Source organism: Pleurodeles waltl, chromosome 2_1 (genome assembly GCF_031143425.1).
Source record: "Pleurodeles waltl isolate 20211129_DDA chromosome 2_1, aPleWal1.hap1.20221129, whole genome shotgun sequence".
NCBI classification, from domain to species: domain Eukaryota; kingdom Metazoa; phylum Chordata; class Amphibia; order Caudata; family Salamandridae; genus Pleurodeles; species Pleurodeles waltl.
This window is the reverse complement of record NC_090438.1, coordinates 182,011,103-182,083,191: the sequence shown is the minus strand read 5'-3', so window position 1 is coordinate 182,083,191 and position 72,089 is coordinate 182,011,103.

Sequence of the window (72,089 nt, the reverse complement as noted above, 5' to 3'; positions counted from 1 at the left end):
TGCTAGTTTGCTGGAGTGCAAAATAAAGTTGATATATGCTTCAGCTGTCTTGGATGTTGAACTGTGATGATGCAGCTGCACTTGTGAAAAATAGTCTGCTGGATTTTAATCCTTCCCCAGTTTGTGTACAATTTCATAGTCATATTCTTGAAGTCTTAACCCCCATCTCTCTATGGGAGGGAGCATATTAGCCTTCAGGTTCCCAAACTTTGTAAGCAATGCCTGGTGATCTGTGATGATGGTGAATCATTTTTCATAGAGGAATACATGAAAGTGTTCGCAGGCCTACAGCCAGACTCTCCTTCGCTGGCTGAGAGTAAGCACATTCCGTGTCAGACAGACTTTGACTGGCAAAAGCTGCAATGTGTCTCTGAGAATTTGGGTGACCCCTGTGATGAGCAAGGATTGCCCAGCTCTGCTCTGCTCGCATCAACCGTTATTTCAGTATTTAACTTGGGGTCAAAGTAGGTCATTCTGTTGTATTCTCAATTGGATGTTTAATATCTTGACACTGTGGTCGCATTCTGGAGACCACTAGAATGGTACATTTTACTTTGTCAAGTCTCTCATTGGGGCATTCACTGTAGTAAAGTTGCGGATATATCTTGAGCAATAACTGGTCATGCATAAAAATGGATATCAGCATGGTGAAATCATGCGAGGGGTATTGGGGTGGCAAAGGGATGATAGTCCTTGCAGATTGTCTGGATCTGGAATCTTCTCCATCAGAAATTATTTGCCAAACAATTTGAGTTTGGTCTTGTGAAACTCATTCTTTGCGGCATACAGAGTGATGCCTGAATCAGTGAGTAACTGGCAAACTTGGGTCAGGGCTTTATCATGTTCTTCTTATGTTCGCCCAAAAACCATAATGTCATAACTTTAATAAAAAGCATGCGTAGCAGGTTGAATCACTCAACGAATAACATACTGAAATATTTCAACAGCTGAAGATACCCCAAAACTCAGTCTCTTATAATCGAACTAACCAACATGAGTTGAAAAGGTAGTAATGTACCTGCAGTTCTTTTCCAACTCAAGTCGATGGTGCCCTTTATTCAGGAAAACACAGGAAAACACTTTGGCTCAGTTCAATTGCATGATCATGTCTGCTATGTGGCTATGTGTGGATCAGGATGTCTCTCCCTCTCAATTACTTTGTTTACCTGTCACATATCAACACAAATGCGCACTGCTCCACTACTGTTATTTTTTGGTACTGCTGCTATGGGTGAAACCCATGGTATGTGGTCTATTGAGCATTCAATAATGTAATGTTTTAAGAGGGCTTCCAACTCTTTTTCTACAGCTTCTTGTAGATAGAAAGAAGCTCTGCAATGCCACTGAGCAACAGGGTGAATTATTTCATTGATATGAAGCTGTACTTTCATTTTCTTACGTTTTTCATTCCATGGAACAACAACGGGAATTGGAGTGTAATTCCAATTAGACATAGAGGTTGTAGCTGAGGGATATCAATCTCATGTCCGCAGCAGTGGCAAAGCTGAGTAAACAAGCACTCGACAAAGTCCCTTGTAGAATTTGAATGCCGGCTCGCACTGAGATCTTTTTGTATTGCATTGTCGCAAAGATTGACCCTTGGCTTTTCAGTGGTTCAGAAGCAGCCCAAGTAAATAACTTTGTGCCTGATGGAATGAGACAAGGCACAGAAGATAGGCTGTTAAAACTTTCTATTGGCATGATGTTAATCAACACACCACTGTCTATGATGGTTATTAGATGATGTTTCACCCTCAACATTATTTTTGGACAGTGTCCAAATGACGTTTCCCATTCTGTTTGGTAAACTTTCTTTAGATTATGTTCATTTTTATGGGGAGCTAAGCCCGCCATCTTTTGATGGATATCATCATTCATCCTCTTCACTGGTGCTTGATAGTGACGTTGAAGAACCTTGGTAGGATGAGCTTGATGATGATTGATTTTGCCTGGTTTCTATTTGTCATAGCTGATGTTGCTTTTCCATTTTATGGGCATGGTGTGAATGCTTCAGAAATGTTCTTACAGCAATTTTTTCTTGCTGTTGGAACACATTCAAGTTTTCTTTGGCCCGGCACACACTCATGAAGTGTTTCTCTCTTCTACAACCTTTGCAAACCTATCCCATGGCGGGACATTTACTTTCATGGGGAAAAGAAAATCCACATCAGAAGCATAGTTTTGTTTTCTTTGTAAACGCTGATCTGTGTGTGTCCTATTTATGCTTGTGCCTGCTTCTCATAGTCAACACTGATTCAGGGTGTGCTGTTCCTGCTTCCGTGTCAGCAGCTTGGCAATCTGATCGTTCTTCTGCTCTGCAGCCACCAGCATTTTCTCTAGACTGTGTGTTTCTTTTAGCATGCGCCTTCTAAATGAGTACGAAAGGCATCAATCAATTATTCTGTGGCGCATGAGTTCTTCATCAGTGAAGACGCAGAACTTGCAATGTTTATTTTTTTTATTTATTTAAGTTATAACAAATATACAACAAATATACAGTTTAATATGTCATAGTGGCATTGGCATGGTCACAGGTACACTTATGCGTGGTCAGTGATTACAAGACAAACTGTGATGCAAACAGTCAGAGAGATTTGGCTTCCAGTTACAAACACATATCCATTTTTGATTATATATCACAATGTACTGTTATATGATAATCCAGCTCACTTAGACACACTGGAGGACCTGGTCTACAGCGAGAGTTTTCAATGACATGGCCAGAAGCGCAGAATGCATACAGAGAGTCGCACATCGATACCCATCCACCACGGCTACAGCTGTTCCCTCTATTGACTCCTCCATTTCGACACCAGACAGGTAAGCCTGATAAGGTCCCCAAATATCTCTTGGGCAGCTCTGAAGGGGGAGCAGTTCTCTGTAAGTGTCAGACTGCGTATTACAGTGGGCCATGTCAGCACGCCACTCCTTTAAGGTTGGGATAGGGCCACAGGCCCAACGCCTAGCCACCCAGCACTTTGCAAGCAGCAGACCAATGGCTATGAGTCACCTAACATCTCCCTGAACTTCCTTGTCATATCCTAACAGCACCAAGAAGGGGACAGGCTCCAGCGCAACCTAAGTGGTAGCCTCTAATTCTCCAAATACAGCCCACCAGAACTCTCTCACTCTGGGGCAGAACCAGGAAAAGTGTGCAAACCTGCCTCCATCGCACGACAGCACTGGCAGTCCACATTATCACGCAGTCCATATCTATGCAGATGAACCAGTGTATAATACATCCTGTTAATATACTTAAAGTGCAGTAATCTATGTTGACTATTCAGCGAGATAGTCTTAACTACTAAGCAGCAATACTGCCATTGCTTGTCACTGATGGCTATTCCCAGTTCCCTCTGCCACTCTAGACTGACCTGGGAGATTCCTGGCCTCCATGCCTCCTGCGCATATGCATAAAGTCTGGCCACTAGTCAGCAAGGAGCTGCAGTCTGCAGGAGCGAAGATTGCATCAGCATTTCCGGGGATTCCAGAATTTCATCATCGTCCCTGTAAGGTGTGTCGCTCTCTATGATAGTGAAATTGGGTGAGAGCAGTGGACCTCTCATTACATTCTGGAACTTCATCCCAAGTGCACTTTGTGTCATCTGTTAAGAAGTATGTACACCCAGCGCACCTGCAGCCCCCTCGTTCAAGGCCCATAGGGAACCACGGGCACTAGGCTAAAGGCACATGTGGAGAGCATAGAAAAGTACTGGCTTGTCGCTCCAAGAGCCATCACCAGGAATTCCCCATTGCGTTCAATGAATCGAGGACACCATGACGCCTTATCGGGTCTCTGAATAACGGTAAAAGGTTCCCAGATCAGGGGCACCCATGCGAAGAGAATCATTAGAGTCCAAAGATTTGTGAACACCTTGCGGGGCAACAGCATCTGGATGTTTTGGAATAGAAAAAGAAATGTGGGCAGCACCACCATCATCATAATAGCGATACGGCCAACGAGCACCAAGAGCAACCTGATCCATTGAACCACTGCTTGCGAGAGCCTCTGCACTGCTCTGGCATAATTATCCAGCATCACTACTGCTGGATCCGTGTGCACTTGAATCCCGAGGTAGCGCACCAATTCCGTTGACCCCTTTGGGGGTAATCCATTTGTATCTGCATAGTAGCAGGGTGAGCTAGAATATTGTAAACTTGTCCCAGTTTACTTGGAGCCCAGAGTGTCCCCCAAACCAGGCCACTTTTCGTAGCACTAGGGAAAAGTTTTTTCTGGATTATGTATATAGCAATGTGCCATCTGCATACACCGATATGATCAGATTGTAACCTGTGAAAAGTAAGCCCCATAGTGCACAGGCTAAAGGCTTGGCTACTAGGGCATATAACAAAGGTGATTGGGGGCAGCCCTGTCTGGTACCCCTCGTGATGTCAATGGGTGAGGTGATGACCCCACTGACTCATATTAAGGCGGTCAGCTGTGTACTCCTGGGTCCAAATACTGAATTGCACCGAACAACGTTCTGAGAATAAATCTTAAACCGGAACGAAGCCAGATTGCTCCGGTCCCACCACCTTTGACAACAAAGGGGCCAGTCTTTTGGCCAGTATCTTTTCATATATCTTGGTATCGACATTGAGGAGCAACAACAGCTTATATGATGATCAATGATCTGGCAGTTTATTTGGCTTCAGAAGCATCACTAGTAGAGTCTTGCGCATTGACGAGGGCATGCATCCTGTATCAACCCTCTCCTGATATAAAGTGACCAGGTGGGGTTTGAGCTAGTCCAGATAGGCCTTATAAAAGGCCACAGTAAGCCCGTCGGTGCCCTGCCCCTTCCCAGACAGCATAGTAGCGATTATGTTGTCTGGGTGCAACTGGACCATAATGCATTCCCTGTGCTCCACTGTGAGCCAATTCATGGTAATGTGTGTAAGGTAGTCCTTAGCAGCAACACCATCATAAGGAAGTCAAGACTTATACAGGTTGGCATAATATTCGTGGTAGCTATTGGATACCTGCTCTGCAGTACATAGAGGTAGTCCTTTTTCACCCTGCACTTCTAGGAGCATTGAGCTTACCATCTATTTTTGTGAGGCTGTGTTACATGGCTGTAAAGATTTGTTTCAGGTCTGTGCCTCCCTCTATCTCTGAATTCTCAGGCATAGACCCCGTGCACTCCAGCACCCTCCACTTGTGCCCTGCAGTCAAATTGGAGTTTAGGCTCAGAATTATCCATTTGGCTCATCGTGGCTGGCTACCTCATACCATTGGGCGGTTCTCAACTCAACAGGCTGTCACAGCTCAAGGTTTGTGTGGGCTCCCAAATGATTCTCCCTCCCTCTCTGCATTAGCCTCAAAGAAGGGAGGGGGATTGGCATTCATTGTAGAAGCAAAGGGACACCATGTGAAGCCAGAAGTACCTCCATCAGCCAGGTGCTCCCACGCAACAGCCTCACAGCACTGAGGGAGGACAATAGATAAATCAGGTAGGCCTCAAAGCACCATGGGGACCCTTATCCATACACAGTCGAGGGCCATGACACTAATGCATCTCACCACTCATCCACTGCCAGAAGGGGTCACACTCTCCTAAGCTCTCCTTCAGCTATTGCATCCAAGCTGGAGCCAACAACACCGGTTTGGTACTCCTTTAAGAGTACCTTGACCTGAGTATATTAACCCTGGCAGTGGGGGCAATGTATCAGTAGAAAGAACAGTACATCCTTCTGGAAATACCCTTATGCAAACCTAAAGGATAAATGAGTTACTGTGAAATGATTCAATGCCACAAAATAATCTGGTGTGCCACTAATGTTTGCAGGGCTTATTGAAGACTTTACATTAAAAAAAAAACAGCAATGTATCTTGTTTGTTTAAGGGTATTTCTCAAAGGAACCAAAGTTCTTACTAGTGTTTCAGGGCACTGGTAGTCAGATAGCCCTGTATAGGTTTTTAAAATGTATGAATTTGTGTTTTATATCATCTGATACATTTCTAGTAAAATCACTAGTCCTAGCCATTTAGAAGTCACTCAGGTCAAACCCACTTATGCCTGTTTGACAGCTGGGTAAACAATGTCACACCTCAAATAGACATACCCAGGCTGGTAACAACTTTCTGTATCACTTGCACAAGCAAAATCCTGTGCAAAATAGCACATTATTCATAGGCATGAGTTTCACTAGTGAGCACTGATCACCTTTTTGACATTAAATCCAAACATCAGGTTCAGGTCATCCACAGTCTTGTATGTTATTTACAAGCATGTGTGGCAGGTCATCCACTCAATAAATTATAAAACATTGCTTTATATAAGACACTCAGGTCAATGGGGTCCCACCAAGAAATTAGATTTGAATGCTTCATAGATCTTTCGATCTCTTTCCATACCATCAAGACCATCATGATCAAAGAGGCTTCTTACATCAAGCCACTGGTTTGGTAAGAGTAAAGAGATAGCTTGTGTCAAGAACACAGACTGCAGCTTCATGGGAGCATTTTCACATAGTTTTTGCATGGCGAGTAGGAGACAGACGATAACTGGGAAAAGCTCAATGCCTGCAATAGAGTGACAACATTGATTTCAACTTTGTTTTTTCATGTGTGGTGGCGAGCGTGAGGTACATAAAAGCTATAGAAGGGTGTTTTATCTTGCCAGTTTGATAACAGATGGCTTTATCTAGATCATGGGGTGTCACCCATAAATAATGATCACATGAGATATTATGGTGCAATGGTTTTTTGTTTCACCCACAGATACCTGTACCAAGGAGGGAACCACAACTTTTTTTACCACACTGGCTCTACGTGTTCCTCACTTTTTTGTCTTTCCTTTAACTTGTAAGTACAGAGGGTTTAGGGCCCGATTTAGAGTTTGTGGACAGCTACTCTGTCACAAATGTGGCAAATATCCAGTCCACCTTATTACAAGTGCTTTAGATAAAATGCACTTTTAAAAGGTGAACGGGATATCAGTCATGTTTGTGATGGAGTATCACGTCTGACAAACTCTAAATCAGGTACTTAATTGTTACACACTAGGGTCCAGGGTACTGGGTAATGTAGGTCCTAAAAATCCCCACCATATGTCATGTGTTTTTTTAAACTCTTGAGTTAACAAGGTTTTAGCAAATCCCCTTAGGAATACATTGCTTTAAGCAATTTTATGATTTGAACCCTCTGATAAAGTGATGTATTTATATATGACAAACTAGGTCATCTTTGGAGAACCCAATTAAACATACTGGGTTTGCTTATGAAGGGCTCGCCCTGGAAGCAAGTCCACAGCTAGGAGTGCGTGTGCCACACTAGGAGCATGCCCCACTTGGTGGTAATAATCCAACAACCTTAAACAAAAAAACACTTTGAGTGAGGAAGATGCCCTGAAGTGGCTTTATCTGTACTTCTTACAAGTTAAACTGCTCAATCAGGGAAGAAAGTTGTCAACTTTAAATGACTACCATGTTCACAGAATATGGGAAGCAGAAATATTTTGTGGACATAAAATTGTGTCAAAAATATCAAGGATAGGCATGTGCAAATAGTTAAGAGTTATTATTCTTAACTCCACATCTACGTACCTTGAAGATATATATGTCGTCAATTTACATATATGTGGACTTATATGTAGTAAAACTTTGCTTACCTATAAATACATACCTTCGGGATATTGGTGTCCTCGATATTCTTGATATGAAATTTTGTGCCATGATATTTCTGTTTCCGATATTCTGTCTAAATACCTGTGTTCATTATCTCATTTTAGGGATGGGTCCTAATTGTCACTCCCCCAAAGTTTATTTGACTGGAGAGAGAGGAGGCTATTTGCTGAAAATATTGTCATGTCATTAACGGACGATATAGTAACAGGTGCCTTCCTCATTGCAGGAGGCTACAGCCCAGCTTCTTGAGAAGATCCAACAACTGATACCCACAATCCACTCAACACACTTTATATCTTATCATACTTGTAAGGAGCTAATGATCTTTATGTGTATTCCTCTTGCAGCAACTTCTCCAGAGACCATTTGTTATGAAATCAGCGTTTGCGTAGGACAGACGGACTCTGGGCACCCTTTCTGTGGCACTTTTGAGAATTCTCATTGAGTGAGGTCACCCTAATCCAGTGTCATTGTATTTGGTTAGCGATGATCCAGAAAAGTGCAGGAGGTGTCACTAACTTGCTCTCTTATAGGAGAGCAAATTTTGAACATACGTGGGCAGGACTGAATAAGAGGCATTGTTGGGGGGTTGGTGGTAATTTCTTTTGGGAGTCTCATGAGAGCTGACTACATGGCATATATCAGCTAATCATTAAGAGACTGTGTCACCAGCTCTTTCCCGTTAGATAAGGGGCTGACTGGATGAGGTGTAGATGTTAAACCAGAAAAAGTGCACACTGAAATAAGGGTGCATTAAGGGGTGCACCTCTTGATAAATTGAGCTCATAATCCAGGCTTGATCATTTAATGAATGAATGAATGCATGGCCATAGGTGTAAAATGCATCACTACTCAGAGAGTGTCCCAACACTAAGGCAGATGTATGTCATGGAGACAGAGTTATAAATTAAACAAGTGGGTTTTAGCAGCTCATGAAAATAAGTCTCAATAGACATATTTCTGAGTTGGAAAAGGAGCTGGTTTGAAATCGAGGCGACACGGACAGAAAAGTGGGTACCTCCATGTCTCTGCCTTTTAAAGAGAGAGACCACTATCAGTTGTGTGTCCCCTGAATGCAAGGCCCTGGAAAGACAGTATTGCTGATTCCTGTCATTGAGATAATTGGGCTTATTTCCATAGAAGGCCGGTAAGCTAACACCAGAGCTTTGAATACAATTCTCATGCCAACCGGACGCTACTGAAGCGTTTTGAGTCCATGGACATGGTGGTCTGCCTACTGAGCTCAAACGGAAGACGGGCTGCAATGTTCTGCACAACTTGCAAGCGCTGAATTAGGTAGTCCTAGCTACAGGGCATTAGAGTAACCCAACCTGGATAAAATCAGTGTCTCAACAACTAGTTTCTGTGCTTCCCAAGGGAGAAAGGCCAACATGTTCTTCAGCACTTTTAGTATCCAAAAACATATTTAAACTATAGAGGAGACCTGGGCTTTAAAAGAAAGATGGCCATACAAGAACACCCCTACATTCCTGGCCACCTGGGTGGGGAAGGGGCGTGGGACAATTCCTTGGCCAACATCCGATCAATCGAGGTACTGGGTTGGGACCAAAAAACAGTATTTTCATCTTGTCTGGATTGCATTGCTAGGTCTCATCCTACATATGACTGCCTTCATACATGCTGAAACGGTTGACCTGACTTAGGCCGAATCACCCTCATAAGAGAGCAATAACTGAGTGTCATCTGAATATGAGATGATTTTAATGCCACTAAGTAATCAAGCGGGGGCATTTAAATTTTGAATAGGGTGGGGCCCAGTACCGACCCCTGCGACACTCCAAATTTAAAAATCTTAGCATTTGAGGAATGGGGTTGCAACCAAACTGCCTGTTCTCTGAAGTTCACATAGGAGACGAGCCACATTAGTGCCGCTCCTCCCACCCCAATTGCTGCTAGGCGTTGGAGTAAAATATCATGAGAGACTGTGTTGAAAGCTGGCAAGAGGTTTAGTAGCATTACAATGGCATTATGACCAAGATTTAAGGTCATCCTAATCGATTCTGTTATTTCCAACGTGGCAGTTACCATGCTATGGCAAGATCTAAATCCAGACTGCAAGGTATGTAGATGTTTGAAAGTTTCAAAGAAATCTGAGAGCTGATTATTGATGATTTTTTTTCTAAAAACTGGCAGGCAGCTGGTAAGAGAGAGTAGGTCTACAATTTGACAAAACTGAAGTATCTGCATTTAGTTTTTTAAAAGAGGAATAACCCTTGCCCTCTTCCAAGCTTTAGGAACCATACCAGACTGCCAGGAGAAGGTGAACAAATTGATATAAAGTGAGAAGATGGTATCCACAATCTGCCTCAGAATATGAGGGGGGCACAGATCTATCAAGGAGACACCTCCTAAATTTAGCCTGGACTTCCTAAAACTAATCATGTTATCCACAAGTTAGTCCGAAAAATAAGTCGAGATATTTATTTTTAAATTAAAATCTTTTTTATTGCATAGTTTCTTGATTGTCTTCATGAGATAGGTTATATCAAAATGAATGCGCCATACATTTTGGTAAATCCCATTTATCAGAGGGTATGATTCAAACTAAATAATTTTTTCCTTTTTTCTATTTTAGTAGATTGTAAAGTGCATGGCTACTCCAATAGGGTTTTCCACTACTGCGAACAAAGCAGATCTCAACACCCTGAATTGAAGCAAGACAGATTGAAATAGCCAGGTCTTAAGTTGTTTGCAGCATATAGTTTTGGAGGGGCTGAGGCGTAAATGAAAGGGGAGGGAGTTCCATAGTTTCAGTCCAAGATCCCTGAAGGAGTGCCGTACCTCTCTAGCCTGAAAGTTCCAAGGTACAGGGGTGTGGAATTTTATAAAATATCACTCGTCCATGGGACAGGTTGTTTCATAAATTTACTTGCCCTGTAAAAAAATTCCCATGTCCCTTTGGTGCCAAGTAGCATGGCGATAAGACACACATTGACAACGCCAAAAGGCTGACCACCAATGTCAGACGTATAGGCTGTGCTAATGCTTATTTATTTTTATGTTTCCCATATCTTGTTGGAACTGGTTACAATGATTTTTCCATTATGAATATTTTGGGGGAAATACTAGCATGCATCAACACATTTTACTGGATAATTCGTCAAAGAAATACGACTTAAATTTCACAGTAGTTCAACAAAACTTGTCATTGAGATAATTGGGCCCATTTCCATAGAAGGCCGGTAAGCTAACACCAGAGCTTTGAATACAATTCTCTTGCCAACCGGACGCTACTGAAGCGTTTTGAGTCCATGGACATGGTGGTCTGCCTACTGAGCTCAAACAGAAGACGGGCTGCAATGTTCTGCACAACTTGCAAGCACTGATTTAGGTAGTCCTAGCTACAGGGCATTAGAGTAACCCAACCTGGATAAAATCAGTGTCTCAACAACTAGTTTCTGTGCTTCCCAAGGGAGAAAGGCCAAAATGTTCTTCAGCACTTTTAGTATCCAAAAACATATTTAAACTATAGAGGAGACCTGGGCCTTAAAAGAAAGACGGCCATACAAGAGCACCCCTACATTCCTGGCCACCTGGGTGGGGAAGGGGGGTGGGACAATTCCTTGGCCAACATCCGATCAATCGAGGTACTGGGTTGGGACCAAAAAACAGTATTTTCATCTTGTCTGGATTGCATTGCTAGGTCTCATCCTACATATGACTGCCTTCATACATGCTGAAAAGGTTGACCTGACTTAGGCCGAATCACCCTCATAAGAGAGCAATAACTGAGTGTCATCTGCATATGAGATGATTTTAATGCCACTAAGTAATCAAGCGGGGGCATTTAAATTTTGAATAGGGTGGGGCCCAGTACCGACCCCTGCGACACTCCAAATTTAAAAATCTTAGCATTCGAGGAATGGGGTTGCAACCAAACTGCCTGTTCTCTGAAGTTCACATAGGAGACGAGCCACATTAGTGCCGCTCCTCCCACCCCAATTGCTGCTAGGCGTTGGAGTAAAATATCATGAGAGACTGTGTTGAAAGCTGGCAAGAGGTTTAGTAGCATTATAATGGCATTATGACCAAGATTTAAGGTCATCCTAATCGATTCTGTTATTTCCAACGTGGCAGTTACCATGCTATGGCAATATCTAAATCCAGACTGCAAGGTATGTAGATGTTTGAAAGTTTCAAAGAAATCTGAGAGCTGATTATTGATGATTTTTTTTCTAAAAACTGGGATGCAGCTGGTAAGAGAGAGTAGGTCTACAATTTGACAAAACTGAAGTATCTGCATTTAGTTTTTTAAAAGAGGAATGACCCTTGCCCTCTTCCAAGCTTTAGGAACCATACCAGACTGCCAGGAGAAGGTGAACAAATTGATATAAAGTGAGAAGATGGTATCCACAATCTGCCTCAGAATATGAGGGGGGCACAGATCTATCAAGGAGACACCTCCTAAATTTAGCCTGGACTTCCTAAAACTAATCATGTTATCCACAAGTTAATCCAAAAAATAAGTCGAGATATTTATTTTTAAATTAAAATCTTTTTTATTGCATAGTTTCTTGATTGTCTTCATGAGATAGGTTATATCAAAATTAATGCGCCATACATTTTGGTAAATCCCTTCATCAGAGGGTATGATTCAAACTAAATAATTTTTTCCTTTTTTCTATTTTAGTAGATTGTAAAGTGCATGGCTACTCCAATAGGGTTTTCCACTACTGCGAACAAAGCAGAACTCAACACCCTGATTTGAAGCAAGACAGATTGAAATAGCCAGGTCTTAAGTTGTTTGCAGCATATAGTTTTGGAGGGGCTGAGGCGTAAATGAAAGGGGAGGGAGTTCCATAGTTTCAGTCCAAGATCCCTGAAGGAGTGCCGTACCTCTCTAGCCTGAAAGATCCAAGGTACAGGGGTGTGGAATTGTATAAAATATCACTCGTCCATGGGACAGGTTGTTTCATAAATTTACTTGCCCTGTAAAAAAATTCCCATGTCCCTTTGGTGCCAAGTAGCATGGCGATAAGACACACATTGACAACACCAAAAGGCTGACCACCAATGTCAGACGTATAGGCTGTGCTAATGCTTATTTATTTTTATGTTTCCCATATCTTGTTGGAACTGGTTACAATGATTTTTCCATTATGAATATTTTGGGGGAAATACTAGCATGCATCAACACATTTTACTGGATAATTTGTCAAAGAAATTCGACTTAAATTTCACAGTAGTTCAACAAAAGTTGTCATTGAGATAATTGGGCCCATTTCCATAGAAGGCCGGTAAGCTAACACCAGAGCTTTGAATACAATTCTCTTGCCAACCGGATGCTACTGAAGCGTTTTGAGTCCATGGACATGGTGGTCTGCCTACTGAGCTCAAACAGAAGACGGGCTGCAATGTTCTGCACAACTTGCAAGCGCTGATTTAGGTAGTCCTAGCTACAGGGCATTAGAGTAACCCAACCTGGATAAAATCAGTGTCTCAACAACTAATTTCTGTGCTTCCCAAGGGAGAAATGCCAAAATGTTCTTCAGCACTTTTAGTATCCAAAAACATATTTAAACTATAGAGGAGACCTGGGCCTTAAAAGAAAGATGGCCATACAAGAACACCCCTACATTCCTGGCCACCTGGGTGGGGAAGGGGGCTGGGACAATTCCTTGGCCAACATCCGATCAATCGAGGTACTGGGTTGGGACCAAAAAACAGTATTTTCATCTTGTCTGGATTGCATTGCTAGGTCTCATCCTACATATGACTGCCTTCATACATGCTGAAAAGGTTGACCTGACTTAGGCCGAATCACCCTCATAAGAGAGCAATAACTGAGTGTCATCTGCATATGAGATGATTTTAATGCCACTAAGTAATCAAGCGGGGGCATTTAAATTTTGAATAGGGTGGGGCCCAGTACCGACCCCTGCGACACTCCAAATTTAAAAATCTTAGCATTCGAGGAATGGGGTTGCAACCAAACTGCCTGTTCTCTGAAGTTCACATAGGAGACGAGCCACATTAGTGCCGCTCCTCCCACCCCAATTGCTGCTAGGCGTTGGAGTAAAATATCATGAGAGACTGTGTTGAAAGCTGGCAAGAGGTTTAGTAGCATTATAATGGCATTATGACCAAGATTTAAGGTCATCCTAATCGATTCTGTTATTTCCAACGTGGCAGTTACCATGCTATGGCAAGATCTAAATCCAGACTGCAAGGTATGTAGATGTTTGAAAGTTTCAAAGAAATCTGAGAGCTGATTATTGATGATTTTTTTTCTAAAAACTGGGAGGCAGCTGGTAAGAGAGAGTAGGTCTACAATTTGACAAAACTGAAGTATCTGCATTTAGTTTTTTAAAAGAGGAATGACCCTTGCCCTCTTCCAAGCTTTAGGAACCATACCAGACTGCCCGGAGAAGGTGAACAAATTGATATAAAGTGAGAAGATGGTATCCACAATCTGCCTCAGAATATGAGGGGGGCACAGATCTATCAAGGAGACACCTCCTAAATTTAGCCTGGACTTACTAAAACTAATCATGTTATCCACAAGTTAATCCAAAAAATAAGTCGAGATATTTATTTTTAAATTAAAATCTTTTTTATTGCATAGTTTCTTGATTGTCTTCATGAGATAGGTTATATCAAAATTAATGCGCCATACATTTTGGTAAATCCCTTCATCAGAGGGTATGATTCAAACTAAATAATTTTTTCCTTTTTTCTATTTTAGTAGATTGTAAAGTGCATGGCTACTCCAATAGGGTTTTCCACTACTGCGAACAAAGCAGAACTCAACACCCTGAATTGAAGCAAGACAGATTGAAATAGCCAGGTCTTAAGTTGTTTGCAGCATATAGTTTTGGAGGGGCTGAGGCGTAAATGAAAGGGGAGGGAGTTCCATAGTTTCAGTCCAAGATCCCTGAAGGAGTGCCATACCTGTCTATCCTGAAAGATCCAAGGTACAGGGGTGTGGAATTTTATAAAATATCACTCGTCCATGGGACAGGTTGTTTCATAAATTTACTTGCCCTGTAAAAAAATTCCCATGTCCCTTTGGTGCCAAGTAGCATGGCGATAAGACACACATTGACAACACCAAAAGGCTGACCACCAATGTCAGACGTATAGGCTGTGCTAATGCTTATTTATTTTTATGTTTCCCATATCTTGTTGGAACTGGTTACAATGATTTTTCCATTATGAATATTTTGGGGGAAATACTAGCATGCATCAACACATTTTACTGGATAATTTGTCAAAGAAATACGACTTAAATTTCACAGTAGTTCAACAAAACTTTTTATTTTCATAGTTGCATTTTTGTGAACATTTTATTTTATTTTGAAAGTAAAGATCACCAACTTTGCTTTTAAGTTTCTGCAAATATTTGCATGCTGGGAGCATTATATATAGCCTCACATTGTTAAACTTTGCAAATGTGTGTACATATTTTTATACTGGAACCTCTGTCAGTAGTGAAGTCTGAGTTTGCAACCTTTTCTTAGAGTGCTCACCCTAATAATAAAGACTTTGCAGTAATGAACCATAAGTTCAAACATCATTAACATATGGGCACAAATATTACCTTAACTTCAGATAATGCCCTTCCCTCATCCATTATGTAGTACTGTAAACTGCCAGCCAATGGGTTTGTGTGGTTGAGGGTTGGGCCTACTTGTCCCAAGGACAAAATAAACATGAAAACCATTGTACTATAAGAGTTCCACACCCCTGGAGGTACCTGATCCTGTCTGAGATTAGCAGAGTGAAAGGTTCTAAATGGACAAGGCACCTGTGGTACTGTGGTTGTGTTTGCTTCAAGACTCTATAAACAGAGCAGAGGTCTTTAAATTAAATGCACCTCACATTAGGAAACCAATGAAGATCCCTTAGCTGAGAGGAGACATGAGAGCAATTGAGGATATGGCCTAGGAGGCACACAGCCACATTTTGAATTAATCAGAGTCTTTTAAAGGACACCTTTGTTATTCCCATATGCAACACATTGTTGTAGCCTAGGCATGAATTGATTAAAGCATGTGCTATGGTCTTTTGAGTGGAGCCAAGGAAGAGCCAGAGTAGCTTCCAAAGTAGCAATTATGCAAAGGATATACATCATATAATCCTGGAGAAATATCCTCCCAAGGTTTAATTGGATGGTGTGATGAGAGTCCTTGCCTTCCAGGCTTTGAATGCATGTTGGGGTGATGGTCTACCCCAAAACGCCAGCACCCGCAGGGAGTGCTCGCTGCCCTGAGGCAAATTTGTTTTTCTAATATATTAGTTGTATGTAGATCAGGCTGTGACTACAGATGCTGTTGTCCTCATATCACTTGATCTCCCGATTATTATCAAAGCTATGAATAGTGCAAAATATTGGTAACTAATCTGCTTGAACTATTGAATCACCGCTGCATCCAGACCAATGTTGCCTTATGCCTGGTCGCCCCACTTGCCACAATATCTGATGTCTGCACAATGCCCTGGCCTTGTCAAAACATCTGGAGCAATCAATCATTCAGTATTTGTCTAGTGTGGCTTATCACTGGAGAGGGTATCCAGATGCTTGCGGCAGGTGTTATCTGAAGAACCAAGTTTTCAGCCCCTTTCTGAAGACAGTCAGCAATGGTGCGGAGGTGGAGGGGGAGAGCATTCCAGGTTTTGTCAGCAAGGTGGGAGAAAAAGCGTCCTTCTCTGCGGTGACAGCGAATGCATGGTATCTCAGTGAGGTATGCGAGCGGAGGCTCCTGGGCGGTTGGTGGAGGTGAAGGTGGTGGTTTAGGTATGCGGGTTCTAGGTTGTGGAGGGCTTTGTAGGCATGGGTTAGGAGCTTGAAAATACATCTCTCATGGATTGGGAGTCAGTGGAGGTCCTTCACATGCTAGGACATGTGGGTCCTCCTAAGTAGTTTGAGGATAAGTCTGGCAGTTTCATTCTGGACTGTTTGGAGTCACTGCAGGAGTTCGGTGGTGATGCCTTCATAGAATGCATTGCCGTAGTCTAGTTGGCTGGTGTTGAGGACCTGTGTAACTGTCTTCCGTGTGTCAAGGGGAGTCACATGAAAATCTTACGAAGCATGTGGAAACAGGCTGAGGAGATGAGGTTAACCTGTTGTCTCAGGGAGAGTTCACTGTTGAGAAGGATGCCGAGGTTTCAGGTGTGATCTTTAGGCATTGGAGTGGGTTCGGGTTTCAATGGAAAGCAGGAGTTGTTTCACAGAGTTGAATGTCTGCCGAAGACCAGCACCTCAGTTTTGTCCATGTTGAGCTTCAGGCAGTTGTCCTTCATCCAGGCGGAAATGCTCTTCATACAGTTTTGAAAGTTTATCTTTGTTTGAGTGGGGCCTGTTGATAGTGAGAGGAGGAGCTATGTGTCATTCCCATAGGAGACAATGTTGAGGTTGTGCGCACTCATGATGTCTGCTAGTGGTGCCATGTAAATGTTGAAGAAGATTGGGCTGAGTGTAGTGCCTTCGGGGATGCTGCAGATGGTGTGCTTTGCTTGTGAAGTGAAGGGGAGGAAGTGGACTCTCTGGGTGCATCCCGTGAGGAAGGATGCCATCCACCTGAGTGCATTGTGAATGATCCCAATCTGGCATGGTTAGTCGATGAGTGTGTAATGTGAGACGGTGTCAAAGATGGCAGAAAGGTTGAGTAGGATCAGGGCGGCTGTTTCCCCCATCCCGTAAATCTTGGATGTCATCTGTTGTGGCAATTAGAGCTGTTACGGTGTTGTGATTGCCTCTGAAACCTGATTGGGACGTGTCTAGAAGGTTGTTTCTCTCTAGGTGCTTGGTGAGTTGGAGGTTGATGACCTTCTCCAGGACTTTGGCAGGGGACGGGAGCAGGAAGATGGTGCGGTAGCTTTGCAGCTCACTGGGGTCTGATCTCTACATGTTTCCAGGCTTCTGGGTGACTGCGTGGAGTGAGTTTATTGAGGATGTGGGTGAGCTGGCGGCTAATCTCGTCTCTTCCAAGATTGAAAATTCTGTGGGGCGGGGGTCAATGGGTGCCCCCGAGTGGATGGAGCTCACGAGAGTGCCCGTGGTCTGTGCGCTGATCTGTTCCCATGCGGTGAGTCGGTGGTCGGCAGCAGTGGTGTATAAGATGCTGGGGTATTCTGGGGGTTGGGTATCGAAGTTCCTGCAGATGGTCTGTATCTTGTTGTGGAAGTGGTCGGCGAGTTCCTGGTGGGGGGGAAGGTGGTGGAGTTTTCGACAGCTGATGGACAGGCAAACTCTCTGACGATGGTGAAGAGCTCTTTGGTCTGGTTGGTGCTGGTTTCGGTCCAGTGGCCCAGGGAAACCTTTTTGGCATTTTTGAAATGGTGGTGGTAGTCATTGAGGGCTAATTTGAAGGTGGTTCTGTCGGTGAGGTTCTTACTGGTGCGCCATCTTCTTTCTAGTTGTTTGCATTTGTGTTTTGCCTCTCTGGGTTCTGGGTATACCAGCTGTTTTGCTTGGTGATCTTGTGGGTCTTGACTTGCTTGATTGGGATGACTCGATGGGCTGCTCTGGTGATCCAGTCGTTAAGGTTCTGTACAGCCTGATCCACATTGGTGGTAACATTGGGCTGTGAGGTGTTGAGGGCTGGGTCCAGTGCCTTGGTCCAGCTGTGGAATGGGGTTGTGGTTGCTCAGGATGGTGCGGTGGGGTCCGGCAATGGTGAATTGTAAGATGGAGTGGTCTCACCAGGTGAGTTCCGAGGTGGCCGACTCTGTTGAAGGACGTGAATATAGGGTGTACGGTGTGTGCTGCTTTGTGCATGGTGTCGGTGACCAGCTGCTTGAGGCCGATGTTGTGTAGTCTTTCGAGGAGGTTGGTAGAGTTGGTGTCAGCGGTGTCATCCAGGTGGAAATTGAGGTCTCCCAGGAAAACATAGTGCCTGGATTCAATGGCGAGCTGGTTGATGAATTCCGCAATAGCATGGCTAAGGCCAATTCTAGGACCCAGATCCGGTGGTCTGTATGCAAGGGTGCCTTTGATTGTGGTATTGTTGTCGGTGTGGAGCTGGAAGTTCATGTGTTCCATAATCGGCGAGGTTACGTCATTGGTGACGGTAGGCGATTGATTCCTTGTGTATGATGGCGATGCCACCTCCATGTCTGTTGGTGCGGTTGCTATGTTTCCTTTTGTAGCCAGGGAGTATAGCCGTGGTGATGTCTGGGGCCAAAGCATGAGTGCTCACACTCTGGCACTGCTACTGGTGAGCCTCGAGAAGGCTTTTGACTCGTTAGACTGGGACTACCTCTTTGAGCCGTTGGGAAGCTCACTTTTGGGCCCTAATCCTTAGTTTATATTTGTCCCTTGTACAGAGATTTAGTGGCAAAGGTCCATGTAAGCAGAGCCATAGCGGGGGCCTCTCCAGCCAGAAAGGGAACTGGACAGGGATGCTCGTTGTCTCCACTGCTGTTTGCCACTGTGATTGACCCTCTGATGGTATGAGCAGTGGCGGCCAGCAGCTTTAGGAGGGAGGGGGTGGGCGGGGCACACACTCATTCTTTCACACACAGACACGCACGCACATCCATTAACAACACTCATACCATTCAAACATGCACGCACGCACCAAACATTCATTTTAAAACATCACACACACTCATTCTTTCACACACGCACGCACACCCATTAACAACATTCATACCATTCAAACATGCACGCATGCACCAAACATTAATTTTAAAAGATCGCACACACTCATTCTTTTACACACACACGGACGCACGCATGCACTCATGCACATCCATTAACAACACTCATAACGCTCAAACATGTACGCGTGTACCAAACATTCAATTTAAAACATCACACACATAAACACACACACACACACTTACCCTCAGCCCCCAGGGCCCAGGAGGGTTGGGACTGCTGCCTTCCCTCATTGGCCTGAGGTCAGCCAATGAGGGAAGGCAGCATCGCAGCCTCGTCACATAGTGGGATGGGGTCAGTGAGACTGCAGACCCCACCCCACTCTGTGACGAAGTGTCACTGATTGACACTCGCCCTGGGTGCTTAAACCTGAACCAACCAGGGCGAGTGTCAATGGGTGACGCTTTCCTCGCCACCCAGGGGAGGGCCTCGAGGCACCTTTGCTGGGCTGAGGAGGTCACGCCCATAGGAGCTGTGACCTCCTCAGCCCAGCAAAGTTCAGCTCAGGCAGCCAGGAGTCTGCGCAAATCGCACATGTCTGCTCCTGGCTGCCTGACCTGAACATGAAGAGTGTCTGTCAGGCTGACCTTTGTTCAGCCTGACAGACACTCTTCATGAGGGGCAAAAGGTGGGGGGGGGTGTGGCCGCCACTGCCTATGAGTCCAAATTGAAGCTCTCCTTTGAGAATTTGTATTGGCGCCTGGAGTGGCAGAGAGGGTCTCTTTGTGTGTGGATAAATTGATGCTATTCCTTCAGAGGTTGGAAGAGTCTGGACACAGTTCACTGTATGATGATTGAGATTCCAATATATAATTCATGTGGCTACCCCCAGAACTATGGACAGATATGGGGGGACTGGATGGAATTCTGGGGTACCACAAGAACATGGAATACTGGTGGCAGAGCATTAACCTCAGCATTGTGATGTTGCAGTGGGTTACTTGTTACTATGGTTATAGAATTAATGTATGTAACTCAGAATCCTGTACCATGGGGTTTCTGGGCGAATCAGTTAAGGAAAAGTCTCAGGAGTCTGCCTGTTTCGGTTGGTGGCTCTGCAATAAACTTAATTACTCATACTATGTGTACCGAGCCTGCTTGAAACACTGGCGACAAAAGCGCCTGGGAGGAGACAGGCACTGCCACCAACCTCTTCTTACTGAAACCCACACCGTGGGAGGAAAATTTAAATAAAGAATGGATTGTGCTGATGTTCACTGTTAAGGGGATTGCAGCTTTTGCTTTCCAATTATACAAGGTACATTTTATAAGCGCTGTCCGGAGTAACACCGCTACTTATCATTACTGTTCTGGGTCACATATTTGAGCTCTAGTGCGAGATACTTTGAGGCTGGTTTGGATCTTTTTCAAGAGTGTGTTCCACGCACTGCCATGCAATCGTTGATACCATTGTGGAACAGTAGCCACTGGCACGTGCTAGTCTGGGCAGCCGTTGTTTGGTTCTGTACTACCACGGAGGTGCGTACCCGAAGCGCTGCTCCCTGCATGTTATCAGCATCCAGTAGTCTGAATTACCATGCAACGTCTCACCACCATTTTGTATTAGGAAACAAGTATGCAGTGCTCATAGACAAGCTCGATCAGTGGTGATTTTGATTAAAAAATAGAACTGTCCAAGGAGTAATGTTATATTCGTGGGAATGTGTTTCTTTAAGGAACTTTGGGGGGTTGGAATGCAATGGATGTAATGATAGAATGTTGGGAAAGAGGGGCATTCGGGAAGCGGTTGAGGAGGAGCTGGGACGTTATGTGAAGTGTTGAATGAACCGGTCTTTATTACTAAATCCTTTTTCGTGTGGACCGGAGTTCTTACAAAATTTGGTGACGAGGATGCGGACACACCTATTCTGAAGGACGATTACTTTGTGTTCTAAAGGACTGCCTCCCGTTGTGTTGTGCTGATTACTTTGTATCCGGAAGGATTGCCTCCCGCTGGGTATGCCAATGAAGTTTTCCATGAGGACGCCTGAATGTCGGTAACAATTTTCAATGTTTAAACCCCTATTGTGCAAGTACGTTGTTAAATTGTTTTCACGTTACGTTAAGAGGAACACGCTCTCGGCTGATGGTTGCTTAGCAACGCTGCCATTCCGCTAGAATTGCTGTCAGCTGTTGTGTGGGTGTATTTGAAACACGCTCAATCGTTCTCTCGCTGACGCGCCTCATGTTTGCATCGTTCGCGTGCTGACGCGTTTTTCTGCCTTCCACGAGAGTGCACCCTCACCTCACCTTCGCGCTGAGGATTCTCTTTGTCGCTGTGCTTTTCGTTAGATTGAACAAACAAGTACACACGTGAAATTGAACAAACGATTACGTTCGTTATACTCTCCGGTCCTGTGTTTTTTTTTCATGTTTCCAGTTATCCAGGAATGAAGGTCATGAAGATTTTTTCTGTCTCATGGTAGTTTTTATTGTTTCTTCTTACTCTCCTTTTCTTCTAAGACATAAGAAGAGGTAATAAAGGAAATAACTATAGAGTGTGACATAACAATAAAGCCAGAAGCACTAATTCTCAAGAGCTATGCAGTTTGAGCCACCAGCAACATTTTTGCAACTTAAAGGGGACCCTCCGATACCACGGTCAAGATGGAAAGAAGAATTTTTTACTTATTTGAAGGCCATTGATGAAGAAGGGATGTCCCAGGAAAGGAAGAAAAATATTTTGTTACACTGTTTAGGTTCCGAAGGACAGCTTATTTTCAGGACACTTCCACCAGGAGTCCTTCAGGATGATGAAATAGATGTATTTCAGGATGCTTTGAATAAACTGGAGAATAGGTTCAAACCTACTACAAGCATAGCTTTAAATAGGTTCAAATTCTATACCAGAAGCCAACAATTGGATGAGACATTTGATGAGTTTTTGACAGGATTATATGGTCTTTCCATGCATTGTAATTTTGGACCCATTACTGATGAAATTATTAGAGATCAGATTATTGTTCATGTCAGGAGCAGGAGAATCCAAGAACAATTATGGGCCATGGGTGATCCGAAGATACAAGATGTGATAAATACCGCTAAAGCGTTGGAACAGTCTGAGAAATGGATGAAGTCGGTGCAAGAGACTGAGAAGAATAAGTTGTCGGACATGGATGTGGTTGGAGCGGTTGGTGGTTGTGGATCTACCAGCGATACTATTACAAGGAGGACTACGTGGAACAGAAAAGATTACAAAAATGTTAAAATTAACAGACTCTTATGTTATCGTTGTGGCAGTTCTAACCATTTGGCTAATTTTCCGCTGTGCCCAGCAATTGGAAAAGAATGTAAAAAGTGTAGAAGAATAGGGCACTTTGCGAGAGTTTGTAAAGAAGTAAAGAAAGGTGATAGTGATAGTAAGAACAAAGTTGCGTGTGTCTGTGAGGAGAGAGAGAGAGGATTGGTGTTGTCTGTCAAGAATGATTCTGGGAACAAAGAAGGGAATGTTGTGAAACAACCTAAGTGTAAAGTACTTATTGAAGGTCGTGAACTTATGGCAGATTCTGGATCCCCTTAGACTATCATCACGTGGGATTATTTTATTCAGAAATTTAGTGAGTTGTGGGATATGTCATATTTAGCATGCTCTGACATTGTTGCAGAAGGATTTGAGGGTACTGCTATTAATATATTTGGGTGTGTAAAAACTATGATCTATTTTAAGGACCGTTCTGCACAGATCAAATTATATGTGGCTGAGAGAGGAGTTAATGTGTTGGGGTGAAGAGACCAAGCAGAGTTGGGGATAATTTTGAATCCCAGGGCATGAGAACCCGTGATGTTGGTCGAGGAAGGTGACAAGGCCAAGTTGGTTGTCTCTAGATTCCCACATGTGTTTTCCGATACTTTGGGCAAGCTGAAAGATTATAGTCACAAGATTAAATTGAAGGAAAATGCTAAACCTGCAGTGCAAAAGTTAAGGAAAGTTCCTATTGGGGTGCGTGAAGAATTGAAAGATACGTTGATGGAAATGGTTAAGGATGGAATTATTGAGGAGATTGAGTCATCTGAATGGTTTTCACCTATTGTCTTGGCAAGGAAATTGGATAATTCCTTGTGATTATGGGTGGATTTGAGAGCGTTAAATGCCAATATTATGGTCAATTGTCATCCGTTACCCAACATAAATCAAGTGGTTAGTCTGCTTGATGGAGCAAAAATATTTTCCACACTAGATTTTAGATCATCATACCATCAGATTGAGCTCACTGAGGATTCTAGGCATATGACTGATTTTATTACTCCTCAGGGGTTGTTACAATTCAGGCGAATGCCTTTTGGGTTGGCCTCTGCGGCATCGGTATTCCAGAGAGCCATGTTTCATTTATTCAAGGACATGGACAAGTTTGTAAAGTGTTTCCAGGATGACGTGTTAATTTATTCTAAAGATGAAGAGGAACACAAGGGGCACTTAGTTAGAGTGTGTGAAGCATTCAGCATGAGTGGTTTGACTTTGAAATTTAAAAAATGTCGTTTTTTTGCTGAATCTGTTGATTATCTGGGACACACTGTCTCTGGTGAGGAAGTGGTTCCTAAACAGTCTCTGGTCAAAGCCATTGTCAATGCACCTGCCCCTGACTGTCGCGAAAAACGATTATCATTTACAGGATTGTGCGAATATTACAGCAAATTTATTGAACACTTTGCTACTAAAATGAAACCCTTGAGGGAACTAACGAGGAAAAATGTGGAGTACGTATGGTCAAAGAGGCAGGAGAATGCTTTTGAGGCTATCAAGAAAGAGATTGCTAGGTGCACCTACGCTCAAACCATTTAATGTTCAGGCTCAGTGTGTAGTAACGGTGGATGCTAGCATGTATGGTGTGGGTGGTGTGCTGTCCCAGAAAAGTGGCAAAGATAAGTGGAATGTTACTTTTGCTTCATGCACTTTAACCGATACGGTAATCGAGAAGGAATTATTGGCTTGTGTCTGGGCAATCGAGCATTTCCGGAATTACATTTGGGGTTCACGCTTTATTCTCCAAACAGATCACAAACCCTTGCTGGGTAACCTGTCCCCGGGTGGAGGGTGGAATGTGACAGCCCGTATTGCAAGATTAGTCTCGAAGTTGCAGGAGTATTCCTTTCAAGTAGAATATGTGCCAGGACAGAAAAATGTTGTGGCTGATTGTCTATCACGTCTTCCTCAGAATGATTCAGATGCTCGGAGGGAGTGCGGATATGGTGATTCTGATATTGTGTCTGTGGTGTCGAAGTTTATTTCTGAAGAATTTAAAGCTATCGAAGAAAAGGATTGGCTTGATAAAGATCAGGGAGATGTGATTTTACAAGAAGTGAAACGATATTTGAGGATGGGTTGGCCAAGGATAGAATGTATTCTGGGAGAAGTGATGCCTTTCTTTAAAGTAAAAGATGAATTTGAAATTGAAAATGAACTTGTGTTTAAAGGAGGGAAATGTGTTCCACTCTGAGGTATGCGAGCTGCCATTTTGAAGTTGGCACACGAGGGGCATCCTGGGATGTCATCCATGAAAAGGCTGATACGTACTTCCTTTTGGTGGCCAGGTATGGACAAGATGGCGGAAAGGACGGTCAGGGAGTGTGGAATATGTGTGAGTGCTGACAAGATGTTGAGGACAGTGCCAGCCCCATTGCGTCCTGTGCAGTGGTCTCCTTGGCAAAAATTGGGTTTTGATATTTCTGGTCCGTTTTTGTTTTTGCCTTACGAGGCTCGGTTTGCTTTGGTGTTAGTGGACTATCACTCTAAGTGGCCTGAGGTGAAATTGGTACCACATGTCACGACGGCGGTTGTAATTGAGTTTTTCAAAGAAGTGTTTGCCAAAGAGGGAAATCCAGGAGCGATAATTTCGGGCAATGGTGTTCAATTGGTGTCGAAGGAAATGCAAACATTTCTCAAGTATTTTAATATTAGGCATGCCACTACTTCATTATATGAACCACAAGAGAATGGACAGGTTGAGAGATTCAATCGGGTCTTGAAGGAGTGTATTTGTTGGGCACATGGTTTTCGTGGGTTATGGAAGGAAAAAGTGAGAGAGAAATTATGGTATTATCGTATCACTCCTGATAGTACCACGGGAGTTGGTCCGTTTAGGTTACTGAGGGGTAGGATCCTGTATCCAAACTCTGTCCATGGTGGTTTAAAAAGAAGCACAGCAAAGAGCATGAGAGTGTTGATGTGGAAAGGATAAAGGATCATGTGAAGTTGAAGCAAGAGAAGAGCAAGGAGGTGTATGATAGGAAGTGGAGAGTAAAAGATCCCAACCTTGTTGTGGGAGATTGGGTCAGGGTGAGCAAACCCGGGTTGGTAAGGAAACGTATGTCTAGATTTGGTACGCCCATGAAAGTGGTAAAAGTGTTTAGGAAAAAAGTGGTTACACAAGATGGTAAAGTTTGGAATGTGAGTAAATTGGCTAAGTGTTTTCCAGAATGTGGGGAAACTCAGAATGGACACCCTGATATTCCGGGACCCATTGTATACCAAAGGGGTGATGAGCCTGTTTCTGTGGACGGAAGCCTGGATGGTGCATGTACTGGAATAGAGGAGAGTGAGATTTCAGATGGAGTTGATTGCGGGGAGATGGATGAACTGAATGGTGTGGAGGAGAGTTGGAAGGAAGACTCCATGGCCTCAAGAGTAGAGCTTGAAGGTTGTTCCAGGAAAAGGTCTACTCGTTTGGTGGACTGCGTGTGAATAAGGAGAATTTATGTACTTTAATTATTTTTATTGAATTGTCCTATGTGTTTTGTTTTGTTGTTTTAGTCTAATTAAGGGGGTAAATGTGTTATATTCGTGGGAATGTGTTTCTTTAAGGAACTTTGGGGGGTTGGAATGCAATGGATGTAATGAAAGAATGTTGGGAAAGAGGGGCATTCGGGAAGCGGTTGAGGAGGAGCTGGGATGTTACGTGAAGTGCTGAATACACCTTTCTTTATTACCGAATCCTTTTTCGTGTGGACCAGAGTTCTTACAAGTAACCAGGATATACAGGTATCATCCCTGCAGTAAGAAAAGGAAAGGAACAGATAAATAACAGTTGATTGTAATTTTAGAGACTCAAGGCACTCATGAATTGAACTCTACATTTTTAAACATCCAAACACTATTTATGGAGCAGGTTCAGCAATGACATGTACACTGGAAACTCTTTAAGTTATAACTTTCTTAAGTGAACAGTAAAACATTTTCTGAAATCCACTCATTACAACACTGATCTGGTAAGGATGGCAGCAAGCAGCATGTCCCAGTCACCTGCCTTCTTATTGGTAAAAGGAGAACCAGTTTTTCCATGGAAGAAATGGAAATGTTTATTTGATTCTTATCTTTTGGCAATAGGTGGAGAAACATTTTCAGCTGCAAGAAAACAAGGAGTTCTCGCCCACAGCTTAGTGGTGGAAGAAAGGAACATTTATGACAGTTTGGAACCTATGCCTATATGTGAGTCTGAAGGAGAAACAAGAGATTTATATGAAATGTCAGTAGTAATGTTGGCCAAACATTTTGATAACAGATTGAATGTAATTCTAGAGGGATACAAATTTTATGCAAGAACCCAGGGAAAAACTGAGAGTGTGGGAAACATTACGTACCTTAGCACGTTTGTGTGACTTGTGGGGACATCACTGATTCCTTGATTATGGATCATTTGGTACAGTGCACCAACAATAAAAGGGTGCAATAACAATTATTAGCAAAAAATCCTGATTTAAGGGAAGCTATTTCAATAGTAGAGGGAATAGGATTCAGGTGGAGATTGAGGAAGGAGACCGTGGCAGAGCACGCAATGCCAGATTCAGGCAGAGCAAGAGTAAGGAATCTTGTACTACTAAACATCGGCAGTGAGCGCGGCTACCATCTTTTTCTGCATGTCTATAAATGTAATGGTCAGCCCCAAACCAGTGTGCACAGATTACCGGGGGCCCTTCACTGCCAAGTTATATGGGGACAATAGATGAACAGCGGCTGCAAAATAAGGCAGACACGTTGCTTTAGGAATCACATATGGTAATGGAAAAGTGGAGGGGGAGTAAGGGGAAAAAGCAGGCAAAGCCTTACTCTGACAGGAGAACAAGAGGAACAAGCACTAATGAGTGGAGACCTGGATGCTTCCATTAGGACCCTGGTGAGCGGAAATAGGCTTCTCATGGGATGTGGTTCTTGGGGCTGCCACAGAAGCGGCCTGTGTAGTCACACATGCGGCTTGTGACCTCCAGATATTATCCCCAAAACACTTGACACGGCCAGTAGTGCGATGAAGATGGTTACGCGCAATTCCCAGTTTAAAGTACGCATCCTGGTTAAGCCTGCCCACAGTCTGAAACATTGCCATCGCAACTCGCTGGGCAAGGATTTGGCGCTGAGCCCGTGGGAGCTGCAATACAAGCAGATTCCATGGTGGCAGTGACTTGAATGGTGGAAGTCTATGCATGTAGCTTTATATGTTCCCCTAGCCACAAGACAGAAAAGGAGAGGGTGACCAACTATTGGCGGGAGAAAGAACACTGGCAAGAACACTGGCACGGAAGCGCATGCACCCTCCATAAATGAAAAAGAAGATCCTCCGCCTATGGACAGTACACAGCAAGAAAATGTAGTCCCCGACTCTGGCACCAGCAGCAAAATGGAAGGCACCGGAGTGAAAACTTTTTTTGATAGCTCCTTAGGGTTAAGGCAACGTCAAACATACCCGTTGTTCTCTCTGGCTGGCTCTAAGGAGCTCTCAAAGGCAATAGATCTTGCCCAAAGAAAGAAGAATATAACCGCAAGTAATTCAGTACCTACTATTCCAAAATGCCTGAATGATGCAAAAGGTGAACCAGTCAATCGGAATGTTTCCAATGTACCATCAACTGCATTGTCATTTGGTCCAGCAGTCACTGCATAATAGTCTGAACACTGCAAATTCTTCACCAGCTGCATCCGGACATTCCTCTGTTTTCACACATATGGAAGAAAGAATGGTGGCAGAGGAGATGTGTGTCCCCAAAACTGAAGCACTTCTTCACCAGATCCTCGGTGAGCTCAAAATGATGAGAATATTGCAGGATGAAGCAAATCAAGGGACAGAAACACAGCTAAGCGTTATTAACAATAATTTACAGCAACTTAACATATGTATCACGGAGGTAGAGCAGCGTGTGTCACATCTGGAAGATGGGGGTATCCAGCTGGGCGCTACAATTGGCAAGCTTCAAGCAGAACTTTTCGACTTGCAGATCAGAGTGGACAATTCTGGGAATAGGTCATGGCGCTCAAATTTACAGTTTAAGGGCATCCCAGAGGGTCATGAGAATGGCCAGACCATGGCCAAATTAATCACAGACCTTATCTATAAACATGTGTATCCGGAAGCGACAGCTCAAAAACTGTATCTTACAATCACGTCGGCCCATAGAGTCCCCGAAGCCCACTCATCAATCGCAAAGTACCTAAGGAAGAAATTGGTACATTTTGGAGACTATCGGGTCGTGGGTCAGATTCTTTCCAAGGCCATTCAAGCTAAACTCTGCCAGATTATAGAGGACTTTACTTTTAAAATATTTTCAGATATGTCTTGCATTGTCAGCTCAACAACGGTGCAAATTCAAAGGACTGATTAATGATTTCCAAAATGCAAGCACCACAGCTGGTATCTTGCAGCAATCAAGCCTAAAATTACTTTTTAAGGGAGAGTCACATATTTTTTGAGACGGAGGAAAGGCAGGCTGCCAGTTGCAGGACTTCAAGGGTCTGGGAAACAGGGTGGTGAACCTTAATGATCAGGGGAAGGGGAACTAATGAAAAATGCCCTAGCTGGTGTGAAGAATCATTTCAGTTATATTAAGGACATGGAGGTGAAGATATTATGCTTAACTTTCTTTTCTGGACATCACGGCAGCCAAGTAAAAAACTACAAAACCCAAACTTCCGGTGTGATAGTGACATCAAAACATGTGATCAAAATAGTCAATAACTATCCATGACACAGTATCTAAGACCTTCTCCTCATTCAGCAGTCCTCTATCTTGGTGCAGAGAGAAGACACACCAGAAACTTTATAACATTCGTCTCCTTCCTGGCTATTGTTTCTTCTATGGCACTTTAGAATCAATCAATAATTAACTGGAAGTTTTTCACAAGCAAAGGGCATGTAGTTCATTGTAAAACCATTGCCATCAACAAGATCACATTATTATCAATTCACAACATGATCAACCATATATTAGAATGCAAAATGTGACATTTTCTGAAGGGAGGGCTGAAAATCTCACAGTACTGGGCATGATAATCTTTGCCTTCATGTCCCTAATAGAATTCAAACTTTTCTTCTCGCTAGCTAGGAAGAGTTTCATTTTTATAATAGGACTGGAGACTCAGCTTATTCATAACTTACCACCAACCTCCCAACCTATGATACAGGTTTAAAGTAAAACCTCTTAAAAGTGGGAGGACAAGTCTGGTGCCCTGAGGGTTTCCTCCAACCCAGCCCCAGTAGAGAAGACTTGAATGTCCTGGCCCCTTTGGAAAAATGAGCGTCAAATAATGAAGCACCTTCTTGCATCACCCATCTGACCCATCTGGGAAGCATGGGGTACAAGACTGATTTTCTTGATTAAAATAAGTAAGTAACTGATTGACTCCCCTGGGTCTGAAGTCCTAAAAAATACTCTTGTATTCCTCCAGGCATCTCACTATGTACAATTTGGGATTTTCTGGAAAACCTGAATATAGAACTGACCAGGTGCTTGACTTGGTTAGTCTAGAGATGGTAGACATTACCCACCTGGGGTAAAAGATTGCCAGTCCAACGCTTGAACAGCCAGAGCGCTTTTGCAGGAGATGAGGCAGAACAACATTAGCTTGGCAAACAACGACTTTAGGGCAATGTCACCATTGTTCGACCAGTTACTATGAAGGTGTAGAATCCTGTTCACGTCCCAAGTCCTAGTATATTTAGGTGTTGGTGGCCTAATCAGTCAGATACCCCTCATTAACTTGCAAACGAAGGTGTGCTGACCGTGTTACCTGCCACAGGGAGATAACCTGGTGAGATTGCAAACCTGAAAGATTTGACCATAGAATATGCTTTGCCTACTTCAATGAGCTCTGGCAGGAAATCTGGCACAAAGACAACATCAACCCCTAGGGGATCAGTGTGTCTCCCCTGATGCTCTAGGTTGCTGTATGACAAATGCACTTCCTTGAAAAGGTCCCAGTAGCGACTATCATTGCCTAAAATGTACCACACCATAAGTACCAGAAGACTGTCTATGACCATAGGGATAGCTGTCCACCTGTATCCCTAAGTATGTCCTGGCAATGTGGTACTGTAACCAGTATATCACTAGACATCAATAGAAGTACAGGTAACCATGATTGCAAACTGGTGTCACAAGAATTATGTGTCTCCTGGTCTGAGCTGCTACCCTAATTATCATCATGAAAGGACAGAAGGAGTAGTTCAAGGCCTCCCTGCAGACCTGAGACACCTCTGGATTGAGCCTCCAGGTGGAAAACTGTGGAGCAAGCGCATTCAGGCTGGATGCTTTCACACATAGGGACTGATTACAACTTTGGCGGAGGGGGTTAATCCGTCCCAAATGTGACGGATATCCCGCCCACCGTATTCCGAGTTCCATAAGATATAATGGACTCGTAATACGGCGGGTGGGATATCCGTCACATTTGGGATGGATTAACCCCCTCCGCCAAAGTTGTAATCAGGCCCATAATCTTTTCTTCAGATAGTGGTGCTAACAATCCTTGGAAATGTCTGCCAGTTGCTTGAATTTGGTTGCCCCTGCTTGCTGTACTGGACTCCTAGAAATATTGTGCATCCTCAGATGAATGCAACAAATGGCTTTGCCTTTTGCTAGACGGTAGATGGCAAAGCATCCCACTAGTTGTTCTAGGCAGTTTATGTAGGGGTCCAGTTACTTTTCAGACCAATCGCCTCCCGTAGGAATCTTCTTACATTGAGGTAGCTTGTCCCAATGGCTGGCATCTAACGTGATCACAATGTCTGGTGCTGATCTGAAGATCGTTTGGCTGTTCCACGATTCCATGCGGTCCATCCACCATAAAATCTCTTTTCTAGTCTCCTCTGACTGTGGACCATTCTAGAGTCCCTTTTATTAATGCCTGAACTTGAGTCTCTGAAGGGCCTAATAGTGCAGTGGGCCTAGAAGGATCACCTGGATGTCTTGGCAAGAACTCATAGGGATAGTCCTCCATTGTAAAGCAGTTTCCTCTGTTCTTTCTTTATTGACTTGATTTTGTCTCATGTTAGTTCCAGTACTGCGCTCCCTGAGTGTGTTGTAAACCTGGGGAAATTCATCCTCTTCTTGGGAATCAACTCTGATTTTTCCTGGTTGATTAGGAAAGGAAGGAAGATGGCCATCTAACCATATTCCAACAAGGTATCCCTGCCCTGAGCCATGAAGATGAGGTCTCACAGGTAACTGATGCACAAGCCTTGCACCTGCAACCACTTTGAGGAGCATTGAGAAGCACCATTGGGTTGAAGAAAGAGCGAGCGGGAAAACTTTGAGTTCACATACTTGTGCCCATATTTATATTTTTGGACGGAAAACTGTGCAAACGCAAAGTACAGCGCCGCCTTGTGGCATTCCATAGCGGCATTCAGGCGCCAGATTTATGGAACCCCACAAGCTGGCGTAAAGGGTGGGCTAGCGTCTGGGAAAATTACGTTAGCCGGTGGGGGTGGTGGTATGGGGGAAAGGGGTCTTGCACCAAAAAATGACGTGAGGCTGGTGAGAGGCAAAAAATGCCTTTAACCAGCCTAGCGTCATTTCCTGACGCAAAGAAATCCATACCACATGACTCCTGACTTTATAAAAGACAGGAGTCATGCCCACCACCCCAATGGCCAGCACAGGGGACAAGGGTCCCCTGGGAATGGCCATTGCACACAGAGCCATGTAGGGGTCCCATTTCAGGGCCCCCAATGGCACTTTAAAATAATTTTAGAAACTACTTACCTCTACTTACCCTACTTACCTGGGATGGGGTCCCCCCATTCCTGTGGTGTCCCTCTGGTGTGGGTGGGGGTGTTCCTGGGGCAGACACCTGTGGGCTCTTTCCATGGTGTTTTAGCATGGAAATGGGTCCACAGGTCCCCTAACTCCTGCTCTGACCCAGGTGTTAAACAATGGCACTAAGCAGGCTTATGGCCATTATTTAGTCCCACCTCCCCCGCACGCACCTTTTTTTGCACAGGAGGATAAGTGAGGCGCTAAGGACTTTGAGTTATTTTTTGGACGTGAACGCCTACCTTGCATCTCATTGATGCAGGGTGGGTTTACGCATCCAAAAAATGACTTTAACTCCAATATCTTGATGCTAGACAGGTCTAGCATCAAAATATAATTAAGGAGTTACGTTTGCACTGAATTAGAGTGAAATAAATGACACTAATTCAGCGCAAAGGAAGTATAAATATGCCCCTTGGCGCTGCCCAAGAATTGCAGGAAACATCTGTGAGATGAAACAAATGAGAACTGACAGGTAGGCATCCTTCAGATAGAAATGAATCATCTAATCACCTTCCTGAGGAGAGCCCTAAAAAGATAGACACCTTCCATCTTGAAATGTCTGTAGACAACCCATTGAATTCTTTTAAGTTGATTAATGGTCTTACTCCTTTGCCCTCCTTCCTCACCAAATAAATTTGCTTTGAAAGCCTTTTATGCAGTGGCAGGCAATAATGTTTTCAGGAAGGAGGCGGGTGGGCCGCACACGCACACATATGCAATCACTCATTCAGACCCATACATTCAAGAATGTGCAACACTCACTCACATAAGATTCATACATTATACATATATATATTCATATTGTGGATAAGTGTGGCACAATGGTTAGAGCGGCAGACCCTGATGCAGAGATTTGGCCCGGGACCAGGGTTCAATTCCCGCCTTGGCGGGTCTTGGGCTCAATTCCCTTGGACCAGATAATTCTCACCTCGGTGCCTCATCTAATTAATGGGTCCCACTCTAGGCAATATCTTGCTTCATCTCCACAATAGCCATGACAGCGCTTGGATGCCTAGGAGTGGGTGCCTCACAGGGAAAAGCCAGGAGGCGTTCCACAGAGGTATGTGTACAGTGCCTTGAGACCCTAACGGATGAGTAGTGCGCTATACAAGTGCGAAGTTTACACACATGCATGCACCAAACATTCAAAATTACCTGCCCTGCAGCTTCTGGAGGAGAAAGCCTCTGAGGTCCCAGGAGGGTTGGGGCAACTTGCCTCCTTTACTGGCTGTCTTTAGGTCAGCCAATGAGGGAAGACAGCAGTCCCTCACTCGTCACAGAGTGGGATGGGTTCAGTGAGACTTGCTAACCCCACCCCACTCTGTGACAAGGTGTCACTGATTGACACTTGGCCTGAGGCTCCTCAGGGCTTAAAACTGTAGTCCCTAGGTCTAAGTCAATCAGTGATGTTCCCTCCCATCACAAGGGGGAGGACCTCAAGGCACTTTTCCTCACAGAGTTGTGACATCCTCAGTCTGGCAAAGTTCAGCTTAGACAGCAAGGAGCCTGAGCATTTAGTGTATGTTTGGCTCCTGGCTGCCTGACCTGAAGTAGAAGAGTGTCTGTGAGGCTGACCTTTGCTCAGCCTGACAGACACTTTTCCAGAAAAAGGTGAGAGGGTGTGGCTCCTTTGTTACATCTTGCTATTTTCTATTGTCTTGTTATAAAAAAAATTACTATGCATGTTATTATTCAATGTTGTGGAGTAGATGACTGTTAACGTTCTAGATTGAATTATACAACTTTGGAGAGGGAGACTGCCCTTGCGCCATAAGCTGTGGGGACGAGTACTATGCTGCTCAAAAATAAGAATACCTCTAGGTTTTCACCTTCCTTTTGTTGTTGGAATAGTTATAACAAGTGGTAACGAGCTAGGGAAACACTTGTTACTACGCAGCACAGGCCCAGTGTTTTCTTCATAGAACCCATTTACATATATACTGGAATTTGGACTGTAATTTCACCATTTTAAAGGAGTTGTGAGTAACTGTACTGTACATAATCGTTGGACTTGGTAATAGACGCATTTTACATATAAAAGTACTTCGGAGCCAAGTGTTTTTTTATTGTCTGTTAGTGACTACTGTTGCTAACCTCCTCCATGGGTCGCGTGTCGTCTGACCTGAGTTACTCACAACTCACAATAATGCGCCACGTGTTGCATTATATTACTGCCTGCACGAGCAGTTTACTTTGAACAACACACCATGCGTCGCAATCTACGTCAGGCAATGTGTTAAAGCATTACTGCCATTTAAAGAAAGCACATTTAATTAATACACTACTACAATTGCTCAAGTACTTACTATTTATTTAATGCTAATCCAATGCTTGATCTCTCTGCCTTTCCAAAAGCTTCTCAGGCTGAGATTTCCCTCAGCTGCATGGATATAAAGATAGGACTATAGACAGTAAACATAAAAAGGAGACTCAAATATTTATAACCAGATGTGTAATATATGGCTCAGTGATTTACACAATAATACTGCAACAGCGATTTGCACGCTTTTATGTAATATAGTGCAGATCTTTGCCTTCTCTGGATCATTAGTGATTTGCACACTTTACAGTTATATAAACACTGTTACACAGATCTATCAATGATTTGAGCACTTTAAAAATTGCACACTTCCATGGTATATTGTGCAGATATCTATATTCAGTGATTTGCATACTTCAATATGTTCATCAACACGATTGTGCAGATCTACTTTCAGTGATTTGCACACTAAAAAAATGCAGTTTGAACCCCCGACCAAATTTCTTCAAAGCAAATGTGATCGACCAAATCCTTGGATGTGATGGAAGGACGAATGTTTTACATACATGAAAGCAATTGATGCCAATATGTCTCAGGAACGGAAACAACTATTTTGCTACATTGCCTAGGTTCAGATGGGCAAGTGATATTCCAAACCTTAACACAAGTAATAGTTCAGGAAGATCAGAAAAAAGAAATTGATGTGTTTCAGGAGGAGTTATTGAGATTAGAAATTATGTTTAAACCCACTGCAAACATACTTCTGAATGTATTCCAATGTTTTACTAGGGCACAAAAGAGTGATGAGACTTTCGATTAATTTCTTACTGCATTGCGAGGGTTGTCTCTGCAATGTTATTTTGTAGTAATGACTGATAAAATGATTAGAGATCAGATAATTGTTCATGTTAAATGTAAAAGTAAAAGTAACAACAGTTGTGGATAATGGGGGGCCCTAAATTACAAGGTGTGATCACTACAGCTAAGGCTTTAGAGCAGTCTGAAAGATGGATGAAATCTATACATGAAACTGAGAAAGTCAGTAGGGATGAGAGCGATGTGGTATGTGCAATGAGAAACAGCAATTCTAACTCTCGAGGAAATGTTCCAGGAAGAAAGTATGATAAGTATGATAAAACTGATAAGCCCTCTTGCTGTTATTGTAGAAGCACAAGTAATTTTGCATCTTCAGCTCATTGTCCTGCAGTGGGTAAAAATGCAAGGAATGTGGTAGGAATGGGCATTTTGAGTGTGTGTAAAGAAAAGCAATAACAGTATGATGAGTAAACTTTTGTATCTAAGTAATAGGAGGTCTGTTGAGAAAGGAAAATGTGAGTGTGAATGCAATTGTAATGTGAATAATTATAGTGCAAAGGAGTAGTATTGTCCTTAAAGAACAGTGGCGAAGATGAAGAAGAAGGAGGAGTAAAAGGACCTCCAAAATGCAAAGTGATAAGGAGTTGGAGCTTATGGATGATTCACGGTCTCTTTGGACAATTGTCACTCAAAAATACCTTGTTCAGAAGTTTAAGAAAGTTTGTAATATGAATGGTTTAAAAACATCTGATATTATATTAGAAAGTGTTGATGGTACAGTGATTGATATTGTGGGTTATATTGAAACTGGCATAACATTTAAAGGGAGGTGTGCAACAATAAAACTGTATGTTTCACTTAAAGGAGTAAATGTATTGGGTCGGAAGGACCAGTGGAAGTTAGGAATAATATTGAATTCTAGGAACCGTGAACGTGTGTTAGTAGTGGAGAGCTGTGGGGAGAAAGAATGGATTGTGTCTCAATTTCCTGAGGTTTTTACTGGAAAGCTTGGAAAATGAAAAGATACACCAATAAAATCAAGGTCAAAGCAAATGCTAAGCCAATTATACAAAAGCTCAGGAATGTGCCTATTAAAGTGAGGGAAGAACTGGAACACATGTTGTTGGAGATGATTAATGAAGGAGTGATAGAAGAGGTTGAATCATCTGAGATGGTGTTTCCAATAGTTTTAGCCCACAGGGTGGATAATACTTTAAGGTTATATGTGGATCTCTGAGCAGTGAATGCAAACATTGTTGTTGACTTTAACCCTTTGCCAAATACAAATGAATTAATTTGCATGCTTGATGGAGCTAAAGTATTTTCTACAATAGATTTGAGGTTGGTGTATCATCAAATTGAATTAACTGAAGGCTCTCGCCACCTAACAGCATTTGTTAGCAACAGGAGTAATTCCAATTTAAGAGAATGCCCCTTTGATTAACCTCTGTGGCATCAGTGTTTCAAAGGGCTATGTTCCACTTATTTAAGGATATTGAGAAATATGTCAAATGTTTATAAGATGATGTATTGATATTTTCCAGGAATGAGAAGGAACACATGGAACACATTAAGAAAGTATGTGAAGTGTTGAAGAGAAGTGGTTTAACCTTAAAAGAGAAGAAGTGCCCATTTTTTTTCTAAGTCAGTGGAATATTTGTGCCACACTGTGTCAGGGGAAGGAGTTGTACCAAAAAATAATTTGTGGATGCAATCAAAGCTCCTGCTCCTGACAGTCAAGAAAAATGGTTGTCTTTTCCAGGGCTCTGTGAATATTACAGCAAGTTTATTGAGAATTTTGCTACTAAGATGGAGCCGCTCGGAGAACTTACCCAGAAAAATGGTGAGTGTGTATGGATGGTTAAACAAAAATCTGAATTTGAAATGATTAAGGCAGAAATTGCCAGGGCACCCACATTAAAACCTTTCAAGATGGGGATACAATGTATTGTTACTGTGGATGCTAGTATGTATAAGATCAGGGGAGTATTATCCCAGAGGTGTGGTAATGAGACATGGAATGTTACTTCTAGACACTCTCAGACACTGAAAGAAGATATGCGGTTATTAGAAAAGAATCTTTAGCATGTGTCTGGACGATTGAACATTTTCAAAATGATGGCCCTCATTACGATCCTGACGGTCCATGTTAAAGCGGCGTTAATACCGCCAACAGGCCGGCGGTAAAAAAAAGGGGAGGTAATGGCCGATGGGCTGGAGACTTCAGTCTCCAGCCCAGTGGCCGTCACAGTCCCACCCTCGAGATTACAACCCAGCCTACTGCCATGGTTTTCGTGGCGGTAAGATTGCCCTCCCCCTCCTTCTCCCGCCCCTCACACATGTTCACACCAACACGCACACCCATATACACACATGCACACACGCATACCCACATCCACCCACGCATGCACACATACATACCCACACACCGCAACACACACCAACATATTTTGTCGCACATACGCATTCACAACATGCAACATACACTCACATTCAGTCATTCACGCACTCATTCAACACAACTCACACCCACATGTACACATACCAAAACTTACACACACCCCCCCACGCACACACAACACCCCCACAAACACACAACACCCCCCACCCCACTCTCCTGTTGGAGAACCCGAATTACCTGCTTGCAGGGGGTCCTCCAGCTGGAGACGGGACGCAGCACTGCTGTCAACAGCAGCTTCCGCCATCGAAACACCACCAGGCCGTATCATTGCTCATGATACGGTCAGTGGTGTTTTGCTGGTGTGGCAGTGAGCAGCACTACCTTACAGCCGCCATGAACGTTGGCAGTATTCCGCCAGCCTTCTGGCGGAATACCATCGACGGTCATAATACGCGTAGACAGCTGGTAGCCACGGCAGCGGCATGTTGGCGGCCATCGCTGTGACGGTAGATGGCAGTTACCACCAAAGTTATAATGAGGGCCTATATCTGGGGATCACGTTTTGTGCTTAAGACAGACCATAAACCTTTGGTGAAAATTCTTTCCCTTGATGGAGACTGGAATGCCACAGCAAGTATTGATAGACTGGTATAAAAATTACAAGAGTATTGTTTTTCTGTGGAATATGTGCCTGGGAAAAATAATGTAATGGCTGACTGCTTATCATGTCTTCCTCGGAAGGATGTTAGAGATAACCAGGAAGAAGTTGAAATATATGTGGTGACTGCAGTGACAGAATATGGTGCAGACAGGTTTAAAGGTATAGGGGAAAAGAAATGGAGGAAATGTGATGAAGAAGGTTTGATGCTACAAGAAGTTAAGAAATACATAATGGAAGGGTGGCCTCATAAAAGATATGTGTCAGCAAAAATTGTGCCTTTCTGGAGAGTAGCTGATGAGTTAGAAGTGGAAGGTGATTTAAATTTTAAAAATGGAAAGTGTATTCCTCCTAAAGGCATGCAAGAAGTGATTCTATGGTTGGCACATGAGGGACATCCAGGAAAGTCTTCTATGGAAAGACTTGTACTCACTCGGTTTGGTGGCCAGGGCTAGAATGAATGGCTGACAGGGTGGTGAGACAGTGTGAAGTTTCCATAAATAGTGAGAAAATGCTAAAACCTGCACTAGCTTCCCTTCAACCTGTGCCCTGGACAGATTTGCAATGGCAGAAGTTAGGCTTTGATGTATCCGGACCATTTTATTCATTGCCTGTTGAAGCTTCTTATGCATTGGTCCTAGTCGACAATCATTCCAAATGGCCAGAGGTGAAATTAGTGCCTCAGGTTACATCCAGTGTCATCATTGCATTGTTCGAAGAGGTTTTTGCCAAAGAAGTATATCCTGAAACATTGATATTTGACAATGGTATCCAGTTAATGGTGATGAAAATGCAAAGCTTTTTCAGATATAGTAATATTTGACATCTTACCACAGTACTATACGAACCACAATGTAATGGTCAGGTTGAGAGATTTAATCATGCTCTTAAAGAGAGTATTTGTTGGGCATGTGGATTTGGTGGAAGGTGGAAAGATAAAATGAGAGAGAAACTATGGTGGTATCATATTACTCTCCAGAGTACCACGAAGATTAGTCCTTTCAAATTCTTGAGGGGAAGACAGCTGGTGTCTAAATTGTGCCCATAGTGGTTCAAAAAGAAACAAGGTAAAGATCAAAAGCAAGTGTGTGTAGAAGAGATAAAGGAGAAGGTGTGGAGGAGGCAAGAGAAAGTTAAGGAATCTTATGATGCAAAATGGAAATTCAAAGTTCCATCATTTGTTGTAGGTGATTGGGTCAGAGGTAGTCAGCCAGAATTAGTGATGAAGGGTACACCTAAATTTGGTAAGCCAATGAAGCTAATTAAAGTATATAACAAGAGCATGGTCACACAGGATGGTAAAATCTGGAATGTAAGAAACCTAGCTAAGTGCAATAAAGTGAATGAACAAACTAATGACTGTGGTTTTGAAGGATTCTTGGTGAGAATAGGAATTGGTTTCAGTTCCTCCGTGCCTTATGTGACAGTCAAGAAGGTAATGTTAATCACCACTGATCTTTATCAGAGAATCCGCAGATGGTTCCTACCTCTGAAACCAATATGATGACAGGAGTTAATGACTCAGATGTGACAAGAGATGATGAATCCATAGCCTTGCATGTAAAATTGGCTGCTTGCAGAATATGCCCTCCAGCTAAGTTAGAAAGCTTTGTATAATATTCTGTACTTAGTCTTTTGTTTTATTTTGTGTTTTATTTTATAGAGGTGTTAGACCTGACAGCCTTAGGGTGGTCATCCCCCAACTTTTTGCCTGTCTCCCTCGACTTTTCTGACACACGCTCTCTCCCTTAAATATGGTAACATTGGTTCAAACCCATTTAGAATATTTAATTTACTAGTAAGTCCGTAGTAAAGTGCACTGCATATGCCCAGGTACTCCTGTAACTTAAATGATACTAATCAGCCTCCAGCACTGATTGTGTCACCCACATAAGTAGCCCCTTAAACGTGTTTCAGGCCTGCCATTGCAAGGCCTGTGTGTGCAGTTCACTGCCACTCTGACTTAGCATTTAAAAGTACTTGACAAGCCTTAAACTCCCCAATCCCACATATACGGCACCCCTAAGGTAGGCCCTAGGTAACCCATAGGGCAAGGTGCTATGTAGGTAAAAGGGAGGACATGTACATATGTGTTTTATATGTCCTGGTAGTGAAAAGCCCCTAAATCCATTTTACATTACTGTGAGGCCGGCTCCTTTCATAGACTAGCATTGGGACTGCCCTCATATTCTTCACAAAGGGGTAGCCAGGTCATATTTAGTATGGCCAGAAGGGGCCCTATGGGAGAGATAGTTCACCCAGACCAGACCTGCGGGGTTCCAGGATGTAGGGTCGTGGACAGACTAGCACTGATCGGGGACACGATCCAGTACATCACGGACCAAAATATCCGCGCTGCGCTGGTCTTTCTTGATCAGGAAAATGCCTTTGGCCGTTTCTCCCATGGGTTCATGGAGAGTGTACTGCAGGGCTTTGGGCTGGGGGAGCGGTTCTGCAATTATTGTAAAATAATGTATACAGACATCTTCAGTTCAGTCATGGTTAATAGTTGGAAAACAGACCTCTTTCCTATCAGGTCTGGGGTATGACAAGGCTGCCCACTCGTGCCCTCTCTGTTTGTTTTGGCTATAGAGCTACTTGCGGAGTATATCAGGAAGAACCCAAACATCAGAGGGATCCCGACACCAGGACATGCAAAGAAAGAAGTCAAGTGCACGCTGTATATGGACGACGTCACCCTCTTCTGCACAGATGGGAAATCGGTCCAGTTCCTGCTGGAGGCATGCAAGGACTTTGGCAAAGCATCAGGAGCAAAGATCAACGTGGACAAATCACAGGCAAAGCTCTTCGGCCATTGGGACCTATGTAACGAGCCTCTCCCTTTCCCCATTGAGGCAGGACTGGTAAAGATCCTTGGTATCTGGTTTGGGAGACCAGGAGCATCGGTGAAAAGCTGGAACGAACGCCTGGCAAAAGTCAAGCAGAAACTAGGACTCTGGAGCTTGAGACACCTGAGCATTGAAGGAAAAGCTCTGGTGCTCAGGAACAACGCACTGCCCGTGCTGCAGTATGTGACACAGGCCTGGCCACTCCTGGCCAATGTAGCACGGGCTGTGAACAACATGGTTTTCCACTTTGTTTGCCACTCAAAGATGGACAGAGTGAAAAGGTCAGTCACGCACAAGGAGCATCGAAAGGGAGAGAAGGCAGTCCCTGACATCCTGACAATCCTCAGAACCTTCTTTGTGCGTGGCTGCATCCAAATAACCCTGTTAAACGAGAACAAGGACCGCTCAGCCTACAGGGTCATCCGCTTCTTCCTGCTCCCAGTATGGAGAAGGCTGGGGTGGTGTAAGTGGGAGAATGCAACAATGTTTAACTGGGACCTTCCATGGTACTACAAAGAGATTGAGATGTTTGTGGTGGAATTTGGGCTGAACTGTGTCACACCAAGCCTATGGAAGCCCAGGGCAATCCACAGACTAATCAGGTCCAGGGACACCACAGAACCAGTGTGCGACCTGCCACCTGCTACAGCAACATGGGTGTGGGAAAATGTATCCTCCCCATCCCTGAGCAACGGACACACAGACATTGCATGGATGGCCCTGAAAGAGGGACTACCAGTTTGGTCATTCATACACAGCAGGGGCCTGTGCCCACATAGAAAATGTCCAAGGGGTGCCCCGCAGAGGAAACTGCTTACTATCTGTTCTGGGCCTTCCTTTTTGCTTAGAGACTGCGGGCAGCCTTAAGTCAAGAAATGGAAGCCCACATCCCATTCCCAAACATCACTCACCAATCTGTGCTGTATGGGCTGTTTCCAAAGACACATTCAGTGGAGGCTATCCAAGGATGCTGGAGAATCCTCTGCTGCATTAAGGACATCCTCCTGTACGCCAGAACCCGACTGGTGACCAACGGGGAGGTGGTGGGCCGAGAAGCGTGCCGCAGGATGGTACACAACCTGCTGAGAGATTACACAGACAAGGACAACAAGGAGAGTGAGAAGGAGGAAGAACTGTAAACCCTAACCCCTCTTTTCCAAAGAACTCCTCACACTGCCCCAAGAAACCAAACCCCCCTTTACTACTTTTTCACATGTAAACCAACTGTATTGTTAAAGTATGTTTGAAACAAAGTTGAAGTGGACTGCCCTTCCTAAGGAAAGAGGTACCACTCTTTAAAAACCTATGTATCGCCTAGTTTAAAAAAAACTAAGGTGGTTCTCCCAGGTGAACTCACTTTGGAGGTTTGTGCAGCAATGCTAGTCTTCATTTTTGAGGGCCTATTTCACTGGATTGTTGAAGATGCCACATGGCAATGGAATTGTACAGCTTCTTTGTGATGCAGTATTAGAGTAGATAAACAAGAATATGGGTAGGTCCTCTGTCCTCTATGAGTTATCAATTGCGGTTGATGAGTTTTGTTGCGGATTGTGAAGCATTTACTTTATGAGTTAAGATAGATATGTTGGCCTGTTTTTTAATGAGTTTTGTCCTGAAGAAGCGGATATTCCGTGAAACACGCGTTGGCAACTGCAATGGATGGCAACTTCAGCTTCGTCTTGTGGATGGATAAATGTTGGCAACTATAATCAATATATGATGCACATGATCATTATAGATGCAATTATGATGTACATGTAATAAATATTATTGGTGCATTTTTAAAAAGTCCCATTTTTATTTCACCAGCCTTTCTGCCTTCTGTGAGAGACATGTTCCTACAAAGCAGAGGGAGCCAACCGACGACGGCCATCCCTGACCCATGCATGCTCATTATGGGGAGTGTTTCCTGAGGAAGCAGGAGTGAGCGGCACTCATTTTCCAGTGGCACTGAGACAGCGGAGCTAAAAACTTCGTGGGTCTGCAGGCCAACAAGCGCTGCACCCGCTCTGCACCAGTACTTTACTGCTGCATGTGCAATAGCTGAAAATAAAAACCCCACATAATAATCAGTCCAGTTTAAATACAACAATGAAAATACAGAACAATTCCTATTTTGTATATCACACAATGAAAGTAAGACATTATCTAGGTTGGTGCTGTGAGCAGCAAAGAAAGAGGACTGGTGGGTGAGGAAAATGCCTTGTATACTTTGTTATGGACACATTTGTTATTTTGATCACATTTTTTGTCACTATCACACTGGAATACTGGGTATTGTAGTTTTTAGGGTTGAGCGTACGCAAGCGCTCTGGCCCCTGTTGTAATCTCTCTGTGGGCTTTTAACCATACCCTTGAGATAGGTTGGTTCATGGGCTTGCCTTTTAAAATTTGATTGATCTCATTAGTGAAATGCATGCATACGGCATACCTTTTCCGGTGTTTAGCCCTCCTCTACAGCACTGTTAAACTACTGAAAACATATGAGGCTCCGTGTTTTCTGATTGCCTTCTGCACTATTTCTTTTTATTTCCTACGAAGCACGATCTCTCTGGGCAGTAGTCGAGGGCTTTGCATGACATCGACCCTGTTACGTGGTTAATTCTACTTTTGCTGGTTACATGGATAATTCTACTTTTGCCGGTTACCTGAATAATTGCACTTTTTCAGACATGTTTCACTGCGAGCAAACTTTTGTTTCCTTTTCTGTGTCTCCTTCACACTCATGGCGACCGTCCGCTCGCATATGTGAAACTGCTTTACTTTTGATTATCAGTTTATGAGGCGAGAAAAGTCCGCTTAGGAGTTTACAATGCTAATAGCTCTAATTCGAGCGAATGTGAGACCCATTGCATTGCAAATGCTTGTTTACTTGGCTGCTGTGATTTCCAGTAAAGAGAATTAGGCACAATCTGAGCCTCCATAACTGTCATAAAATCTGGATAGGAGGAAGAAATGCCTCAGCAATTGGCCAAAAATGCAGTGCTATCTTGGAAGAGGCAACATGGGAAAGCTTGTGAAAAGTAGAAAAAAGGTGATCAGATGGGTGCTCAGACATCATGAAATGGGCAAGGCAACAGGGAAGTAAACATGAGAGGGCACTGCCATGGTGGGGGAGGGAGGATCAAGCAGATTACAGATGGGATGTCAGCGAGCACTCTCAGGCTTAAATGGGGGATTACAGAGTAGCTGGTAGTCAGCAACAGTTGGTCTATATAGATTGAGTTAACGTTTCCGGAATGGCTAGGAGAGCAACCAAAACCCTCTGAGGCAGTAAAGAATTTTGGTTTAAGGATGGACAATAAATTATCAAAGGAAATCCAGGCTAAGAAACTGTCAACAACCTGCTTTGAACTTTTAAGACGGTTGAGAAAAGTCATCCAATGGCTACCCCTGATACCAACAAAGATTAATCAACTCCTGTCTGGATTATGTCAATTCCCTCTTCTTGGGAAGTCCCTCATATGTCGTCAGATGTTATCTGGCTGTTCAGAATGCTGCGGCATGCACTGTTCTCAGACTCACCAAACACCAATCTGCAGCCCCGGCTTTGGCTGCATTGCACTGGCTTCCAATACATAAGAGGATTCATTTTAAAGTTTGTGCATGGCCCATCGAGAAATACCTGGAAAAGGTCCACCTCTTATTCAGCAACTCTTAAACCCTTACTTTCCAAAGAGACCATTGCGATCCGAGAACTCTAAGCTGCTGTCTATCCCTAAGGTCAAAACAGCAAGTGCGGAGGTCGCTCCTTTGCATATTTGACCGCTCAATTGTGGAATGATCTCCCGGACAATCTGAGATTCGATCTATCAGAAATTTCCTTTAGGAAACTTTTAACGACAAATCTTTTAGCTGCTCGCGCTTCTCTTATTTCGGTTGGTAACAAGCAGGGTGCCTGCCTCAAGTGCTGAGAGGTCCTTATGGGTAGCCATGCACTATATAGAAACACTAGAACAGAATGACAACATGATAGAAATGTGTCATGCAGTGTAGTGGAAAACAATTTACCACACACTGGAAGATCCATGTTGGGAGGGTGACACTTCAGGAACCAAAACAAATAAATAACGGGAAACAGACACACTGTTGAGCAGTAAGACTGTTTATCGGGCACAAGAAAGCAATGTGATGGAATACAGGAGATAGGACAGCATTTTTCGAGAGCTATAATAAAAAGGGACAGGAATAAGCAAAACAAAGGAAAGGAAGGTACATAAAAAAAGTGCACAGTAGAAGAACATTTTGGGATGGTGACATCTCAGGAACACAAGAGGCATGCATCATGAGGTCAAAAAGGATTGTTCTATGTCACATGGGCACCATATAGGGTAGAGGGGTTCTTCAGAGGTGATAAAATGTGAAAGACTTGATACCACTATTCAGGCGCCATATTGTGTGGCCAACAAAACAATGAGTAGGGAGGGAAATAGAAATAAAATTTCACTGTATGCTGCTTTCAGCAAAAAAGAAGTATAATCGGAAAAAAGCCGCACAGTTCATGAAAACAACATGAATAAAGTGCATGGAACACAAACAACACATGAAAGGAAATATTGAAGGAAATTGAAACAGAAGTGTACTGTTGAATATTACAAGAAACATGGCATTTACATTTTATACTTGAGTCTATTCAGAAGCGGACCAGACAATTTATCAATCCCAAAAGCTTCCCTTAGTAACAGCATCCTTTTGTTCGCTTGTTTTTTTGTATTTATCAATATTTTTAATATTCTGGAAAAGCAGTTCCATATGTTAAGGCCATTTTCATTGCAATACCTTGCAATAGACGATTTGGGGGATTCCGTTCAAATATTGGTTTTGTGACATGGTACCATACATGTAGGATTCAGTTTGGAAATTGCTTCGGTGGAGGAAAGTTTCTTGTTCTTGTAAGTACTTTCTTTTATTATCCTGTGGCTTATGTATGCAAATAGTAGGGGGGTTCTCACAAAAAGATAATTGTATTCCAATTCATTGCTAAGTAATTAACAATATTTCAAATTGATTCGTCATGTTGCTCTTCCAGTACGGCTTGAAATAATGTAAATACTATATTTTAATTATGTAGTGATAGTTATTAAAAGTGGTGCATAAAAATAATTATAACTAATTCAATATTTTAGTAAAAAACATAATGGATTCATTTTCGATTTAAAAAGTTGATTAAAATATTTAAAATATTAAATAGGTTTTCAGTGATTTTTAACCTTAATTGAATGTATTTATATATTTTTGTTGAAAGTTTAAATAATTAAATTTAATTTAACACTATTTCCTATGGACTTTTGTTTTAAGTTCCTACCTACATTATTTGGGTGTTGCAGGACCAGTGGCTGGGGATAGCTGATGCTGGAGTTACAAAACTTTTTTTTTTCTTAAACTTTTTATTGTTAAACAGTACTCATCAAAGATCAATCTTGGGAAAAACAGGTAGGAAACGATTACATATGCCATGTAGATCAGTGGGCAGAAAGAAAAAATAGCATTCAAAGGAAAACTTTTCTTCGAGATGGCACATTTATATCCCAGCCATAGTTAATTTCCATCACAATCCCACGATGGTCAAGGGATCATCCCCCACCCTCCCACTCCCACCTCAGTCCATCACGGATCCCTGAAAATCATTCCGTGCCCCCCATATTCTGGTCCATTTCCTGGGGCAACCCCTACTCTGATATAGAACTTGTTCCGCACTTTGACACCAGTCAAGGTCTTTTTCCCAGTCCTCTAAGCGAGGGGGAGAGATTTTCCACCAGACTTGTGCTATATGTCTTTTTGCTACTCCTGCTGCCATCGCCACCCATAGCCTCTGGTATTTAGACCAGGGTTCCTCTCCCGATACCAGCAGGAGCAGCCATTTGGCATCTAGGGAGAGTTCTCATGAGAGGACCTGGAACATTCTTTCTGTGACCTGCCAGTATTCTTACATCACTGGGCACTCCCAAAGTGTATGATACAAAGTACCCTGCTGACCACAGCCTCTAAGACATGGGAGGGGGGCTTGCCCTTTGAATCTTGTGGAGCAAGCAAGTCTCTGGGGTAATATGACCGGTGTAGTATTCTCAGCTGCAATAATCTGAAGCGAGCACAAATTGCTATCTCCAGTGGTCCTTGTAAAGCCCCCGTCCAGTTGTGGTCTTCTAACTCACCCAGGTCCTGGGCCCAGGCCTCCCTGAGAGATCCCAAGGGGTCGAGGGAGTTAATAATTAGTTTTTTGCATATGGTAGAGATAGCTTTGATGTCAATAGGATCTGTTAGCAGGCGATCCTCTAACGGGTTCGCCACTTTTAGTTGTTCTCCCTCAGTAATATCTTGCCGGAAGGCATACCCTAGTTGCAGGTACTTGAACCGCTCAGACTCTGCCATTTCATATTCCTGTTGGAGCACCTTGAACTGCACTATGGCCTGCCCCGCCAGACATCATCCAAGCGTTCAATACCTATAAGTTTCCACTTTGAGAAGCCTGTGAGACAGCTAGTCTCTTTTAACAAGTCACTGTCCCATAAAGGGGTTGCATCAGTAAGCCTATTTTTCCATCGCATATGGCTTGGTGCTTCCCTCCATGCCCTCACCACCCCCTGGGTGTGCACAGGCAGGTTTTTCTCCCTGTATTTTCGGTACAGGGCCGATATGTAGCCCCCATGTTCCATTGAGTCCCTATCAACTTGGTAGACCAGTTCACCTTGTTTGTTTACTACCACCAATTGTGTAGCCCAATAATATTTGCGAATGTCTGGGAGTGCCAGGCCCGGTTGTATACTCCTTTTTGAGGTTTATCCAGTGCTATGCGTGGGATCCCACCATGACATAGGTGGAGACGTAGTTCACGTTCAACCCTTCCGTAGGGATCTTCAAGGGGGTATTTTGGAGCACATACAGGAAACGTGGAAGGGACATCATCTTGTATGATGCCACCTTGCCCATTAAGGACTGCAGCAGCATCCGTCAGTGTGTGATATCTGCCCTTAATCGTTCCAACTGCGGTAATAGGTTTCTGTTCAGGAATTCTTGGTAGTCCCTAGTGTATTGCTTTTCACTTGAAATAATAGGACATGATGCCAGGGGAATTCTGCACGCTAAGGGCCAGATCTACAAGAAACTGTTGCAGCATGGTGCTGTACCAAAAAGAGCAGTGCCGCGCTGCACCAGTTTTGAAATGTAGGGATGTGCCGTATTTACAAGAATACAGCGCACCCCTGCGTTTCCCCCTGCGCTGGCGCTAAAATAAGCAGCCTGCACCAACGCAGGCATCCTTGCACCATAGTTCAAGGGTGTCTGCATTGAGGGGATTGATTGTTTATGTGCAGGAAGGTGTCCAGTAGTGATTTGGCACTTTTATGGGTGCTGCAGAAAGCAGCACACACAGAAGTACCAAATCATAATATTTGAATGATTGTTTATGTACTGGAAGGGACACCTTCCTGCACATAAACAACCATTCATGGACTTTTGCTCTTTCTATGTGTGCTGCAGAATGCAGCACACATGGAAAAAGCAAAAACATGAGTTGGAATACAAGTATTCCTCCTCGTTGTGCCATGGGGTGACGTTAGTTTTTGGTGCTGCCACAGATTTACTCCTTCTAGTAAATGTGTGGCAGCGTTAAAGCAATGGGTATTGAGGTGAGACGCCCACAGCAACACCCATTGCATGCCCCTCTGACGCAGAAAACTGCATTGAAGGGGCCCATAAAAAGTGGGTAAATGTGGTGCACTGCACAGCGCTACCGGAGTGTCACTAAAAATGATGCTCTGGTGGAGCTAAGGCCTTATAAATCTGGCCTTTTGTCTGAATAATGTATTTATTAAGGCCCTTCCCAAACATCATATAACAGACACGAATATATGAAAATAAGTATATAACTCAAGTGCAACAGAACATGTGTATATACAAGAATAAGTACATCAATTAAGTGATCAAGAGAAGAAATGTGCAAGGCATTCACGGAGCATGTGTACATGAACTAAATAATCAAAATTTAAAAAATATACATCACTGATTGAGTTGCAGTCAACATCCTAGCCAGCACGACTGGGGAGCCCTCAAAGTAGTCAGATCGGAGTCTCGATAGGCACCACTAAATGGCCCCTGGGCATCCTGTCCATTGCACAGTTGAGTTCCTGTCTGAGCGCCAAGTTTCCCCATCTTTTATACCTTAAAACAGCTCACGGAGAGGATTCTAGGAACCCCCTCCCTTCTGTTATGAAATTCAAGCTGACTGTACTTGTCTTCGTCGAAAACACTCACAGGAGTTGGCCACACTGCCATGTTTGTTCCGAGACAGAACTGTACATTCCTCTGGCAAAAACAGTCTCAGCCTTGTGAACTTTATCAAATATGCATCCCACATACCATGTTCCAGAAACCGTCCTGCTCTGTACTCGTGAAGAGAAAAACAACTTCCATGGAGAGAAACACCTGCGCAGCCCTGCAGCTGCCGCAGGACACAAAATGTAGTCAATCAGTCAAGACGGAGTTTATGGTAAAATGATGGTGAAATCCACATGGCATCATACTCCACCCTTTGACCCTCATAACATTGGTTTGAAATCAGCTTTTTAGGTCGAAGCATAGATAGTAAATTAGGCACGCTTTGTACACAGCAACATAGCATTATTATAACGCAGATTACCATAATTATCCCTCCTATAATGGAACAAACCTGACTAAAATCAAGTAACCATCCAAATAGCGAGTCCTCCCACCCTTTATCTACATCTTCTTTCATTTATTTGGCCAGTTCATTCAAGGCTCCAATGTGAGTTGTGAGACTGGATTGATTAAAAATTATCTGCCAGAATAAAACAACACATCCCTTCAAATTCTGAACATCCATGATTGCGTTTTAAAAGCAAATAATCAATCACTGCCCTAGTTTGCAAAGCGGCTCTCCCTGTCTTTCGCACATCTAACAATAGTTCTGTTAAAGCAACAGATGTGTGATTAATATTTTTGACCATTAAACATGCTATCTTATTATTAAGTTGAGCTTTATAAATGGTTAATTATAGGACCCTTATCATAGAAGTACTTAAGCCTATATATTCTATTTGAGACAATATTTGAACCTGTGAGTCACAGTCCTCAGCAAGTTGCATTGTTTCTCTCATGTTCCGGGTATGCAATGCTGGTTGTGGCGGAAACATCATAAGCCCTAATAGTCTGAAAGCACACAGTCCTCCCCTTCCTTCACCTTTGGGGGAATAATTTTCTCTCCTTTTTCCTCGGCCTCCTTCACCTCTGACTTACCCTGATTCATCCGCTTGCTATCCTGTTTATTCTTCCATGGAGTGCATTGATGCCTCCCTGTGCGGACCACCTTTTATCTTTCGCCTAAATATGGGCTGTGCGCAGACAGCTTTCTGCTCCTCGATCTTACCCTGGCCACTATTTTGACTGCACTCTTTCCCAGAATCCGAAAATTCCAAAGAGTGTCCCAGATATTACCAACCCAATCATCAGGATTCAAGTCTATCCCTGCCTTGGCAACAGCTAGATGAACCTTCCTTTCATTAACCTTCCCCCTTTTCTTAAATTTGTACTGTGCCACTTGCACAGCTGCTCTCTCAGCCACAGTCTGATAAGTTTCCAGTTTATCTTGCAAAAGTTTATTTTGATACAATAACATTGTAGAGGTATTTTTAGCTTCCACCTATTGCTTTTCCCTCTGATTACGTTCCTGCTCTAAATGAGCTCATTTCTCCCATGTATTTTATGATAAGCACATAAGAGGATCTAACCTCTTCACCCTAACGTACTAAGCTCTTTCCTTTTTTCTGTTGCCACTTTATGCAAACAGGCCAATACATCTGCTGGCTCGGCATCTGCCATACAGGCATTCCAATTTTCATCCAAGCCAGCAAGGCGAGACCACTCATTCGCAAGCATACTGTAGGGGGATATTTCCCACCCCGGTATCTCATTTGTTATTTGGGAAGCTACCTGTGTCTTTTTGCCAAATATCTTTTACTTTAATTTCGTATCCTGCCGACTATACTGAAATCTATTGCTTTTCATTTGAGATAATAGGACACAATGCCAAAGGAATTCAGCACTCTTAGTCTGAATAATGTATGTACTAAGTTACTTCACAAACATCAAATAAAAGACACAAATATATGAGAATAAGTATATAACTCAAGTGCAACAGAACATTTATATACACAAGAATAAGTACATCAGTTAAGTGGCCAATAGAAGAAATGTGCAAGGCAACAACAGAGCATGTGTACATAAACCAAATATTCAAGATTTAAAATACATCACCGATTGAGTTGCCGTCAATATCCTGGCTAGCATGACTGGGTAGCCCTCAGACCAGTCAGGCAGGAGTCTCGATCCGGACCACTAAACAACCCCTGGACAACTCGTCCATTCCACAGGCGAGCTCCTTTCTGAGCGCCAAGTTTCCCCATTTTTTATACCTTAAAACAACTCAAGGAGAGAATTCTAGAAACCCCCTTCCTTCTGTTATGAAATTAAAGCTGCCCGTACTTGTCCGTGTCAAAAATACTCATAGGAGCTGGCCAGACTCCCATGTTTGTTCCAAAACTGAGCTGTACATTCCTCTGGCAAAAACAATCTCAGCCTTGTGAACTTAATCAAATGGGCATCCCACATACCATGATCTAGAAATCATCCTACTTTGTGCTTGTGAAGAGAAAAACAACTTTTGTGATGAAAAACACCTGCGCTGCCCTGCAACTGCCACAGGACACAAAATGGAGTCATTCAAACAAGATGGAGTCGATGGTCAAATGATGGTGAAATCCACATAGCATCACACCTAGTTACTTAAATGCCGAAGAAGCAGAAACCGCCTCTAATCAGAGGTACAGTGCACCAAGAGGAGAGACTGGGGCTGTCACCCGACAGTGGAAATACCAGGGATTTCGTCCAGTTTATCTTGTATTCCGAGTGGTCCCCAACAATTTTAAATACCTGTGGCCTCTATCAACGGACAGGTGCGGCCTCGCAAGTTCGAGCATCACATCGTCCGCATATAGGGAGATACGTCCCTCCCAGTCTCCCTGTGCTGCTTTACTCTTCAGAATATCAAAACTATGCACTTCAGGATATTTTAAGGCACAATGTAAAGCAATCACTCTCAAACACCTTCGTAAGTAGAATAATCAAGTTTATTTACGGGGCAAGTTCTCAGCTAGCAAAACTAAACCACACTAATATATATATATATACATCAGGAGAATAACATGAGAATAATGATAAAGATATAAGCACTCTGTGAATAATTGCAAGAGTAAGTGCATATAATACAAGCACACACAATATACCTCAATGCTCAATAGCATGAAAATGACTGCAAGAATAAGTGCATATTACGCGCGCACACACAATATACTTCAATGCTCAATAGCATGAAAATGACTGCAAGAATAAGTACACATTACGCGCGCACACACAATACACTTAATAAATTGAAAAGCTTCACCGAAAAGAGCGTCTGCATCCCTCCGCCGTACACAAAGCTGGGGAACCCAAATCAGCTGACACAGGGAGCCTCTGTTCGGGACAATCAGTCCTCCTGGCGTTGCGTCCAACCCAGAAGAGAGTTCCTAAACCAGCCCATCCAGGCCCCCAACTTTTATAGTATTTACTAACGCCCAGGAGTCTTTTCTAGAAAAAGACCCCCTCCTTTACAAATTGTGCAATCGGCGGTACCTTGTTCACCCTTCGAGACGTCTCCTCAGAACGGGCCAAGTTCCCAGGAGAGGACTCCAAGGTGAAGCTTGCATTCCTCCTTGTGTACAGGCGCATCCCCCTGTTGTTCTAACTGATAGCTCATGGAATGTAAATAGCGCCCTTCGTACCAGGCAGATGGAGCGAAGTTGAGCAGAAAAACACCCCACCCTTCAGCTTGCCGAAGCTTGTGGAAAAACACAGAACAGTGCCTTACGCACCGAACCAGACTCGACAAAATGGAGTCGTGAACCAAAATGGAAGCGAAGGCCAATGAAAGCAGAGGCCAATGGTCCACACTCTGCACCACTGTTTACCTTGCACGTAGTGCTGCCGCATGCACGTAGTGTATGTAGCAATACATTTACGTAGTGTATGTAGCAATACATCTCCACCCTTGGACCATTTGGCCAACTTACAACTAAGTATATCCTATAAGCTGAAATGGCAATGCTCTTGGGCGAAACTGAGATAGAAGGTTAGGCACACACTGAATACAACAACATAATGAAATTAAAATAACTGTTATGATAATGATTACACCAAAGATATAACGCAGTTGGCCTAAATTAGGCAGCCATCCAAAAGCCCAATCCCACCACCCCTTGTCAACATCCTGCTGCACCCCCTTCACCAACTTATGCAGGGCCTCTATGTGGGAGTTGATTGATATGGAGTGGTCGGATAAATTGAAGCAACATAATCCTTCAAAATCACTGCAGCCATGGTTGTGTTTAAGCAGTAAATAATCAATAGCAGCGCGATTCTGCAAAGCAGCTCTTCTAATTCCCTGTACATCTAATAACAGCTCAGCTAAGGCAGCTGATGTATAGTTAATATTCTTGACTACTAAACATGCAAGTTTATTAATACCTCTGGTATTATATACTGCAAGTCCTGGCACCCCTACGATAGAACCAGCTAAACTAACATATTCTGTTTTGGACAACAATGAAATTTCAGAATCACAGTCCGTAGGTAATTGAATAGTGTCTCTGGTATAGCGAGGGTGTAGAGCAGTATCCATAGGAAACATGAGAAAGCCTAAGCGTGACCAGGCACAAGGCCCTCCGGTTAGATTGGCTGGAATATAAGTAAAAGAAAGATTACCACAAGAAAAGAGCCAACCTTTAGGCAACTTAACATTTTGAATGTGGCTGGCAGCAGGCACCACATGTTGGCAAAACATTGAATTATTTACATTCAAACAGGTTAGGTCAGTCCGTGAGTGGCACAACGTCCGTTGTGCAGCAGTTAAGTTTTTGTCTCTTTTCTCCAATTTGAGCTGAGCACATTTACCTATTTTCATAGGATCACAGGTCAATGAATAGCACACATCCCCATTTGAGATGTTAAACGTGAGTATAGATGTCATGTTCCTCCACAACCGCCTGCCCACCTCCGGGCAATGACGGCAGTACTCATAGAGTGACAGATGGGAGCGAATGTCACTCACATCCACCATTCCATCCTGGTTTGTATTGTTAAAGATGTGTAATAATACAGCAGCAGGAGTGGGCACTGCCACTAGACAAGTGGTAATCAAATCTTGAACGCTTTGCATGTTACTCATACAGAAGTGAGATATATTCAGCACTTCCTGCGCTAGATGAATCCAAACATTGTTCGGTTGATGCAGCAGCGTTGGCATCTGCGGCTGACGGTTGAATTTTTGGGCTATGAGCCCCTCCCGCTCCCCGGTGGAGTCTCCCGAACGGGCTCCATACACCACACTCATGGCACAGGCACTCCACAGGATGATCTGAAAAGAACAAAGGACAAAACACGTATTATCATTCTCGCAGATAGCATTTGTCAGCGGGAACATGTTCCCATTTGTCTTGACCAGGTCGCATAACTACCAGGACATTGTCTGGTCCAGTGGCGATGACATCAGCGGGTTGAGGAGGGTTATTTGGGGATTCAATCCACACTTTGGCCCCTGGGTTCTTGTCAGTAGATCCGAACCCTCCTTTGCCTCTCACAGTGAGAAGAGCTGGGGCGCTCCCCTTCTTAACGACACCTCCATAAACCGGCATGATGACAATTTGGGCAACGCGATCACCAGGTTGCACCACTAGGTCTGTGTCACCACTGTTCAAGAGAATGACTTTCAACTCGCCTTGGTAGTCTTCATCTATCACGCCTCCTAAAACTTGGATGCCCCTCAAGGCAAGCCCAGATCGAGGGGCGATCAGACCGTAATGCTCAGGGGGAATCTGAATTCCCACCCCAGTTTCAATCAGAGTGATGTCTCTAGGTTTCAATCGATGCATGTGTAAAGCATGTAAGTCAAGTCCTGCAGATTCTGGTGTAGCTCGATATGGGGCCAAAGCTCCTGGAGCTGTTTCCCAATACATAATGGTATTGCTCGTTGTAAACGGATTAATCTGTAAAGCAGGTGTCAGCATTCTCATGAGAGGTGTCTCGGCATTTGTTAGGGGTCGGTTGTTCAAAATTTGCAAAGCATCATACAAATTATCCCTCCACCCCTTCAGTGTCCCATCATTCAGTTTACGCAATTGTTCTTTCAGCAACCCATTCATTCTCTCAATCAGTCCCGCTGCTTGTGGGTAGTAAGGTATGTGAAAAATCCACTCAATATTGCGTTGTGCACAATAGTCCTGCACTAGTCTGCCCTTGAAGTGGCTGGCGTTATCACTTTGAATCTGGAGTGGCACTCCATAGTACAGAATCAACAGATCTAGTGTTTTCAGGGTGCTCTGCTGAGTTGCGCGCTTGCAGGGAAAGGCTATGAGATAACCAGAGTAAGTGTCTACCACAGTGCAGGCATACTGACACCCTCTGCTCACTGGCATTGGTCCAATGTAATCAATCTGCCAAATCTGTCCTGGCAATTTACCTCTACCTAGCTGGCCTCTCACCACCTGTGGGACCGGTCTGTGCTGTGCATGCTGACAAATGGGACATTCAATGATCGCTGTTTTAATCAAATCTAGGGGAAGATGCATCCCTCTAATCTCAGCCCACCTGTGAGTAGCCTTTTCTCCAAGATGTCCGCATTTCTGGTGTGCCCATTTAGCCATTCCCACCAAATCAGAACTCTGCGCCTCCACTTCAGCCTCTTGAATCTTGGCTCGATCGTCTGCAAGACAATTGAACCATCGGTCTAATGAATCAGTTGGACAGTGAGCGTCCACATGATAGACAGTCACGGTGCTTTGAGGTAACATTTCCCAGATCTCCTGCCATAACTCCTTCCCCCATACCTCTTTGTTATGGATTTTGTACTGATGTGCATGCCACGTGGGAAGCCAAGTAGCTTACCCATTGGCGGTAGACCAGGAATCTGTATAAATGTGACATTTTCCGGGTAGCTCCTGTTTTAAAGCCTGATACACGGCATAAAGCTCTGCATACTGGCTACTTTTTCCCTGTCCTGTAGTTGTCAAAAGCTTCTTGGTAACAGGATTATAGGACACTGCCTTCCAGTGCCTTTTCGCTCCAACATATTTTGCTGAACCATCTGTGAACCACACATGTTTTTTGTCATCTGCAGACAAGTCTGCGAACGGCTGGCCCCACCCTACTGGGGATTCACACACTGAAGGTACATCATGCAACATTTCGGAATTCTCCACTGGAGCCTGCGCTACCTGCTCATGCAAAACGGCGGTCCCTTTTGGACCCGCTCGTGCCCTGTCCTGGACATACCATTTCCATTTTATAATGCTGGCTTCTTGCGCATGTCCAATTCTATGAGTTTTTGGGGAACTCATCACCCACTGCATGATGGGAATTTCAGGCCTTAAAATCACATTGTGTCCCAGTGTAATTTGCTCAGTATCAACCAGGGCCCAATAGCAGGCCAGCAGCTGCTTCTCAAAGGGAGTATACCGCTCTCCTGCCTCAGGTAACTTCTTTGTCCAAAATCCCAGGGGCACCCTCTTTCTTCCTTGTTTTTGCCATAAACTCCAATTGGCATACTGCCCCTGGACTGTCACATTCAACTCAATGTCTCCCTCTCGAATCGGCCACAAATCCAAAGCATGCTGAATGGCGTCTTTCGCCAATTCAAACGCGCGCTGCTCCTGCTCTCCCCATTCAAACGCATTTTTCTTCCGTGTAACTTTGTACAATGGGGCCAAAATCTGAGACAAATGGGGTATATGTTGTCTCCAATACCCGAATAGTCCAATAAAACTCTGGGCTTCCTTCCGATTTCGCGGTACTGCGAATTCCTTAATCTTTTGTTTCACTTTTGGCAACACTTCTCTGTGTCCCTGATTCCACTGAATGCCCAAAAATTTCACGCTCTGAGACGGTCCCTGCACTTTCTCGGGGTTAATCTCCCACCCTTGATTCTGCAAATGTTCCACCACCCTGTCTAGCTGAATTTGCACTTCTTCTTGCGTCTCTCCCTGCATCATCACGTCATCTATATAGTGGGAAATTTGCACTCCAGGAACCACTGGTACTTCATCCAGATGCTCTGCCACCAGCCGGTGGCAGATAGTGGGGCTATGTAAATACCCCATGGGTAATCTACAGAAGGTGTACTGACGCCCCGCCCATTGGAATGCCAGCTGAGGCTGGCTCTCAGTAGCTATTGGTATCGTAAAGAAGGCATTGGCAATGTCAATGGTTGCATACCAAGTCCCACTGTGTTTCTGTATGTTCTCAATCAAGGTAATGGTGTCTGGGACCGCTGCAGTCAGAGGAGGTGTATGTTTATTCAATTGGCGATAATCAATGCAAATCCTCCAACTGTTATCATTTTTACGAACAGGCCAGAGGGCATTATTCCACGCAGTGGTGATGGGAACTATTACCCCGGCCTCTAGTAAATCATGTATAGTCTGGCTAATCTCCTCATGTCCTCCCGGTATTCTGTACTGTTTCATTTGAATCACTTTAGTAGCTTGGGGAAGTGTTACCGGAGGAATCTACAACAGCCCCACCCTTGCGGCGGCTATTGATATAAATCTTTTGGAACCAAATTGATAACATCCATCTTCCAAATGTAGGGTCATCCCTTTCAAAATGTCAATTCCAATAATGTATTCGGGAATGGGCACAATCAGGACAGTGTATTCTCTTTTTGGAAGTGCCCCTATTTTCATGGGAACCACTATCTGCACTGCCGGGGTTTCTTTTCCGCCCAATCCCGTAATGGTGAAGTACTGTCCCCTGAATTTTCTTGGATTGCCATGAATCAAAGTGGCCTCCACTCCGGTGTCAACGAGGGCTCGAACTTTTTGAACATTTCCACGTTTCCAATAAATTTCTACTTTGACATGAGGTCTGTTATCTTTGCGAGCCCATCCCTGCACCGGAGTTTGGCCTGTTTCCTAATCTATTTTCACTCTGCGCACATCAGAGTCTGCCCAAGTCAAATCTGGATACAGTTTGCGGTAATTCTCAGGGAACTCCTCCTCCCTGTCTCTGCTTCGCAACCTCTCTGAGCTTACCAGCTCCCTCTCCCACTCTCTTCCTCGAGTTTTCCCAGAACCTGTCAGTTCCCGGTCTCTCTCCCTGCTCCGGGTTCCCTCTGCGCTTCGGTGCTCTTCCTCCCAATTTCCGTCCTCTGGGGATCTCTCTCTACTGTGGGGTTTTCTCCCTCTCTCCCCCTTTTCACTCTCACGCTCCTCCCCTCCTGCCTTTCTCTGGTTCACCACTTTGTTATCCTTCTTGTTCCCTTTCCTACTCCCCTCCTTTTTATCCAAACCGCGTTTGCGGTACATTTCCCACATGTCCTTGGTGCTTATCCCATCAATTTCATTCCTGGTCACCCCATCTCGCATCAAGGCCTGAAACATGTCTCGCCTTGTCACCCTGTTGTTATCAGTACGATTCTCAGACCGTGAATTCCTCTCTGGCTTAGCCCATTCTCCTAAATCACTTAACTCACGCACCGCTTCTACCACCTGAGACAATGGGTTACCCGTCTGATTAATTAACAAAGTCATGATGACATGCTTATATGCAGGAGGAGCGGCCCTAATCAGCCGGTTTCGCACAGACACACTTAAAATTCCATTCATCAAATCATGGGCATTACCCATAAAGATAGCTGTTTTCATCCCTTCTTCCTTCAATCTCTGTACTGCCTCTCTCAAAGTATACCAAGGTTTATCATTAGGCGGCCAGTCTGACTCTGTCGGATACTTCTGAGCACACCCTTGCGCAGCTAGCTCTAACAAATTGGTCATGGGACCATTCCCTGGATAGGTTCTAAACTCATTTCGAATAACCGGGTCTGTACTTAACATATAAAGCCTCGGGGCGTCGCCGTGATCCAATTGGACCCCCTGGCCCTCCATATTGTGCACCCGCACCAACCACGTAAGCAATGTTTCCCCAGACCTCTGTCGAAATCTGTCTATCACATCACTTAGTTCTTGCTGTGTATAATCCTCCAGGGCATCCAACATCACCCCTCCAGGATTAGCTGGGCTATGCTGTAACTTTCGCCGATATATGGGCTGCGCACGGACAACATTCCTGCGCTCTGTCTTCTCCTGTCTAACATCTTGGCAGTCATCGCCCCCGGACCCATCTGAAAAATCAGATGTATCCCATATGTTTCCATCCCAAAATTCAGGGTCAAAGGCTAATCCTGCCTGAGAGATAGCTAAATGCACCTTCTTTTTATTAACTTTCCCTCTTTGTTTCTTGTGTTTATATTTAGCTACGCTAACAGCCGTTCTCTCTGCAACCAGTTGGTACATTTCCAACTTATCACTTAATAATTTATTTTGACAAGCTAGCATGGTAGAGGAATTTCGGGCTTCCACTAACTCCTTCTCCAGCTGCTCGTGGTCTTTTTGTAACTGTAAACATTTTTCATACAACTTTCGGTACGCAGAAAGCAAGATCCAGCCTCACCTCCCCAACGCACAAACCTCCCTTCCCTTGTCAATTGAAACTTTCCGTAGACATATGAGAAGGTCTTCAGGTTCCACATTTAACATACACGCATTCCAATTTTCACACAAACCAGCACAACGTGACCATTCCTGAGCTAAAAGTTTATACGGAGCGGTTTCCCACCCCGGTATTTCTATGTCTGGATTTGCTACATGAGAACCTGCTTTTGAGCTCGCTTTGATCTTATTAAGCATTTTCCCTTTTTTTTTTTTTTTCGAATCCTGCAAACGACTACGCCAATTTGTGCTGCTTTACTCTTCAGAATATCAAAACTATGCACTTCAGGATATTTTAAGGCACAATGTAAAGCAATCACTCTCAAACACCTTCGTAAGTAGAATAATCAAGTTTATTTACGGGGCAAGTTCTCAGCTAGCAAAACTAAACCACACTAATATATATATATATACATCAGGAGAATAACATGAGAATAATGATAAAGATATAAGCACTCTGTGAATAATTGCAAGAGTAAGTGCATATAATACAAGCACACACAATATACCTCAATGCTCAATAGCATGAAAATGACAGCAAGAATAAGTGCATATTACGCGCGCACACACAATATACTTCAATGCTCAATAGCATGAAAATGACTGCAAGAATAAGTACACATTACGCGCGCACACACAATACACTTAATAAATTGAAAAGCTTCACCGAAAAGAGCGTCTGCATCCCTCCGCCGTACACAAAGCTGGGGAACCCAAATCAGCTGACACAGGGAGCCTCTGTTCGGGACAATCAGTCCTCCTGGCGTTGCGTCCAACCCAGAAGAGAGTTCCTAAACCAGCCCATCCAGGCCCCCAACTTTTATAGTATTTACTAACGCCCAGGAGTCTTTTCTAGAAAAAGACCCCCTCCTTTACAAATTGTGCAATCGGCGGTACCTTGTTCACCCTTCGAGACGTCTCCTCAGAACGGGCCAAGTTCCCAGGAGAGGACTCCAAGGTGAAGCTTGCATTCCTCCTTGTGTACAGGCGCATCCCCCTGTTGTTCTAACTGATAGCTCATGGAATGTAAATAGCGCCCTTCGTACCAGGCAGATGGAGCGAAGTTGAGCAGAAAAACACCCCACCCTTCAGCTTGCCGAAGCTTGTGGAAAAACACAGAACAGTGCCTTACGCACCGAACCAGACTCGACAAAATGGAGTCGTGAACCAAAATGGAAGCGAAGGCCAATGAAAGCAGAGGCCAATGGTCCACACTCTGCACCACTGTTTACCTTGCACGTAGTGCTGCCGCATGCACGTAGTGTATGTAGCAATACATTTACGTAGTGTATGTAGCAATACACTCCCCCATGAATAATTCCCTGAATTAATGGCTCTTGTCGGTTCCGTGCCGTGAGCATCTCTAGTGCTAGTGTGAAGAGAGGCAGCAACCCTGTCTCGTGCCCTTTTGAAGGGTGAAAATGCGGGATACTGTGACGTTCACCCACACTCTACCTAGTGGGCCTTGATACAGTAGTCGGACCCGATTACAGAACTTAGGTCTGAAGCCCAGTTTGCATAGAACTGCAAATATGTATGTCAACCCAATGTTATTGAATGCCATCTGTGCGTCTAAGGTCATAAGGTCTGTTTCATCTGGATAAGGCTGGCGGCTCATGAGCAGGATCCCATATAGGCGTCTCAGGTTGAGACCGGTACTTCTATGTGGCATAAATCCTGATTGATCAGAATAAATTATTAATGTGATTACCCTACGCAATCTTGTCGCCTAGTCCTTTGCCAGTACCTTAGTTTCAACGTTTAGTAAGGATATTGGTCTGTATGAGCTACTGTCTGTTGTGGGCTTACCCTGTTTATGTATAACTACTAATGTAACAATATGCTGGCCTCTGGGAAGGGCACCCTCCTCTCGGGACATCTGAAACATAGCAAGGAGGGGTGCAGATACTTTGTCCACCATTAACTTGTACAGTTCTACAGGCAGGCCATTCGGTCCCTCTGCTTTTCCTGATTGGAGGTTCCATATTGCTTGGACGATCTCTGCAACTGTAAGGTCTGCCTCCAGTCCTTCCCTTGCCTCACCTGTTAAGGGCTGAATCTTTAGCTCACTGAAGAAATCGACAAAGTCTGCTTCTGTCATTGTAGCGTCAGATGCATACAGGTTCTCATAAAACTTCGCGAAGACTTCTGCTATCTCATCACTAGTACTTAAAAGATTTCCATAACTGTCCATCACCTCGTATACCCATGATCTCTCTCTGTCTTGCTTATCGAGCCAGGCCAGCAATTTATTGGCTTTATCACCCACGTTGTAGAGTCTACACTGCGATGCTAATCTATGTGCCCTCTCCTCTACCATTGCCCGCAGTTCAATTTGCCTAAGGCGCAGTCTGTGGTTAGCATTCCCCTCATGGTCCATTGAAGCCTCTGCTTCCAACCGTCTAATGATAATGTCAGTCTCTATGTCCGCGCACTTGAGTCCATTATCTTTTTTCAGCCCCCCTATCAATGCCTGTGCCTGACTGCATAAGACCATTTTGAAGGCCTCATAGAGAGTGCTAGCTGACTCAACTGTACCTTCATTTTCTTTAAAGTAATTTTCCACTCCCTCCATCAGTTTGTCTCTGATGCATCTATCTCGGAGAACCATGGGCCAAGTCTAGGGGGTAGACTAAAGTCGTGAACTGGGCCAAATAGACAGACACTTACTGGGGAGTGGTCAGAGATCCCTTGTGGATAGTGTGTAGTATCCAGGAATTTTGCTTCATGTTTTTGTTGTGTAAAGATATAAACGAGGTGGTAAAGTCTCCCATGTGCTGCTGATAGGTGTGTATATTGTCGGAGCTGTGGATTATGTGCACACTAGAGATCTATAAGGGCAATGGCATGCAGGAATGAGCGCATTAGGCCTGACTCCATCCTCATGTGTTCACTCCCCATCTTATCTAGTCCCAGGTCAATCACTGCATCCATGTCTCCTCCCAGTAGTAGAATTCCCACGGCCATTCCAAGAAGGAGGTCACTGATGTCTGAAAGTGTCTGTTTATGTAATCTGTGAGGAAGTCACTGTCTGTTTATGTAATCTGTGAGGAAGGTAGAGAGAGCATATGTTTAGGGTGACTCCCTCCCAGTTCCCCAACACCACTACAAATCGGCCTAGAGAGTTGTGCCATGATCATAATAATATAAACAGCAATTACTTTTTATGAGTATACCTGCCCCCTGTGATTCGGACGAGCTATGAGTTTGTAACCAAATCTGTCTAGGGCCTTGTAGTTGCTTCCCCACAGATGCATTTCCTGTAATAGGACTATATACGGTGCATGGTGTCGAAAGTATTGAAGAATCAGGAAGCACTTAACGCTACTTCCCAGCCCATTATTGTTCCATGTCCATACAGTTAGATGTCGCATGGTGTGGTGTGTATTTGATGGTGCCACAGTTTATTCTTGAAGCCTGTCATTGTCCCAGCCCTCCCTGTCTGCGCAATGTCTGCATCTGGTGTACTCATGCCCTTTGGTTCTCCCATTGAGTATAGAACTAAACAGTGAAAGATTCTTCAATACCAACTCAAACATTTCCCCTGTGAAACCAGCCCCCTCCCTGCTACCCTAAAAGGGTGAGCTTAGAACCACCAACCACCACACCTTGCAGAGCACCTGTCGCCCAAACAAAAACATCTAGATTAGAGGATAGGACTAAGCCGCCTGGGCTTGTCAATGGAAGATTTTATATCAAATCATAGCAACCCCCACTTGTTAATTATTTATGGTCCACTGTCTGCAGCCCTTGTAGTCTCCATAGGGATCTACTCCCCTCCACCCGCCAAAGTTGTGTCCATGTTTTGGTCTCAAATGAGACCTCCCGGGTCTGGAATACATGATCTCCCCCCTCCATCTCTCACTTATCCGTCAAGGTGGCAGGCTGTGACTCTGCTCTCAGAGAGGATGGGCAGTCCCTTGACCGCCCCTCTCGTTGCAGTTCTGTGTCCTTCCTACTGGTGACTTGCCATCCTTCGAGCCAGGCCCATACCTCCTCTGGACCAAGATTACCCTCTGCCAGCACTCGCAGCTTTGCAGGATAGAGCATCATATATTTCAATTCCTTTTCTCTAAGTGCTCGCTTGACTTCTTCGTAGGTGCGCCTTTGTTTTTGTATCTGCAAGGTAAAGTCAGGGAAGAACCGGATGGTGGTATTTTCAAATGGAAAATCTCCAGGCACTCGGGCTGGTCTACAATATAGTGTCACGATCTCGGTAGTTGAAAATTTGGGCTTTTATTGTGCATGGAGAGGATCCTAGGTGCAGAGGCAGCCCGGAGCCATGTGAGCCCACTCCACTGAAAATAACTTGTATAGCCATTTGCGTTTCAGGGTCTTCACAATGAGATCCTCGAGGAAGAGGTCCACTGCCGGTCCCTCCGCTCCTTCTGGCACCCCCACCACACGGTTGTTATTCTACCTGACCCTTCCTTCTTGCTCCTCCAGCTTGGCGGACACAGCTGCATGTTGTTTGGTCAGGTTGTGGACCTGCTCTTCCAGTTTCTTGTTCGCTAATTGAAGACTTGTTATCTGGATTTCTGCTTCCATGTCTTACTCTGAGATTCGCCATACACCTGCTCTCAGAAGGTTGACATCCACTGAAACTGCATCCAATTCGGTTCAAGGGTGCCTCATAGATCTTGGAAGTGCCCATGATTTCCATTAAAGAGGGTTCAGCTGCAGGGCACTCCTCTCCTTTTCTAGCACTTCCTCCCGAGCCCCCTGGGTGGACATTGTCACTGTATATTTGTCTAGGCTATTCATTTGTGCTGGCTTAGGACCTCTGTTTTGGACGAATTCCGCTGACCGGCTACCCAAAGCCCACCCTCTTCTTATGGCACGGGCTGCTGTGTCGCCATTACGCCTTTACACAGTAGGCCTCAATCTTTTTGTGTACAGCCAGACCTACCTCTCCCGCTAGGTGAGCCTTGTGTGTCAATCAATGGAGGGAGTCAGGCAGTTCCTTAATTGCATCCTTTGCTGTGTTGCAGAGCCACAGTGGGGGTTTAGTAAACAAGGGGGGGTATAGGAATCTGCCCCCCTCTCTGGAAGGATCAGTGTAGTGTGGTCCGGTAGCTTCTTGGGATGTGCCTGCTATTGCCCACTGCTTTCTGTAGTCCCACGGGGGGGGTGGGTCCCCACCCTCACAGCACTGCGTGTAGCTCGGCTGTGGCCCCTCTGGTAAGGCCCACCCTCCAACGTCCCATGTGATCTGAAATCACCAGATATATAGGCTGTGGGAAAGGCATCCTTGCTCTTTTCCATTTTTGGTGTTGGGAGAGTGTCAGACGTTACTTCCAGGCCTTCTTTTCGAGGCCCCCCACCCTGCTGCTGTGGACACAATGGTGTACGCCCTCCTCAGGGTTGCAGCGTTATCTGATGCTGCAGGGCAATGTTCCCCAGCGCATTTCCTCTTAGAAGATGCAAGGTTGAGAGTGGGGTGGGAGAGTTGGAGATCGCAGTACCTCTGACCGCTGCAGGTCTGAGCTGTTTGGGCTGATGCCCCATACTCTCATGCCAACGGCGGTTGCCCCTACTGCTCCTGCTGTGCGTTCACCGCAGCCCAGTCCACCTAGTTCTTTTCCTTTTCCTTTCTCCCCTGAAGAGATGCCGCTGGATGGTCACTCGCTCTTTCACGCCCAGATCGTTTATAGTGTGCTGTATGCACTGAGGTTGATCTCACCCAGCAGTCAGTCGGGTTCCTCAGTCCAAGGCCTCACTGCGCGGCTGCACTTTCTCTGCCTGCCATCTTGTTTCCTGCATTGCAGCCCTCCGCTGCCTATATTCAAATGTCTGTTTCGCTGCAGTGGGCACCCTCAAGAGTCGCAATACTAGTTAGAGCAGTTATACACATCAGTGGGTCTACGTCAAGTGGGTCCTGAGCGGATTTTAGTATGGATTGTGGGGGATTGAATCTCTGCTGCTAGAGAGCCGCGCTATTGCGCGTCCATCTTTGCCAGCGGCTGGCCATGCCCCCACTCCAGTTCTAAGCTTGAGTACGTTTTCTACTGTTTTGCATCCTTTGTGGCTGTTATTACGTTAAAAGAGCAGTTTGTGAATAGCAATGGGCTATTCCCAGGTTCACAGGTTGTTTGATACAGTCCTGACAGCCAGTTCTTCTGGAACAGAACTTCTTCATCCGTCTTCCTGGTTCCAAAAAACAGCCACCCAAGCAGGTCTATTTGAAAGGAGCAAATCATTACCACTGTTGAAAGCTACTATGCAACCACCCTAAGATTAACAAACCAGCTCATTACCAAACTACACAATGAGGTATTTTGAGCCCTGGGAGTCTGCCTTGTAGTTGAAAAACTCACAAAGCATAATTTGGAAAGACTTCCTGGGTCAGAGATAGAGGTGGGCAAGCCAACAAATTAACACGGAGAGCCGAGCCAGAGCCAAGCCAAGGGTCTGGCTCAGCTCTTAGAGCCTGTGCATCATACGGACCCTTAAAATGCTTGCTATGCAGGGGCGGCCCCTCCGTTATGGTGGAGGAGCATCAACCCACTGCTGAAAGGCAGCAGAAAAATAAAATGATAGCAAAACTATTTTATTACTATTTCATTTTTCACTTACTCAGCCAGTCCGCTGAGTCTAGGGTGAGGCCGGGCCAAGCTCCGAGTCAGCAGCAACAGGGAGGAGAAGTGGTAGGTGCACTCTAAGTGCACATGTTGGTTTGGTCAGCCATTTTAGGACGGCCAAACCGGCATGCGCAGTTAGAACTCTCCACCTGAGCTGTGTTGCACAGCCGGGTGGAGAACCAATGCAGACTCCCAGCCCCTAACTGAGCAACATTCAAGCACACTCAGACCAACCTGAAGCTTCTCTCATGCGGGGAAACAGCATGACAGCAGCATCTGGTTTGGGTGGGGCGGGGAGCAGAGAAGCACCGAGGTGGCGTGAGCAGAGGAGCACCGAGGCGGCATCCGGCAGAAGCAGGTAAGTTTTTTTTTTTTTTTTTTTCTTATCCCCCGCATGCGCACTGCCCCACCAAGTGTTATTGAAAGCAGCTGCTATTGTTGCTACAAAGAAGCAACAAAATAGGGTGTATAAATAAGGATCAATGGCGCTATGGGTGATATTCTACCCTCAATAGATTACGGGGAACCTCATATGGGAAACACCCTACCCTAGGAGAAAAAACAACTCCAACTACAAACTAAAGATAGCGAGGGTCCCCTCTTGTTATATAAAAAAGCCAAAAGATATTTTTTAGTGAATACTTCACAACACCAATTTTATCAATTATATTGCATCAGTTCAAAAAAGATCACAACAGTCTTGGAGTCAACTAATTAAGTTGATAGATGAATCCACAGTCTTAATAATATTTCCCAATGACGAAACACGTGTTGGCTGGAAGGATCATGACTTGTGGATCACAGATTATGAAATGAGATTCAGATTGGGAATAAAAGACTGTGGATTCATCTATCAACTTAATTAGTTGACTCCAAGACTGTTGCTATTGTTGCTATGTAAATCATACAACTTACATCAAATAAAATATGATAAAGTATCTTCAAAATTCAAAAAAGTGTAGTTCTTCAACATGTGGAAGCTTTGACACTAATATGTCACATTATAGCACTGCACTGAAAAGTACTTACTAAAAGTGATAGTTTTTAAATATGAACCATGAGTGAACTAAGTGGTGAGACCGTTGTCATGTAAACCCTGTACATGACCCAGGGTATTATAGAGCAACATTATAGTCTAATAAATACAACACAATGGGGGTCATTCTGACCCTGGCGGTCGGTGATAAAGCGGCGGCCAACCCGCCAACAGGCTGGCGGTTCAAAAAATGGAATTCTGACCCTGGCGGGAACCGCCAACAAAGCCCGCCACTTTACCACTCCGACCGCCACGGCGGGACAGACAAACAGCGCGGCGGTCACCGCCAAAAGGCAGGCGGCAGACAATGTACCGCCCACCCTATCACAACTCACCAATCCGCCACCTCATCCGGGGCGGGAGCCCCGCCGATAAAACCACGGCGGAAACAGACTACGAACGGGAAAACGCTCACCTCTATACACTCCACGAGGACGGAGGACAGCATGGAGCCCGAATTACACATCCTACCCGCTCTCGTCTACCTGCTCATCTACCACGAGTACGAACTCCGGCGAAGACAACAAAGGTGAGTACCGCACCTACGACACAGGGGAGGGGGGGAGGAGGAAGGGTTACGGGCACACACATACGCATCACACCCACCCCCCAACTATCTACACACCAATGCAGAGCACCAAGTCAAAGTGACCCCACCCAAACCCCCCGGAATAACAAAAAGATATGATTCAAGTGAGAAACAACATTTATGTACAAAATAGGTTCATTGAAGACATGGCAAAATAGGAAAATGATGGAAAAAATGTCAAATGTAAACATTGCGTGACCGAGAAATAGAGGCAGAAAGTCCCGCACAGTCACAGAAATTGCAAATGTCCGTGGGCCGAAGTGTATCAACACATGGGCAAAGCCCACACAGGAGACCTGAGTCCGTTGGAGAGAACACTGCAGGGGCATCAGATGACAAAACTACAGGCACCTCAGGGGGAAGGGAAGGGGGGGCACCACAGCCACATGAGTCCACGACGCCAGATCCAAGAAGGGGCCACCATGCCCACTGTCCAATCCAGGGGAGTGCAAAGCCACAGTCTCTCAAGTCTCTACAGTGGGTGGCTTGCCCACTGTCATATCCTGGGGAGTGCAAAGTCACAGTCCATCAAGTGGATAACAGTCTCCACAGGCAATGGAGGAGGCAGGGTGGGCCGAGTGCAGCGTGAACATTAGCACGACACAGAACCGGCACAGTCATTGGCCCAGCGGTGCTTGAGACGGCGGGGCCTAGCGGAGCGGTGCTTGAGATGAAGGGCCCAGCGGAGCGGTGCTAGAGACGGCGGGGCCCAGCGGAGCGGTGCTTGAGATGAAGGGCCCAGCGGAGCGGTGCTTGACAGGAAGGGCCCAGCGGAGCGGTGCTTGAGATGAAGGGCCCAGCGGAGCGGTGCTTGAGATGAAGGGCCCAGCGGAGCGGTGCTTGAGACGGCGGGGCCCAGCGGAGCGGTGCTAGAGACGGCGGGGCCCAGTGGAGCGGTGCTTGAGACGGTGGGGCCCAGCGGAGCGGTGCTTGACTGGAAGGGCCCAGCGGAGCGGTGCTTGAGATGAAGGGCCCAGCGGAGCGGTGCTTGAGATGAAGGGCCCAGCGGAGCGGTGCTTGAGACGGCGGGGCCCAGCGGAGCGGTGCTTGAGACGGCGGGGCCCAGCGGAGCGGTGCTTGAGACGGCGGGGCCCAGCGGAGCGGTGCTTGACAGGAAGGGCCCAGCTGAGCGGTGCTTGAGATGAAGGGCCCAGCGGAGCGGTGCTTGAGATGAAGGGCCCAGCGGAGCGGTGCTTGAGATGAAGGGCCCAGCGGAGCGGTGCTTGACAGGAAGGGCCCAGCGGAGCGGTGCTTGAGATGAAGGGCCCAGCGGAGCGGTGCTTGAGACGGCGGGGCCCAGCGGAGCGGTGCTTGAGACGGCGGGGCCCAGCGGAGCGTTGCTTGACAGGAAGGGCCCAGCGGAGCGGTGCTTGAGATGAAGGGCCCAGCGGAGCGGTGCTTGAGACGGCGGGGCCCAGCGGAGCGGGGCCTGTCTTGGCGGGGCCCTCTTCAGCGGTGCCTTCCTGCACGGCGGGGCCCTCTTCAGTGGTGCCTTTCTGTACGGCGGGGCCCTCTTCAGCGGTGCCTTCCTGCACGGCGGGGCCCTCTTCAGCGATGCCTTTCTGGACGGCGGGGCCCTCTTCAGCGGTGCCTTTCTGGACGGCGGGGCCCTCTTCAGCGGTGCCTTTCTGGACGGCGGGGCCCTCTTCAGCGGTGCCTTCCTGCACGGCGGGGCCCTCTTCAGCGGTGCCTTTCTGGACGGCGGGGCCCTCTTCAGCGGCGCCTTCCTGCACGGCGGGGCCCTCTTCAGCAGTGCCTTTCTGGACGGCGGGGCCCTCTTCAGCGGTGCCTTCCTGCACGGCGGGGCCCTCTTCAGCGGTGTTTGTCCTGTAATTCCAGGGAGTCAGACCTGGGCAGAACTCCGACCGTGCAGTTGCTGGACCCTTCGGTGACGGTGTCCTGGGCCCTTGGGTGTCCTCCCTCACACCCGGGATGGGGCTTGTGGGGCCCTCCTGGTCCGCCCTCCTGCTGCCTGACTTCTCCGCCCTGCTGCCCTTGCCCTCCTTCGCTGTGGCTCTCTGGGCCTTGCCTCCCCTGGATGTTGTGGCAGGTGAAGTGTTCGAACTTTGGTCCTTGGGGGCAGCCGTGGCACTCCTCCCGCGGCGGCCCCTCACTTTCCGGGTCCTCTTTCCAGGGGGGGGGCTGGCTGTCCCCTTGCTGCTGACCGATGTCTCACTGCTGGCAAAGGGGGGACTCCAAAATCCATGGACTACGCTGACACGTGAACCCGGGCTGGTGGTGGCTGAGGTGCTCTTGGGACTCTTAGCAGATGGAGGTGGTGGGTCATGTGAGGGAAAGAGGTCAAGATTGGAGAGGTAACATTTTTTAGGACCAAGGTAAAAGGTAGGTGCAGTGGTTATGGGAGTGGAGGAAGAGGAGGTGGTTGTAGGAGAGTCAGGTGTGCTGTCCTTGGGTGAAGGTGCATGGGCTGCAGGCTGTCATGAGGTGGTTGGCTGTTGGGTGAGTGGCTGCCTGCGTTTGTGTGTCTTGGAAGAGGGGGTGACAGACACAGTGGGAGAGGACACAGGGGATGTGTAAACGGCAGTGGGGGTGGTGACTGCACGTGTGTGGACTGTACTGGAGGGTGTGCTGGTGATGGGTGTACTGGCTGTTGGTGGTGTGCATGCAGGTGTGAGTGTAGACGTCACAGGGAGGGAGGAGGGAGGCGAGGAGGTGGGGGACACAGAGGTGGTAGTGGCTGTTGGCATGTCTGCATCTGGGTGTTGCTTGGGTGAATGCTTGTGTGATCTGTGGTGCTTATGTCTGGATGAGCTGCCCTTGGGTGTTGAGGTGTGTGCAGGCTGGTCTGATGGTGTGGATGGGATAGGCAGAGGAACAGGAGACAGAGACAGGGTGGAGGCAGTTAGAAGAGGGAGGCTGGAAACAGGGATAATGGCTGCCGTCAGTGCTGAGGCCAGAGAATTGAACGATCGTTGATGGGCAGACTGACCCGAATGAATGCCCTCCAGGTATGCATTGCTACGATGCACCTCCCTCTCTACCCCCTGGATGGCATTCAAAAGGGTAGTCTGCCCAACAATGATGGTCCTCAGGAGGTCAATGACCTCCTCACTGAGGGCAGCAGGGGTAACAGGGGCAGGGCCTGAGGTGCCTGGGGCGAAGGAGATGCCCGCCTTCTTGGGCGAGCGGGCACGGAGCGTAGGCTGAGGGGCTGCTGGGAGGGCGGAGCTGGTGCGCTGGGTGGCGGCTGTACCTGTAGAGGCGGGGGGCACGGATGTTGCCACCACCGCTAGGGAGCTCCCTTCCGAGGACGTGTCGGTGTCGCTGGTTTCACCATGGCTCCCCGTTGTGAAGCTCCCCTCGCCCTCCGTATCACTTGTGGCCTCGGTGTCTGTGCCATGGCCCACCGGGGCCTTGTGAGTCGCAGCTCCCTCGTGCTCCGGTGCCAAGTCTCCTCCGCCTGATGATGCTGAAGCACACATGCACAAGAAGATAAAGAAAAAGGGTGGGGGGAGACATAATAAAAGGTTGAGTACATGCATTGTCAACACCGTTGGCGGAGAGGACAGACACAGGAGCCTCATGCACTAAGCCGCGCAATCGGGATACACTACTGAGTACTTGTGACTTGGCCAACAGGTCTAGTGACAACAAACGCGCACATGGGTGATGCAGGACCATGGCTAGCTGTACCTGGCACCGTACAGAGGTGGGGGGCGGGGGCAAAGGGACATGGCTAAAGGAGAGGACTACACTACAGAAAGCGCCCTGGCCTAATGTCACCCACAGCCCTCCTCCCCCACCCAGGCACCTCCACTGCGCGTAAAGATAGCTGAATGTGCTGGTACTCACCCCCTTGTGTCTGCTGTGATGTCCTCACGCGCCCATCCAAATCGGGGTAGGCCACCGCCAGGATCCGGGACATCAGGGGGGTCAGGGTACGACAGGCACCCCTCCTAGGTTGGGAGGCCATCCCCAGCAGTGACTCGGCGGTCTTCCTGGTCCCGCGGCGGATGTCCTCCCACCTCTTGCGGCAGTGGGTGCCCCGTCTGTTGTGGACCCCCAGGTTCCGG